The sequence below is a fragment of the Pongo pygmaeus genome, chromosome 11 (genome assembly GCF_028885625.2).
Source record: "Pongo pygmaeus isolate AG05252 chromosome 11, NHGRI_mPonPyg2-v2.0_pri, whole genome shotgun sequence".
In the NCBI taxonomy this organism is placed as follows: Eukaryota; Metazoa; Chordata; class Mammalia; order Primates; family Hominidae; genus Pongo; species Pongo pygmaeus.
The window spans coordinates 13,762,694-13,834,782 of NC_072384.2; the positions used below are offsets into that span (position 1 = coordinate 13,762,694).

The 72,089-nt window shown below is 42.6% G+C and overlaps 3 pseudogenes; 1 reads left to right on the plus strand and 2 right to left on the minus strand.

Annotated features, from left to right (window-relative positions):
- Nucleotides 1–3,304: 3,304 nt before the first annotated feature.
- On the minus strand, nt 3,305–59,820 carry LOC129031323 (double homeobox protein A-like; annotated as a pseudogene).
- On the minus strand, nt 15,632–17,137 carry LOC129031211 (uncharacterized; annotated as a pseudogene).
- Nucleotides 31,532–47,900, plus strand: LOC129031324 (ribosome biogenesis protein BMS1 homolog; annotated as a pseudogene).
- Nucleotides 59,821–72,089: the final 12,269 nt, after the last annotated feature.

Consider the following 72,089-nt stretch of genomic DNA (forward strand, 5'->3'; position numbering starts at 1 on the left):
GCCAAGTCAATCCTAAGCCAAAAGAACAAAGCTGGAGGCATCACACTACCTGACTTCAAACTATACTACAAGGCTACAGTAACCAAAACAGCATGGTACTGGTACCAAAACAGACATATAGATCAATGGAACAGAACAGAGCCCTCAGAAATAACAGCGCATATCTACAACTATCTGATCTTTGACAAACCTGAGAAAAACAAGCAATGGGGAAAGGATTCCCTATTTAATAAATGGTGCTGGGAAAACTGGCTAGCCATATGTAGAAAGCTGAAACTGGATCCCTTCCTTGCACCTTATACAAAAATCAATTCAAGATGGATTAAAGACTTAAATGTTAGACCTAAAACCATAAAAACCCTAGAAGAAAACCTAGGCATTACCATTCAGGACATAGGCATGGGCAAGGACTTCATGTCTAAAACACCAAAAGCAATGGCAACAAAAGCCAAAATTGACAAATGGGATCTAATTGAACTAAAGAGCTTCCGCACAGCAAAAAAAACTACCATCAGAGTGAACAGGCAACCTACAAAATGGGAGAAAATTTTCGCAACCTACTCATCTGACAAAGGCCTACTATTCAGAATCTACAATGAACTCAAACAAATTTACAAGAAAAAACAAACAACCCCATCAAAAAGTGGGCGAAGGACATGAACAGACACTTCTCAAAAGGAGACATTTATGTAGCCAAAAAACACATGAAAAAATGCTCACCATCACTGGCCATCAGGGAAATGCAAATCAAAACCACAATGAGATACCATCTCACACCAGTTAGAATGGCAATCATTAAAAAGTCAGGAAACAACAGGTGCTGGAGAGGATGTGGAGAAATAGGAACACTTTTACACTGTTGGTGGGACTGTAAACTAGTTCAACCATTGTGGAAGTCAGTGTGGTGATTCCTCAGGGATCTAGAACTAGAAATACCATTTGACCCAGCCATCCCATTACTGGGTATATACCCAAAGGACTATAAATCATGCTGCTATAAAGACATATGCACAAGTATGTTTATTGCGGCATTATTCACAATAGCAAAGACTTGGAACCAAGCCAAATGTCCAACAATGATAGACCGGATTAACAAAGTGTGGCACATATACACCATGGAATACTATGCAGCCATAAAAAATGATGAGTTCATGTCCTTTGTAGGGACACGGATGAAGCTGGAAACCATCATTCTCAGCAAACTATTGCAAGGACAAAAAACCAAACACTGCATGTTCTCACTCATAGGTGGAAATTGAACAATGAGAACACATGGACACAGGAAGGGGATCATCACACTCTGGGGACTGTTGTGAGGTGGGGGGAGGGGGAGGGATAGCATTGGGAGATATACCTAATGCTAGATGATGAGTTAGTGGGTGCAGCGCACCAGCATGGCACGTGTATACATATGTAACTAACCTGCACATTGTGCACATGTACCCTAAAACCTAAAGTATAATAATAATAAATAAAAATAAAAATAAAAATCATTGCATGAAAAAAAATAAAAAAAAAACACAGAGCAGTATGGAGATAAGACACTGGAGAGCATAAATGAGTCGAGTTTTCAAAAAAATAGAACAAAATTTTTCGAAGTCAGTTGCCTATTATCTTCCCTCATAGTTCTTAGGGAGATATAACTAAAGGCCTCCAAAGAATTTGTGTCTGTCCATTAGGTACAGAATAAATTTATTTCAAAGATCTCCTCCTCTGAGAGTTGATTATTTGACTTAGGGCAAAAGACTGAATGTAAATAGTAGCGAAACTGTCTCTGATATTATTGTAAGGAATAAAATAATTTTGCTTTGTAAATACAATAGAATATTTCCTAGAGAGAACTGACCCAAACTCAATTTTAGGACTGGTCCTGAAATTCAGAAGTACCTTTCCCATATTGCCTAACTGTGCCTTTTTCACTGGAACAAAAGTGCTGCCTTCAGGGAGCATGCCTCCTCAGAGATCAGTAAAATCAATGAGAAATGCAATATCCATTTGTCAGTAAAGACATGTGAAGTTTGATGGGTTTCTTGGGACTGGACAACTACTTAAAGATTCTAAAGAAAAATTAAGTGGGGCATAGAAACCAAAACTATCAAGAGATCCTTGAAAAAGGAAACATGAAAAATGAGGACAAATTTAGAGAACTGTTGCTGGCATAGATGTTAACTTCCAGAAGAAGATGGAAATAGACTACCACACAAAACAAAAAAGACAGAAGAGAATATTAGCACTCTGTTGCAAAGGAGAATAGGTATGCTCAACTGGTAAGTATAATGCAAATATTCCAATATCTGAAAAAAAATCCCAAATCCAAAATATTTCTAGTTCCATGCATTTTGGATAAGGGATACTCAACATGTATTTTAAAAGATCAAAATGCAGATCAGAGAATATGGATATAGAAGATTATGAGCAAATGAGAATAAGAAAAAATGTTGGAGGACTTTTTAAAATGTATAAAGGAATTAATGAATGCAATTAGTATTATTTTTTAAATCAGTCATTAATAGCCAGTTGCCATGATTGCCAGCCCCTTTGATGAGTACTAATTTCAAAATTATTAAGGAAAGGCAGATATTTAGACTCATACAGATTAAAAGAAAATATTTTCAAAATTTCAAATTTAGGCTTATAAATGTTCTAATCTACTTTTGAATGTGTATTCGTGACCCAAGATTGGTTTTTCCAGGCCCCATCATTCTAATGACTGGTTTTTTTTGTTTTTTTGTTTTGTTTTGTTTTGTTTTGAGACAGAGTCTCTCTCTGTTGCCCAGGCTGGAATGCAGTGGTGTTATCTCGGCTCACTGCAACTTCCATATCCCGGGTTCAAGCAATTCTTCTGCCTCAGCCTCCTGAGTAGCTGGGACTACAGGCACATGCCACCATGTTCGGCTAATTTTCTCTTTTTTTTTTTTTTTTCAGTAGAGATAGGGTTTCACCATGTTAGCCAGGATGGTCTTGATCTCCTGACCTCATGATCTGCCCACCTCGGCCTCCCAAAGTGCTGTGATTACAGGCGTGAGCCACTGCGCCCAGCCCACAGATTTTTTTTAACAAGGTTCTTCTCAGCAATTCCAGTATCCAGATATAGGCCCATCACAGACATCACACAAGCATGTATTCATAATCCTGGTGAATACAGAAGTTTCCTGGACTCCTTGATGAGCTACTGCTTTCATTCCTATATCAGTGTTTTCAGCTGATGTCATTTGTGATTGTGTTTCTGACTTTCTGTAGGCAACCTGCCAAACCTTCATTTTTTTTTTTTTTTTGCTTACATGCACATAAATGTAAGCACTAATTCTTATATTAAACTGTTTATTTCTATAATACTTAATTGGCTGTTTTCCTGGCTGAACCAAACCAAGAGCATAAGGGATGATAACCTCCAAAACTGATTAAATTAGAGGTCAATAAATGGAACTGTTTTAATTCTATTATTCTTCTTTCATATATTAAATAGAAAATTTTTGTGGATAGTTTTTCCTCACTGTCTCTTTGGTTACCATGAGGTACTGCTTGTAGTGAAAAGGTAGAATAAATACGTGATTCTTTCCCTTTATTTACCATTTTCTATTAATCAGTTACTCTTTTATTTGCCGGTTTTCTAAGTAGTAGTATGGTTTCGTAAAATCCTAGAAAGTACTTGAAGAAATTAAAAATGGATTGACTTTTTAAAAATTAATTTTGGGAATTATTCTCCTGCCTCTTCTCAGTCTGATGAAATTTTTCTGTAAGATGTTGTATTTTTAAGTATTTGAATTTTTTTTAAAGTTTTTATTTCTGCTGAGGCTTCACATCTGTTTACTCAGTTTTATTTTTATTTCAGTCCTTGAGCATGTTTATAATATAGTAGTATCCCCTTATTGTGGCTTTACTTTCCTCACTTCCAGTCACCCACAGTCAAAAAATATTAAATATGAAACTCCAGAAGTAAACAGTTTATAAATTTTAAGTCATGCGTTGTTCTGAGGAATGTGATGCAACCTCCCGCCATTCTGCTGTATCCAGTTCAGGATGTGACATATCCCTTTGCTCGGCAGATGCACAATTCCTGCTTCCTGCTTCCTGCTCATTAGACACTTGCAGCCGTCTAAGTTATCAGATGGACCTATCTCAGTATTGCAGTGTTTGTGTTCAAGTAACCCTTATTTTACTTAGTAACGGTCTCAATATGCAATATATTGATGCTGGCAATTCAGATACACAAAAGAGAAACCTGAAAGTGCTTTCAGTAACTGAAAAGCAGAAAGTTTTCCACTTAATGAGGAAAAAGATATGCTGAGATTGCTAACACCTAGGGTAAGAACTAAGCTTTTATTTGTACAATTGTGGAAAAGGAAAAATAAATTCTTGCTAGTTTCACTTTTGTACCTCAAACTTCAAAAGTTACAGCCACAGTGTGTGGTAAGTGCTAATGTAGGGTTCAGTATTATCCATGGTTTAAGACATCCACTGGAGGCCTTCCAAAGTATGCCCCACAAATAAAGGGGGAGTACTGTAGTCTTTTTATGCTAATTCCAATATCTGGATAATGTACTTATTCTATTGACTGCATGCTTTAGTATCATTATAAGCTCAACGATTTAAACATATCAGGTGTGCACCTGCTCATTGCAGTCATCATCATCATAATCATCATCATTATTTTTGTTTGTTTGTTTGTTTGTTTTTGAGACAGATCTTGCTTTATGGCCCAGGCTGGAGTGCAGTAGCATAATCACAGCTCACCGCAGCCTCAGACTCCTGGGCTTAGGTGACCCTGCCACCTCAGCCTCTCAAGTAGCTGGGACTAAAGACACAAGCTACCATGCCTGGCTAGTTTTTTTGTTTTCTATTTTTGGTAGACAGAGGGTTTTACCATGATGCCCAGGCTTGTCTTGAACACCTGGGCTAAAGCAATCCACCTGCCTTGGCTTCCCAAAGTGTTGGGCTTTCAGGTGTGAACCACCGTGCCTGGCTTGTGGTCATCAATATTATTGATGCTTATATTAGTTCATGTTTGGATAGTGAGACCTCCTTCAAATTGCCTCTTGGATCTTATGGACATGACCCTGGGGGGTATAAAAGTGCCCTTGCATTCCAGTATGATGAGATGCTCTAGATTGATTTTGCACATTGCCTGCCTGCAGCCAGAAAGCAGCCATTTCTCCAAGGAGCTTTGGTTCCTTTTAGTGAATGATGACATGGAGAATCCAAAGTTATGGCACCAAGGTGCTTTCTGCTTCTGTTTTGTTTAATGCTTCCAGGACTTTTCAGTGGATAAGTCTAAAAGATAAGTGTATTTTTTAATAAAAATTTATAATTTTTAAACAAACCTTTCAGTTAAGTCTTGATTAGAGGATTTTAATTATGCTCAGATATTACATCTGTATCTTCTTCTATTTCATTAGAAAAGTACCAGTTTTCAATGTCACACCCATAATGAGATGGAGTCTAGTTCTGTCACTCTGGCTGGAGTGCAGTGGTGTGATCTAGGCTCACTGCAACCTCCACTTCCCGAGTTCAAGCAATTCCCTACCTCAGCCTACAGAGTAGCTGGGATTACAGGCAAACTCCACCACACCTGGCTAATTTTTGTATTTTTAGTAGAGACGGGGTTTAACCATGTTGGCCAGGCTGGTCTTGAACCACTGACCTCGTGATCCACCCACCTCAGTCCCCCAAAGTTCTGGGATTACAGGCATGAGCCACTGCACCCGGCTTTTTTTTTTTTTTTTTAGATGGAGTCTTGCTCTGTTGCCCAGGCTGGAGTGCAGTGGCGCAATCTTGGCTCACTGCAACCTCCACTTCCTGAGTTCAAGTGATTCTCCTGCCTCAGCCTACCCAGTAGCTGGGACTATAGGCACGTGCCACAATGCCTAGCTAATTTTTTGTATTTTTAGTACAGACGGGGTTTCACTGTGTTAGCCAGGTAGGTCTTGATCTCCTGACTTCGTGATCTACCCGCCTCAGCCTCCCAAAGTGCTGGGATTATAGGCATGAGCCACTGTGCCCAGCCAATTTTTTTGTATTTTTAGTAAAGATGGGGGTTTCATCACCTTGGCTGGGCTGGTCTTGAACTCCTGATCTCGTGATCCACCCACCTTGGCTTCCCAAAGTGCTGGGATTACAGGCTTGAGCCACCGTGCTCAGCCCCATAACTACTCTCTTTTTTTTTTCTTTTTCTTTTTTTTTTTTTTTTGAGATGGAGTCTCACTCTGTCACCAGGCTGGAGTGCAATGGCACCACCTCGGCTCACTGCAACCTCCACCTCTGGAGTTTAAGCGATTCTCCTGCCTCAGCCCCCTGAGTAGCTGGAACTACAGGCACGCACCACCATGCCCAGCTAATTTTTGTATTTTTAGTAGAGAGGGGATTTCACCATGTTGGCCAGGATGATCTCAATCTCTTCACCTTGTGATCTGCCTGCCTCAGCCTCCCAAAGTACTGGGAACTAATCATTTTTTTAAAATCCTGCAATGTAAGACAAACCAATAGCCTAAGACTAAAAATACAGCCTTCTGAAAAATAATAAGCAATCTGAGATTTTTTTTTTGCATTATTTTGTTCTTAGGCTATATTTCATCATGAATATACAGTCATATTATTGCTTTTTAAAGTCAGTGTAATTCTGATTGACAGATGACATAAATATATTGATTAGAAAATAAAATATTATTTTCCAACCATTCCTAGACAGTGTTCTAATATGATTAACTTTAATTGCCAGAAGTAAAATCTTTTATTTTACATGATTACACTTCATTGTACTAGAATATATCACAATCTCTATTTCCTTGAGACAAACAGTTTCCCTAATATGTTATTACAAAACTGTTTAAACATACAAAAAGGTTATGGGAAGTGCATATTTATAGTCCAACCACTTAGATTGTACAATTATCATTTTGTTATATTTGCTTTATTACATATCTATCACTCTATCCACCATTCTATCCAATTATCAACTCACCATTTCTTACTTATGTCAAAGTATATATTTTTCTTACATACTTAACATATGTATCATTATTGTTCAGTATTTGTATACAGCTCATTTTTTTTTAAGTTACTAAGGTTTTTTTATTAACACCTCAGAGTAGAGGTTATGAAAGGACCCTGAATTGTTCTAGGAATTTTCTTCAGTAAGCATTTGTGAAGACTTGGGGATCAAGGTTGGGTTAAACTTTGTGATGGGTCCATTGGCAGTCTAGTCACAAGCACCTCCTGGATCATTGGGTCCCAGCGGAAAATGATGCTGGACTCTCAAACTGCCAGAAGGTAGCCTGGAAAGAACTCTACAGTCCAGAAAGAGCCTGGAAAGTGGTTTTGTGAGATGAAATTTACTCCTGGTGAAAATGCTGTGAATATTGTTTAGCCTACAACAAAGGATTTTGAATATTGATAAACACAGTAAAACAGTGGCAGGGTGTGAGAGGATTGACTCCAATTTTGAAAGAAGTTCTACTATGGGTAAAATGTTATCAAAAAATATCGCATGCTACACTGAAATCTTTTGTGGAAGGAAGAGTCAGTTAATGTGGCAAATTTCATTGTTTTCCTTTAAGAAATTGTTACAACCACTTCAATATTCAGCAACCATCGCCCTTATCAGGCAGCAGCCAACAACACCAAGGCAAGACCCTTCACCAGCAAAAAGACTAAGACTCCCTGAAGGCTCAGATGATCATTAGTATTTTTAGCATTAAAGTATTTTTATATTTTTTTCTTTGTTTTAAATAATTGAGCTTCAAGTAAGGGCATCAAGTAGTTTTTCTTCTTTTTCTTTCTGTTTTTCTGTTTTTCTTTTTTCTTTTCTTTCTTTTTTTTTAAAGACGTGTTTTGCCATGTTGTCCAGGCTGGTGTTGAACTCCTGAATTCAAGTAATCAACCTGTCTTGGCCTCCCAAAGTGCTGGGATTACAGGCATGAGCCACTGAACCCAGCCAGCATCAAGAGTTTTAAAATTAAGGACATAACACCATTTCACACTTTAAACAGACTACAGTGTAGTGTAAACATACCTTCTTTTTTAAAATAGAGACAGGATCTCCCTATATGCCCAGGTTGATCTCACAATTCCTGAGCTCAAGTGACCTCCCACCTCCATCTCCTAAAGTACTGGGATTATAGGCATGAGCCATCACACCCAGCTAATATAACTTCATATTCACAAGGAAACAAAACAATTTGTGTGACTTGCTTTATAGCAATATTTGTTTATTGTGGTGGTCTCGAATCAGATCCACAATATCTTTGAGGTATAGCTGTACTTTCTAAGCATTTCCTGAGTCAGCCTACTTTTTCTCCATTTTTATTGTCACTATTCTATCCATTTTTTGTTTTGTTTCATTTTGTTTTCTTGTTGTTGTTTGGAAACAGGAACTTGCTGTGTCACCCAGGCTGGAGTGCAGTATCATGATCATAGCTCACAGCAGCCTTGATTTCCTGTGTTGAAACCATCCTCCTGCCTCAGGCTCATGAGTAGCTGAGACTACAGGTGCATGCTACCACACCTGGCTCATTTTTAAAAAGATGTTTGTAGAGATGGGGTCTCATGATGTTGCCTAGGCTGATCTGGAACTCCTGGTCTCAAACAATTATCCCGCCTCAGCCTCCTGAGTAGCTAGGGTCAATCCACTGTTGAAGAGTACATGGATGTTACTTTGCAGACTGTCAACCTGAATTTGTATTTGCTTGACATTGCCTAATTATTAGTTTCAGTTTCAGCTTACCCACTTTTTGTCAGCAACATGCAGAAGAGGCTGTGCCCTTTTTAGTGTATCATGTCAGGAATCATCTCACATTGGTTTGTGCCATTACTGGTGCAGTGACTTTCAGCTTCTTGGTTAAGGTGGAGTTGGTGATATTTCTCCACTGCAAAATTACTGATTTTCCTTTTGTAATTAATAAGTGTGCGTGAGAAGATTCTTTGAGATGAAGTATATATCTCATTCTTCATCAAAGTATAAGTTTTTTTTAAGTAAAAGAAAATTTATTATGAAACTAAAGGAATAAAAGAATGGCTACTCCATAGGTAGAGAAGCGTCACTTTAAGATTTTGATGTCAGTTGATTTTTGTCCAAATCAATAATTACTGCAATGATTGAAAAATGATTATTACTAAGTTTATTTTCATTGTCTCAAGGTCTGCTGAACTCTGGATCCAGGCTGTGTCAACAGGGTAGTGTGGTGCCTCCTTTACCTGTCTTAGCCTCCTACAGTCCTTTTTCTTTATTTTGTTTTTTAGAATAGAGACAGGGTCTTATTATGTTGCCCAGACTGGTTTCAAACTCCTGGGCTCAAGCAATCTTCCAGCCTCAGCCTCCTAAAGTGCTGGGATTACAGGCATGAGCCACCACACCCGGCCAAGTTCTTTACCATCTTCAGAAGACTTAGCTTGCACTTTCAGAAGAAGAATAGACTCCCAGGAAGACTGTGAGAGAGATTTGGGGCCCAAATTGATAATATCAAATACACTGAACTTGACTGTATTCACCATGTTCTGGCTCTTGAGAAATGAGAGTGCTAATGAGGTTGATGTCATTTTGTGTATCTTCTGTACCTTGAAGTCCCTCAGAAATCTTGTTCCTGGTCTTCTCTAGTCTTCTCATTCTAAGGACATGACAGGTTCTCTTTTCCTCTGGAGATGAAATCTAGATCTTTGATTTTGGAATCAAATTTGCACTCTTGACTCTGGAGCACCAATTTCTTCAGCAAGTTGTTCTCTGGAATCAATTCCAGGTATGGGTTTTTCATAAATGCATGGATGACAGTGTGTAATTGAAAGGTGCTATAGGTGGTATGACACTGTCTGGCTTCTCTATTTTGAAACTCCACAACAGATTAATCTTGTCCATGGCTCTGGCTTGAATCTAAAGTCAGGTTCTGGTCTTTTCTGGAATCCACGCCTAGCTCTTCAATTCTGAAACCAAATCTGGATTCTGGACTCTTCTGTATTGATTGCTAAAGCAAGTTTTCGTTTGGTAGCATAACCTGGGTAAGGTTTTGGAGTGAAGGTTTTGATGAGGATTTTCAATTGATCTTCTGTGAATTTGGTGTAATTGCACCTATGATTTGTTGCTACCATCTTGTGTGAAGAGGTGTCTTCGGCCATGCAGGAAGAGAGTCCTGGAGGCTGAGCTACTATCTGGGAGACTGCTTATAGCTCATTTTTTAAAAAGAAAGGTCACATATAATACAATATAAAATTCACAAATCTAAAGCTTACGGTTTTCTGGGTTTTGACAAATGAAAACACCTGTGCAACTTCAAGCCTTACCAGGATACAGATGAGGCTTTCTACCCAAAAGCACCAGTATTCTAACAAACAACTTTACATTTTTTGAATTGTTCAGTGCCTGTGAGGATTCCTTACTCCAAGTTTATGACAAATATATTCAGAAGGCATAGTCTACAATTAGTGTTTGGGTAAGTATTTTCATGAATTGTCTGATTATTTGCTGTGAATTTGAAGTATGCTGATTTTTATGTAATTGTCTTCTGAGAAACATTGTGCCATTTTTCTTGTGGAAACCACCTGTAGAATAAGCAGAGATTATGAATGCACAGAGTTGGTTGTGATGGGCACGTCTACCTGTGGCTGCCATTTAAGTGGAAGGTGGAATTCGACTCTGGAGCATCGGCAGCCTGAGCTGCTGCTGGGCTCACACTGACCCTGGGAGTGCTCTATGCATGCTTCACCTTATGAGGGTGCAGAAGGAGCAAAAATAGAAAAGTGTGCTCTAGTTTTACATGTTACCAAAGGACAGAGGATACCACCAAGGATTTAGAAAACTGTTAAGTGAGGACTTATTCTTCTTAATAGCCTTTCAAACAAGAATTTGAAAACAAGATTCTACTCATCCCACACCAAAATGTAAACAGATATATTATTTTCTATATTCCCAAGATAATTTTGGTTTTACTTAAGCATCACTATTGTCCTCAAATGTCAAGTAGAAAAATAAATGTGAATAATCCCACCACTAGCCTCCAGACTTGATGTTTATGCTATTTCATTTTTTAAATGACGTTTTAAAAGTTATAAGTTAGAAACGTGGAAGTAGAATGGCTTCATGCAAGAAATACTGGAATAAGATCCCTGTTCTGGCCCCAGAGTCTTAGATAAGTCATTCAGCCTTTCTAAGCATCAGATCTCCCATCTGGAAAACATGGGCATTCATCTCTATGGGAGCTGCTAGCTCTAACTGTCAGTGAGTTTCTGAAACTTGCCAGGAAGGAGCAGCCCTAGTCCGAGTGCATGCCGCCCCTGTGCTCACCTTTTGCCTGCTTCTTATCCTTGAGGTAGCCTGCAGGCTCCTCCTCATTCATCTCCTAAGCCAGTGCTATCTGACAGCAGGGAATATGTTTCCAATTCTGGTCTCATCTGAAATAATTTTTTCCTGGAAGAAAGATTACATCTATGACCTGCAAAGCATTATGCTCCTCTCTGTATTCCGGATATTGTGTTTTTTTTTAATATGGGAAAATTTATGATTTTTTTTTTTCCTGAGATGGAGTTTTGCTCTTGTCACCCTGCTAGAGTCCAATGGCATGATCTTGGCTCACTGCAACCTCTGTCTCCTGGGTTCAAGCGATTCTCCTTCCTCAGCCTCCCGAGTGTCTGGGATTACAAGTGCCTGCAACCACGCCTGGAAAATTTTTGTATTTTTAGTAGAGATGAGGTTTCACCATTTTGGCCAGGCTGGTCTTGAACTGCTGACTTCAGGTGATCCACCAGCCTCAGCCTCCCAAAGTGCTGGGATTACAAGCGTGAGCCACCACTCCCAGCAGGATTATGTCTTTTTACATGAGAAAAATTTCTTGAGATCATAAGGAAAAAAAAATCCCTGAGCCAAAAAAGTCAATCAAGAAGAAAAAGAAAGTGAGAAGTAAGAAAAATATGTATTTTAAAGAAAGTGAAGTGGGCATAGCAATCACATTGAAATCTGGGTATAGAACAACCTTCACCTCTAAAATTTATATTTACTCAACCACTATGCTAAGCAAGGTTGTGGTAGGAATACCTACCACCTATTCTAGGCCACATGTCTCTTACAGGCAAAAAGTAAAGCAAAGCCAGAGTTGTGGTTTGATATTTTGGATGTATTAATTCTCATTTCAGCATTTGCATAGTCTCACATTTTGGAAAACAAAATTGTGGTGATTTCACTTGTCTCTCCATACCATGATTATACTCAAAACTGGGAAACAAATGTAGACTAAAGAAGCAAATACTAAAGAGTGAGATCATGCAGGTTAAACAGATACTCTTTCTCAGGGAAAAGTCACTTACCCATCATGCACTGATATATTGTTGTGAGTTTATATGGTTTAGTGTATTTACAACTGGACTAAATTTACATGATTCACTGTGTACTGTAGAATATAATTAAATTGACATTTGCTGGTACCGAATAAATTTGCCTATCAGTGAAAGAAATGATGAAAATAAAGTCTGAGGCCAGATAATTCCATTGGTTACCAATTTATATCTTCAGCTCTACACCAAAGCAAATATTACAACTCCGAACAAGCAAACAGGTGAAGAAGACATTTGCTGTAACCTCAGTTGTCAGAGAATGCATTTGTCTCTGAAAACATTTGTATTGGGTTTTTTGTTTTTTGTTTTTTTTTGTCACGCTGTACTTTATTTAAAGGTGGCCACAGCTTTAAAGTATAAGTTCATTTCGTACAACCAGAAATGGAAAAGGAGTCAGTCAAGGTGGGGTAAAAGTTTCTAACAAAGTCTAAAGCATAGTTTTATATAACTAATAATAAGGACACAATATTTAGGTTACTTAATTCCCAAACTGAGGTCACTAAAACTTAAGAATATCTGCCAAAACTTAAGCGAAATCTCAAAGAGAAACTTTAAAAATAACATTTTATTTTTGATCATTCAAAATGTTTCAATCAATATTCTGAGCCTAAACGTATAGGTGAGTGCTTTCTCCATCTTTGCACATATGAAGTGCGCCTGAACCATAGCCCCATATTTTCTCAAACACCATCACACTCATAGAACAGAAAGGAAAAGGCAGTTTCACCAGGTAGCCCCCATAAGCCTCTCCCTGGGGTCCTCCCCAGCACCTGCTAAACTTGGGTGGCCTGATTCCAGGGGGCTGGATAATGAGCTGGCAAAATAAACCCAGAAGAACAGTAATTGCAGACAAAGAAAAACTCAGGTTCCAGCGCAGATAAAGAGCCCATACCAGTGCTTTTGATATTAGCTGCAGTTAAGGGGGCAGGAAAGGCTCCCACTCTACGGCCGGTGGTGTGGTCAGCTCAGCGCCGCCACCTCGGCAGGCTCCATCCCACCATCACCCTCCCAATCAGGCTGATAGTGTCTCCTTATGCCAAGTGTAAGGAACTGCAATCAAAATCCGACACGACCTGCAAATCATCTGGGGCCTTGGGCTACTGGTTAGGCCAGTAGGGCTGTGTATCAACTGATTAAACCCATTAATAACTGGCAGCACAGCATGGCCTCCTTCTCGACAAATTACGATGCTGATCCCCAGATTCGGCCATCCATGCCCATGGTCTTTTGTCCTTACGCTTTCAAAACGCCTCCCCTACTTCATGCTTTCTAGTCTTGAGGACTTGGCTTAAACATGCTTCTGAATTGCTGCTCCCTCTGGTTGACAATTCTTTTTTTTTTTTTTTTTTGGAGACGGAGTTGCTCTTGTCGCCCAGGCTGGAGTGCAGTGGCGCGGTCTCGGCTCACTGCAACCTCCGCCTCCCGGGTTCTAGCAATCCTCCTGCCTCAGCCTCCTGAGTAGCTGGGATTACAGGCGTCCGCCATCACGCCTAATTTTTGTAATTTTAGCAGAGACGGGGTTTCACCATGTTGGCCAGGCTGGTTTTGAACTTCTGACCTCAAGTGATCCACCCGTCTGGGCCTCACAAAGTGCTGAGGTTACAGGCGTGAGCCACCGCGCCCCACTGACAGTTCTTTACACTGTTCTACAGTTGGGGCGGAGCGGGAGACACCACGGAGCCCACCTCTGCAGGAGGCATGGCTTGGCAGAAGGGAGAGACACCAGCCAGAGGAAGGGTGCACTTTGGGCACCGAACTTCAGGTAAAGTGCTCTGGGTCAGGCGTCTCCTCCAGAGTGGTCTGTTTAAAGTTAAAAAGGTCGCCTTCAAAATAGTTGTAAAATCTGTACACTTACCCAGACATACACATTTTTCGAGACAGGGTCTTGCTCTGTCGCACAGGCTGGAGTGCAGTGGTGCAGTCGCAAGCCATCTTCCTGCCTCAGCCTCCGAAGAGCTGCGACCACGGGCCCGCACTACCACACCCGGCTAATTTGTTTTCTGTTTGTTTTATTTTCGTTTGTTTGTTTCGTAAGGATGGAGTCTGCCTGTGTTGCCCAGGCTAGTCTCGAACCTCTGGGCGCAAGGGATCCTCTCTCCTCTGCCTCGCCAGGTGCTGGGGATTCAGGCTTGAGCCTCCACGCCCGGCCCTATTAATTATTCTTAAAACATGTAAAGGACACAGCATTTGGGGTCAGTGCAGCATTTGCAGTGGCTGCTCCAGCTTCGGGGCAGGCAGGTCACCGCGTGGGCCCAGTGCCTACTGGCCCGGCCGCCCTGCAGGTCAGCTCAGGGGGATGCTCTGGAGAACCCTGAGCCCACCTCCTGCGTCACGCCCAACCTCGGGTCCCCAGGCCCAGCTTCCGAGGCCCTGCTCCCAGCACTGTCCCGCCACAGCCCGGGGCTGCGCTCCCCCAGGCAAAGGCGCCACCGGCGTGTCCAGCGCAGCCTCTTCCTCCAGGCGGCGCATGTGAGTCAATGGAAAGGACAGTGGCGGGCGGAGCAGCTGCCTAGGACATCGCGGAAGCCTCCTGAGGGGACTTCCACGGCTTGTCCCAGGAGATTCTACAACAGCCTGGCACTGAGAGTTCAGTTATAATATTTTCTGCCAGTTTTTCCCAGCCCGGCCCCCAAGCGTCTCATTTTAAAGTTATCGCCTCAGACTCCGTGGGGAGTCCCCTGCAAGGGCACTAGGTCCCCGACACCTGCCAGGGAATGAATCCCCGTCCCAGGAGGAAGGCGTGGCGGGGGCGGAAGAGACAACCACACCACCCGTGACAGTGGCCAAGCTTTAGAGGCCCCGCGTGCCTGCCAGGCGCCTGAGCCCACACCGTCCACGCTTCCCTGCCCCGGCGGGAACCAGCTGTTCTCCCTGCACGGGCGAGGGCGCGGGGTCACCCCCCGCCGGGCCGACCCCAGGCGTGAGCTCCAGAATCCCCTCCCAATCGCCCGGTCCCGGGAGCGCAGGGAGCCTGGCTCTTGCCTGCCAATAAGGAAACCATCACGGACAGAAGGAAAGCGGGGCAAGGCTGGGAAGGGAGCGGCTTTAATCCGGGGTCCGCCCCCTTCAATTCTCCAGGGCAGCGGTCCCGAAAGTGGAGTTGGGACGGGGATTGAGGCTGAGCTCGCTGCTTCTTTGTTTTCGGGTCTCGCGCCTCTGAAGCGAACTGGGCCTGGAGGGGTGCTGGGGGTCGAGAGAGCAGGGTTGGAGGGTGACCGAGGGAAAGCTGGGGCCGGCCCCCGGGCCCCTGTCGGAGGCGGATTCCGAGGCGAAGCAGCTGCCTGCCCCTGCCTCACCCACTGTGTCCACCCAACAGCTCCGCCCTAGACTCGCGGGTTGCGGAAGCGGCGGTTCCGGTCGTGATTATAGCCCGGAGCGCTGTCTCTTTGGAACCTGACTCCCAACTCCGCTCAACAACCGGGAAGCCGCGACCTCGAAGCCCTCCGTGCTTCTCCATCGATATCGGGGCCGCCTCTCTCGCCTGCAGCCCACGCCTTGGCCCCCCGGGGGCAGCGCAGCGAGGCGGAAAGCCCCCTGCATCCCGAGAGTGGGGGGCAGCCCCCAGGCTAAGGACCTGCGACTTCGTGGGACGCCGGTGTCCGCCCCTGCGCCCCTCCAGGGAGCAGAGGCGGCTCTGGAAGTCGTTTTAGGGGGGAGACCGCGACTGGAGGGGCGCAGAACGCTCTTCCCAGCGTCCCGGGCTCCGCCGGCACAATTTTAAAACCAGGGGCGAAATCCGAGTCCTGCCGCCCCGCGGTGGTGGAGCGTGACCGCCTCACTGCGCGCTGTCTCAGGCTCCGCCCGCTTTTGCGCCAGGAGGCTGCCCGGTGAGTTCCAGGGCTCTGTGGTCCCCAGAGGGCTCCCGGGAGTCTCCTGGCCACGGCGGGAACCGAGCTGGACGCCCGGACGGCGCCGAGGTCGTTTCTCTGCCCCCGCCCCGTGGCCGGAGCCGCAGCCCTGCCTTCTTGCCTCCCGGCCGGACCGCACGAGAGCCCCCGGCCCTGGCGGGAAACTCGCAGGCCCCGGGCAGCCGGGGCCGCAACTGCGACGAAGAGGGGCCTGGCGCGCACATGGGGTGCCCCGCGGGAGCCCCGGCCGCCTCGTGCACTTCTCGCCCACGACGGTGGCCGGCGGTGGCCTCTGCTTCCCGGACCCACGAACAAAGCTGCAGATGCGGATTCGGAGTCGGCCCTGGGACCTGCTTCTTCTCTTGGCTTCGGGCCTGCAGCCCAGGGTGTTCCCTCCGGATCGGTGCCCAGGGCTGGCGGGGCGTGTGCGACGCCGGACCCCAAGCCCGGCAGCAGCGGCCGCCAAGCATGGCGAGGAGCAGCGCGAGCCTCTCCCCACCATGGCCAGGGACAGTGGGCGTAGGGTGGGAGCCGGCTGGGACATCCAGGTGGGATCGGCCACCGCTCAGGCGCTGTCCCAGGCGGACGCGGCTAGGGCCAGGATCAGCACCGCGCAGGCTGCCAGCTCAGTGAGCAAAGAGAGGGGCCCCGGTTTATGCCAAAAACGTGTCTTCTCCAACCTCCTACTTAAGCCCCTGTCTCATATGCTGGTTCCTGTCTCTAATAGATCCTGGGTGCCTGGGACCAGAGACTTGGCCCATTCTCCCCAAGCTCAGCCGCAGGCTTCAGGGACCTGGGCAAAGTGTGGATAACCCTGCCCACCTTTTGGAGACGAAGGCCGGTTGCTCCCCTAGCCTCCATTGTGGCACTAGACGGCAAGGGCAGCCAAGCCGATCGCTGCTTTCATCTGCACCACCACACCCCCTCCGGCAGGTGATGAGATGGGCAGTGACGGGTGGGTTCCCTATTCCCTGCACCATATTCCCTGCCTGTCACCACTCCTGGCTGCCCAAGTAGCAAAGCAAAGTCACAATGACAAGATCCAGAGGGGGAAGTCTCCAGCTAGAGATGGTGCCACTGTCACAGGGCACCAGAGCAGCAATGTGACAGCTTCTCATGGGGGCGGACTCTGTCCCCAGTCCCTACCCCACCCTGGCTTGATCCTTGTCGGTGTCTCTTTGCCTTGACTTTATCTCAGCCTGGCTTCCCTTCCAGGCAGCTCTGAGTGGCTCTTGGTCCACACTTGTCTCCATCTCTCCTTTCTCTTCCCAACTCCCTAAACTCAGGACCTAGTCACTCCTGCTCCACACACACACACTAACACACGCACTTTCTCACTCTCACCACACACTCTTACACACACTCCCACCCTGCCTTAGGAAACAAGTTTCCCTCCCAGAACCTTTATTAAGACCTATGGGGAATGACCGAGATCTGGGCCTGTGAGCCAGCTTGTGTGTGTGCAAAGGTGTGAGCCTGTAAGCATCCACATGGCTGTGGAAATTAGAAAGCATGTGTGTACACACGCGAGTGACAGTGAAGTGCTCAGAGTTGAAACAGTGTATGTTTGGGGTCAGTGTGGCCTTGGCTGTGTGGACACACAGGTGAGCTGTGGCGAAGGTGGAGTGATGTGAGTGACTCTGAGTGTGGAAGCTGAGCCCAGGGCAGATGGACAAATGCATCCTTTGAGCTCCTTTAGAGGCTGCCACTCCACACCTTGTTCAACTACTCCCTCTTTGTCATCCTGGGCTCCCTCAAATCAGGATGGGATGCAGGAAGGGGGAGTGAAGCTGGTGACCTCTGGGAAGGGGCCTGTCTGCTTCCTGGGCCTGTCAGCCACTGATCTGTTCCATGTTCCTATAAATACTTACAAATCCCAGCTGCTGAGGAGCAAGACATCCTCCACCAGCCAGTTGGGGCTCCTGGCCTGGAGCTATGAAGCGAGACACATGGGGGAGGGTAGGGGGGATCGCATCAGAGGTTGGCATCAGGGACTCCTGAATTCAGCTCTTAGTTTTGCCAAAGGTTAGCCTGGGTGCCCCAGTATGTCTTCATCAGGAACTGCAGAGCCAGAAATAGCATCCACGCCTCTGCCCCAGGAAGCAGCCCTACCTCTGCCTGAAGAGAGAGACTCCCGCCTCCACAGCCAGCTTTCTGCCTTCTAGTCACATCTCTCAAGTAGAGGTAAAGGGAGGGGTCTTCTTGCTTTTTTTTTGCAGTGGGGGGGAGTATCTCACTGTGTTGCCCAGACTGTTCTCTAACTCCTGGCCTCAAGTGATCCTCCTGCCTGTAGCTCCCAAAGCACAGCAATTACAGGTGTGAGCTGCCACACCCAGCAGCTTCTTACTCTTTAAATGCCACACAAAATTCTCCTGGAGTTCCTGGAGGGGACTGTCTCTTTGAACTCAAAATCTTTCCCAGGACACCTTGATCAATCCTTCAGGCTCTTTCTGGATTGGAGGCAAAAGAAACTGCAGCTCGGTGACTCCCCCTTTGCAAGGGCCCCCTCTGCAGCACTTGAGGGGAGCGAAAGCATTTTCATTTGGCCTCATGCCCAGCTGCAGCCAGCTCTTTCACTTCTGGAGCTGGGGTGGTTGTGATAACCTGGAGGAGGGGGAATTAGTTGGGATGACTCACTTGCCCCAGCCCATCAACCCTGGCCTAGGCTTGTGGCCAGACACCTGGTTAAGCACCCCAAGAGAGCTTCCTTTCTCAGGAAGAGAATGATTATTGATTATTGATCCTCTATACCCACTTCCCAGGATACTGTCAGGCACACCACAGGCCCTTGGGCATTTTTGTGGCATCATCAGCCTTATTCCTGGATCACCATGTCAAGCTTTCCCAATAGCAGTTGGTGGCAAACTCCAACTCCTAGTGTCAGAAGGCATCACAAGGAGGCCTGGGCCTCCCAGCTCAGGCAAGCCCAGCATGGACACAGAAACCCCTGACACTGAGCCAAGATCTTTTCCCCCTGTCTTGACTTGAAATTCGGATATATTGATGTTGAGCCCTCCTGGCCCGCAGTGGGGCCCCCCTTAGCCTTACACAGGTAATGCCTATATCATGGCCTAGGCTTTTCCAAAAAGCCAGACTCTGGGAAGGACCTGGAGTGGAGGGAAAAACCAGGCAGAGGTAACCCCATGAGGGGCTCTGGCTGCTGTATGTGACTCCCTGTTGGAAACTTGCCCCTAACAGGGCATGAAAGCCAGGCAGGCAGGGGCTCCTGCTCTGCCAGAGGCTGGAAATCAGGACTGCAGCTTCCCATCTTACTCTGGGGATGCAGGTCAACTGTTTTCCCTCAGATGAGAGATGCTGAGGTTCCAATTTTATAAGATGAGAAGAAGGGCTGAGGTGATGCCCATTCTGCCACTTTGCTGAGTCCAGAGCTGTGATGAAGAGGGAGAAGTCATAGGACAAAGAAGGGGGCTCAGGCACCCAGGAGTTTTCCTTGGCAGAAGTCAACTTGCCCCACCCCTGAGAAAACTCTGACCTCAGCTGCCAGGGAGGAAAGCAGGGGCTTGGGAGGAGGGGACAGGGAGAGGGAACAGTCTGGTGCTCTGTGCTCTGGGAGAGAAGTCTGATGGCGGCAGTGACTCAGGAAGGGTTAAGAATATTCCTAAAATAGCCAAGCCACAGCCTAAGCCAGTTCATGAATGCCTCTTCCGGAGAGCAGATCTGTAGCAGGAAAATTCAGCCTGATCTTCGCCCCACTGCCGGCTGCCTGGCCCTGGCTACTAATTAAGTCTCCCACTCTGTCCCCTTCACCCACTCCTGTCCTAGTGGTGATGGGGTAGGAGTAGTCAGAGGGGCCAAATCTCCCCAATCAACAGGGAACTCCAGCTGGGACCAGGAGTACTGGGCCCCAGTGCCCACCCCCCCATCCACACTCCTGGTCTGAGTCAGGTAGGAGGACTTGGGGGGACAGACAGGCAAAGTGCAGGCCTTGTGCATGGGATGGAGGGTGCCAGAAGAGAGCAGCCAAATTCTCCCACCCACACACATGAATCGCCAGCCATGATCAGGTAGGACCTCCAAGATCATCCTCAAATCCTACCTTCTCCTAGCTCTGTGTTCCCTTTTACTTAGAGCATCTTGGAGTGAGATGGGCAGGGAGGGGTCGAGGGAGTCCCTTCATGAACAAACCATATCTTTGTTTCAGGGGCAGGACTGGGTACATAATTTGCAGGACCCGGTGCCAACTGAAAATGTGGAGCCTGTTGTTCAAAAATTGTTAAGAATTTGAAGGCAGTGACAACATAGCACTAAACCAAGTTCAGGTCCCCTCTGATAGTGGGGCTTTTGCCACTGCACAGGTGGCACCTCTATGAAACCAGCGTTGTGCAGGGGTTTGGTTTAATGAACATTTACTTAGCGCCCACTGCTCAGCTCTTCTGGCTCTGTAATATGGTATCGCTCTGTGTCTGCACCCAAATGTCATTTTGAATTGTAATCCCCACGTGTTGGGGGAGGGGCCTCTTGAGAGGGCATTACATCATGGGAGTGGTTCCCACATGCTGTTCTTGTGATACTGAGTGTGCTCCCACGAGATCTGATGGTTTTACAAGGGGATTTTCCCCTCTTCATTCTGCACTTCTCGCTCCTGCTGCCATGTGAAGGATGTGTTTGCTTCCCCTTCCACCATGATTGTAAGTTTCCTGAGGCCTCCCCAGCCATGTGGAACTGTGAATTAAACTTCTTTCCTTTATAAATCACCCAGTCTTGGGTATTTCTTCATAGCAGTGTGAAAATGAACTAATAAACTCTGTGACCTCAGAGACTCCCTCTCAGTGACCCTGTTCTCAAATGTATGAAGATGGGTGCTCAAAGATCTCTCTTTAAACATGGAACGGGGCCTGTCTGAAGACATAAGTGATTAACTTCTAATCTATAACTAAGGTCTGAGTCCTGAAGACCTTCCTCTGGAGGCTCAGTAAATGTAGTTAATCTAGATGGGTCCAGGTGCTGCAGGTGATTACCTTTATCTTGTCTCCTGCAAAATCATGGAGGTTTGGGAAGTTCCTTTAGACCCCCTCTCTTATGGAGGTTTGTTTTCTTCTTTTTTCTTTCCTGCCAGGACAAACTGAATTCTGTGACGGTTTGTGTAGCATTTTTGAGTTTATTGCCAAAAATTGAGGCTCAAGTTTGTAGACTACACTTTTTAATAAAATAAAACTTTCTAGACAAATAAATTGCAGGTGAAACTGTTCCTTTGATATCATTTTCCAAATCTACACAGAGTTGATAGCAAATTTTTCTCTTTATCTTCCCTTAAATTGTATATAATCATATAAATGCTCTTGAATTCTTAGTGCAACCAAGTGGATTGTCATTACAGAGAAGGTCCTTAGCATAGAGCACAAGTCTTCCCACTGTCAACTGGGCTGTGTTCACAAAGCACCCAGAGCTCGCCTTCAACTTCCACTCCTCAGTTCCTTTGCCTACCTTCTCCACTGCTAAAATAGGGAAGGTATTTGTCTTTCTAATATTTAATAAATGACATTTATTATCATTCTGCCTACTGAATTTCACTTGTCTGTCTGGTAATATCCTACTCCCGTAAGAATCAATGAGTTCTTGGTGTACATATTGGTCTAAATTTGCCTCCTCTTTGAACCTTTTTCCAGTTTTCCAGGCAAGGCTGATTTATCTATTTATTCTATGTTTCCATAACAATCTTTCCAAACATATACCGTAAAAAGAGAGCTGATTCATCATGTCCTGTCTGTTTCCCTCTGGAGACTTTGGAGCCAATGTGAGGGTACAGGTATGCTCCTGTGTAAGCTCTTTGGTCGCCTTTGTCAGTTTAGGACAGTTCTCAGTACATAATTGTTCTCAGGTGCCATTAAACTAGACCTGAATAATTGAAGGATTGAAAGTGTTCAGAAATCACCAGGATGCTTCAATAATTCATCCTAATTAGGGATATGGGGATAGTTTGCATGAGAAAGAAGTTTTTCTTTTTAAGGAAAAGTTAAAATTCAGCAGGCAGAATGAAAATAAGTGTTAATAATTTTTTATTTTAAAATATTCATGTTTTACTATTTTGATATAATTTTTAAAGAAAAAGGCAGAAACCACTGCTTATTAGAAGGCAGATTTTATGGATTTTATACCCCTAGACTTGTTGCATATCAAACCTATGTAAAAACATCTATAAATCAAATCATTAATTGCACCTAGTATAATAATTCTATATATGGAGGTAATGTTTGATTCTTCAGGAGCTTTAATAACTTGAAGGCCATTCGACTGCTTTAAAATTATTTCTCATTGTATTTGTTTATATTGTATCATTAAGCAAAAGTACAGAGTAAGCAATTAGTGTGATTCATTCCTCTTCTATAATACAGTAAAGCACTGCCTCCGTAGACCAATTCTCTGGGATCCCTGGAAAACATCTGGCATCCAGCAAGTCTTGACCCCTCTTTAGAAAGCCATGGAGAAACTGGAGGCAATTCCGTTAATTATTTGCCCTCTAGAGGCAATTCTGTTAATTACCCTCCCTTCCCTATCCATGACACAATTTCTCCAGTTACATGCAGAATGCTGTTATGTGTCTCCTGGCCAGACCCCTTATTTCATAAATGTGGAAATTGAGGCCATGAAGGATGAGGTGATTGTTCACAATCCACATGGCTAGTTAGTTCCCAGAGCCTGGCCTGGACTTCTCTCTTGTTCTAGGGCCTTGAATTCTCTCCCTCTTCTTTAGTACATATGGCCAGAGGTAACATAATCTGCCTACCATATTTGCATTTGGAGTGCATCTGTTTTGCTTTCATTTAATCTTGTTGAGATGGTTTGCTTGTTGACCTACTCAGTTATCTTTTCACCTTTGTGAGTTGAGAGCTTTGTGTATTAAGTCTGTAAAACTTTCCATCTTGGAAAGTGACATAATCTGTAGCAGACCCATGCTGTTTTTAGATGCATCTTAATTGTGGTAGTGATAGTGACTGAGAAACTTTACATGTTTTTCTGTGCTCTTTCAGAATATGCCTTCTAAATTCAACTAGAGGTGGAGTCAAAAACAACAGAATACTATATTTTTGTTTCTCTGATTTAGGTAAAATACCTCTTTTCTGACAAGACTAGGACTCTTACATAGACTACCATGAACTAAAGGAAGCACAACATTGCCAGAGTAACCTGTGGTACATGTATTAATCACTTACTGAACATTTTACTTGCATTCTTTCAAGAAAATGAGTTTATTTTTAGATACTTAGTCAAATTATCTTGACTTTCTGATGTTTTGAAATAATATTTATAATAGATTTAGGTATTTCATTAATATTGAATGTATTTAAAACTAAATGCATCCCAAAGGAAACTGAACCGTTAAAACATGGTTTATTTCTGCAAAAATTAACCTAGTGAGAAATCCCAGGGAATCTGCATATTTGCGTTTTCTATCTAACAGTTATGAATTTCTTAGTGTATGTTTTGATCAGGCTGTCTTTTGATCACAGTTTTGTGACCACTCTGTTATTCCTCTCTCTGGCAGTCATTTCCCAGAATTGACAAGGAATTCATCCTGAGATGATTTCTGCTAAGTAAATCCTAGCACTTCTTGACACTTTAGAAAAGGCTTTGGAATAATTTTATATTAGCATTTCTCACCTGCATATTTTTACATGTAAATATAAGCTGCAAATGCATTACTTTGAAAGACAGCCAGGATAAAATTTAAAGAAACATGGTTTTAGAAGTCCAATGGTAGTATAAGATTTCACAAAAAAACAGACTGCTCTTCATTCAGTACTTCCTATTTACTCCCCAGACACAGCCAACGTCAACATTTTTTACTTAAAAAATGTATTTTTATATTTCAAAATAACATGTTTATGTGAACTGTCTCTCACCCATCCTGTCCCACTCTGGCTTTACCCCCTTCCGAATATTTAAAATTTTCGGAGTATACTTAGCATATACCATTCCAATCATGAATCTTGGGGTAGGCTTATTTTTTTTTAATTTATGCATTTAATAAACCCCTAGTGGTGCATGTCTGTTTTTCTTGTTAATTCTTGGAAATGTCTTTCTATTCTTTCTATAATAATTTTCTTCCCCTCTAGCTTCCCTTTTTCTTCTGGATCTCTTGTTAGGTATTGAACCTCTTGAGTTGATTTTCTAATTTTTGTCATCTCCCTCTCTCATTTTCTGTATTTTGTGTTTAATTTTCTGGTATCTAATTCACCTTGATTTTCTATCTTTCTGGTGACATTTTCATATGCTCTCACATTTACAGTTGTCGAACACCTTCTCCTGACCTTGCCCTTGTGTTCTGTTTACTCTGCCCACCTCTTCGATTCTCCCCATTGCTACCTGGTGTTTTGGTTTCTTTTTCTTTTCCTTTCCTTTTTTTTTTTTTTTTTTTTTTTTGAGACGGAGTCTCGCTCTGTAGCCAGGCTGGAGTGCAGTGGCACGATCTCAGCTCACTGCAACCTCCGCCTCCCGGGTTCAGTAGCTGGGACTACAGGCACATGCCACCACACCCAGCTAAATTTTGTATTTTTAGTAGAGACTAAACATATATTTCACCACGTTGGCCAGGATGGTCTCGATCTCTTGACCTCATGATCCGCCCATCTCGGCCACCCAAACTGCTAGGAATACAGGCGTTAGCCACTGCGCCCAGCCTTGGTTTCTTAATTTTGTTTTATAAGCTTTCTTCAAAGGCCTGGTCATCATTTGCTGTGTGTTTATATATTTTTATTTTTTCAGTGAGCAAAATACATGTAACATAAAATGTATCACATTAACTATTTTAAGTGTACAATTCAGTTGCTTTAACTATATTCATAATGTTTTGTAATGATTCCCACCTTTCTTCTCTAGAACTTTTTCATGTGAAGCTCTGTACCTGTGAAACAGTAATTCCTAACTCCTGTCATCTTCCAGTCCCTATTAACCACCATTCTACTTTCTGCCTCTATGACTTTGCCTATCTTAGGTACCTCATATAAGTGGAATCATATAGTATTTGTCTTTTTGTGTTTGGCTTATTTCCATTAGCATAATGTATTCAAGGTTTCATTGTTCATCCACATTGTGAAATGTGTCAGAATCTCCTTCCTTTAAAAAGGAATAATATTCCAATAATATTCCATTGCGTGCATGTATCACATTTGTTTAGCCATTCATCCACCAGTGGGCATGATGTTGCTTCCACCTTCTGGCTACTGTGAGTAATGCTGCTGTGAACATTGCTATGCAAGTATCTTTTTGGGTCCCTGCATTTAATTCTTGGGGCTATATACCTCAAAGTGGAATTACTGGGTCATATAGTAATTCTATGTTCAACTTTTTGAGGAATCACTGTGCTGCTCTGTTGAGCAGTCCACCACTTTACACTACTATTAGTAATAGTAGTGTAAAGGGTTTCATTTTCTCCATATTTCAACACTTTTTATTTTCCATCTTTTGTTTGCATTATAATTGCCATTTTAATGGGTATGAAGTTGTACCTCATTGTGATCTTGCTTTCCACTTCCCGTATGACTTGTGATATTTTCTGCACATATTTTAAGGTTTATATACTAACAAAGCCGATTACTAGGGGGGTGTGTGTGTAGAAGAACTGTGTGGCTGCTGAGTGGCTTCCCTGTGGGATGATCAGCCAGAACCCACTATTGTATCAGGAAATCCCCAGATGTCACCATCTATGGGTCTTTTGTTTTTATGGGTACACAGTAGGCATATATATATTTATGGGGTTCATGAGATATTTTGATACAAACATATAATGCATAATAATCACATCAGGGTAAATGGGTTACCCATCATCTCAAACATTTATCATTTCTTTGTATTATGAACAATTCAGTTATACGCAGTTATCTTAAAATGTACAAAAAACTATTGCTGACTATAGTTACCCTGTTTGTGCTATCAAATAAAAGATCTTATTTTTGTACCTATTAACCATCCCCACTTCCCCCCACTGACTACACTTCCAAGCCTCAAGTAACAACCATTCTACTCTATCTTCATGAGTTTAATTGTTTTAATGTTTAGCTCCCCCAAATAAATGTGAACGTACAAAGTTTATCTTTCTGTGGCTGGCTTATTTCACTTAAAATAATATCCTACAGCACCATTCCATGTTGTCACTAATTACAGAATCTCATTCTTTGTTACAGCTGAATAGTACTCCATTGTATATAAGCATATTTTCTTTATCCATTCATCTGTTGATGGACACTTAGGTTGCTTCCACATCTTGGATATTGTGAATAGTAATGCAATAAACATAGGAGTGCAGTTATCTCTTCGATATATTGATTTTCTTTTTTGTGTATATATCTAGCAATGAGATTGCTGGATCATATGGTAGCTCTAATTTTAGTTTTTTGAAGAACCTCCAAATTGTTCTCCATAGTGGTTGCACTAATTTACATTCCCACCAACAGTATGCAAGGGTTCGCTTTTTTCCATATCCTCACCAGCATTTGTTATCACCTGTCTTTTGAAAAAAAAGCCATTTTAACTGGGGTGATATGATATCTCTTCATATTTCTGATTTGCATTTCTCTGATAATCAGTGATGTTGACCATCTTTTCCTAAGTCTGTCTTTTGTATTTCTTCTTTTGAGAAATATCTATTAAGATCTCTTGCCCATTTTCAAATCAGATTAGATTTTTCTCTATACAGTTGTTTGAGCTTTTTATATATTCTGGTTATTAATCCCTTGTCAAATGGATAGTTTGCAAATATGTTTCCCCATTTTTTGGATTTTCTCTTTGTTAATTGTCTCTTTTGCTTTGCAGAAGCTTTTTAACTTAATGCAATCCCAATTGTCCACTTTTGCTTTGGTTGCCTGTGCTTGTGGGGTATTGCTTAAGAAATCTTTCCCGAGTCTAATGTCCTGGAGAATTTCCCCAATGTCTTCTTGTAGTAGTTCAACCTACCAAGATTAAACCATGAAGAAATTCAAAACCTGAACCGACCAATAACAAATAATGAGATCAAAGCCTTAATAAAAACTACCAACAAAGAAAATCCTGGAAGCAATAGCTTCACTGCTGTATTTTACCAAATATTTACAGAATAACTAACACCAATCCTACTCAAACTATCCCAAAAAATAGAGGAGGGAGGAATATTTCAATGCCTGATACTTAAACCCAAGACACATTAAAAAAGAAAACTACAGACCAATATCCCTATGGAAAATTGATGCAAAAATCCTCAAGGAAATTTACAAACAAAACAAACCCACAACATATTGAAAATTATTCATAATGACTAAGTGGAATTTATGCCAGGAATGGAAGGATGGTTCAAAATACGCAAATCAATGTGATCATCATATCAACAGAATGAAGGACAAAATTTATATAATAATGTCAATTGATGCAGTAAAGCATTTGATAAAATTCAACATTTTATTGTAAAAACCCTTCAAAAAACAGGGTATAGAAGAAACATACCTCAACACGATAAAAGCCATATAAGACACTCCCACATGTATAGTATCTTACTGAATGGGAGAAAAACTAAAAGCCTCTCCTCTAAGCTCTGGAACAAGAGATGCTCATTTTCACCACTCTGCCTCCTGAGTTCAAGCAATTCCCCTGCCCGAGCCTCCCTAGTAGCTAGGACTATAGGTGCATGCCACCACACCCGGTTAATTCTTTTTTTTTTTTTTTTTTTTGTATTTTTAGTAGAGATGGGGTTTCACCGTGTTAGCCAGCATGGTCTCAATCTCCTGACCTTGTGATCTGCCCACCTCAGCCTCCCAAAGTGCTGGGATTACAGGTGTGAGCCACTGCGCCCAGGCCTTCCTGTCTTCTTCTAAGCTCTCCAAACTGTTCCAACCTCTGCCCATTACCCACTTCCAAAGCTGCTTCTACATTTTCAGGTATGTTTATAGCAATGCTCTACTTCCCAGTACCAATTTTCTGTATTAGTCTGTTCTTGCACTGCTATAAAGAACTACCTGAGACTGGGTAATTTATAAAGAAAAGTGGTTTAATTGGATCACGATTCTGCAGGCTGCACAAGAAACATGGCTGAGGAAGCCTCAGGAAATTTACAATCATGGCAGGAGGTGAAGAGGGAGGTGACATGCCTTACATGGCTGAAGCAGGAGGAAGAGAGAGCAAAAGGGGAGATGCTACATACTTTTAAACAATCAGATCTGGTGAGAACTCACTACACAAGAATGGCAAGGGAGAAATCCTCCCCCATGATCCAATTACCTCTGCCCAGACCCCTCCTCCTATACTGGGGATTACAATTAGACATGAGATTTGAGTGGGGACACAAATCCAAACCATAAGGTTAGTATTAAAAGTTAATTGCCTTCCTATATACTAGCAATGAAAAAAATTGGAATTTGAAATTTCAAATACAATGCTATTTACATGAGTACCCCCAAAATGAAATATGTAGGCATAAAGTAAACAAAATATGTACAGGATCTATATGAGGAAATCTTCAAAACTTTAATAAAAAAAATCAAAGGAAACCTAAATAAATTGATAGATATTTCATGTGCAAGGATAGCAAGACTCAGTACTGTTAAGATGTTAATACTCCCCTTCTTGATCTATAGATTCAACTCAACTCCAATTAAAATTCTAGCAGGTTATTTTGTAGATATAAACACATTTATTCTAAAGCTTATATGAAGACGCAAAAGACTCATAGTCAAAATGCTGAAGAATAACAACTCAAAGGACTGACACTACCCAACTTTAAGACTTACTCTCCAGCTAAATAATTGAGATAGCATGGCATTAGTGAAAGAACATGCAGATTGATCAATGGTTCAGAAGAGAGAGCCCAGAAATTGACCTATGCAAATATAGTTAGCTGAGCTTTGACAAAGAAGCAAAGGCAATTAAATCAAAGAATATAGTCTCTTCAACAAGTGGTGCTTAAAAATTGGACATCCATGTACAAAAAAAAAGAATCTAAGTTCAGACTTTACACCCTTCTCAAAAATTAAAACTCAAAATGGATCAAAGATCTAAATGTAGAATGCAGAATCACAAAGCTTCTAGATCAAGAATATCCCGGTGACCTTGAGTTTGGTGATGTATTTTTAGATACAGCTAAGTGTAGGTGCAGTGGCTCACACCTGTAATCCCAGTACAGGTGTAGCTCTAGGGAAGCTGAGAGAGGCAGATCGCTAGCACTCAGGAGTTTGAGACCAGCCTGGTCAACATGGTGAAAACTAATCTCTACCAAAAATACAAAAAATTAGCAGGTGTGGTGGTACGCATCTGTGGGGCCAGCTACTTGGGAGGCTAATGGGGGAGAATTGCTTGAGCCTGCGAGGCAGAGGTTGCAGTGAGCTGAGATTGTGCCACTGCACTCCAGACTGGGTGACAGAGTGAGACTCCATCTCTAAATAAATAAATAAATAAGATACAGTCAAAAGCACAATGCATGAAAGAAAAAACTTGGTACACTTTGATTATTCTGTTAGGAGGCCTATGTAATTTTTTTATTTTTGCAGTCAGTCTTCCTGTTTAGGTTTAGTATGTAAGTCCTGGTCTACTCTGTGGGCTGTGATTCCAATGACAATTTAATTTCAGAGCCTTCATGGTGCTATTTTGGTATGTTTGGCTTATCTGGTATCTCTGGGACTCTCCCACTGGTCCCTGCTGTTGCCCACCTGAGGGAACAGGGAGCTGCCCCAGGCTGGGCCACCTGCTGCAGTTAGGTGGGTGGGGAATGGTGGTTGTCTTGGTGTGCGGAGCTGGTTTTCTTGTTGTGGGGAAGATCTCCTTTGATCTGGGGGCATTGAGCCTGCCTGGGTTGCCTTCCATTGCTAGGTTGGGAGTTGGGAAACACTGGGCCTGGGTCACCTTCCTGTTGGATGGGGTCCAGGGAGACACCTGGCCACTATGCATTCCCTAGTCTAGAGTCCCTCAGCAGCCTTTTTCTTTCCACCTTTCAGAATTCTCCATTGATCATCTCGTCTCATTTCTAGAGTTTAGGTTACACTTCTTAGGAAGGAATAATGTGTTGTCTTCTCTAGACTGGAAATCCTCAGTGGTAGTTTTGGGTTGCAACTGTGCTAAAGGCAGAATTGGCATATTTGTGATGTCGAGTCTTTCTTTTCAAATGGGGGCATATCACTATTCAGTAGATAATATTTACAACACCTATTTCTTTGGGTTGAAGAATGTGGGTAAGGCAAGGAAAGTACTTAACGCAGTGCCTGGTGTGGAGAGCACTTACGAGTGTTGGTGGTGATGCTGTTCCTTTTGTCGCTTGGTAGCATATTAAAGCTTTTCTTCTTTTTTTTTAAAATAAAGTTCTGGTGTATTTCTTGTTAAGTTTATTCTTATTTTATCCTTTTTTGCTTTTATTACAAATAGGAGCTTCCTGTCATATCTTCTACCTGGTTCTTTGGCTGTTATGTGAAAATGTTTTAATAACCTTCTAAATGTTGCTCTCCTAAAGTTTTAACTTGCCTATTTCTTTTCATTTTTTAAGACAGGGTCTCACTCTTTCACCCAGGCTGGAGTTCAGTGACGCAATTATGGCTCACTGCAACCTCCATCTCCTGGGCTCCCAAAGTGCTGGGTTTACAGGCGTGAGCCACTGCACCCAGCCTTACTTGTCTTTTTTAAGAGTGGGATCTATAATTAAGCCCAGAGCTCCAAAAACAAATGAAGGAATGAATGAGTGAATGAGCTCTTCCCATGGGTTTGGTGTGATTTGAGGCTCTACTTTTAATCTAAATGCTATGTTTTATATAATCTAAGATTTCCCCTAGGTGTGTTACACGATTGTGTTGTATTGAACTTACATTGAGACTCCTTTTCACATGTGCTGGTACCATTGTGGAGCTTTCCTATTCACTCTGAACTATTCATTTGGGGGACAGAGATAGACCTCTGTGTCTCTCATAGTTTCCATTGGCTGAGTGCGGTGGCTCATGCCTGTAATCCCAGCAATTCGAGATTGCTGGTGAGGGTGAGGCGGGTGGATCACGTGGTCAGGAGTTTCAGATCAGCCTGGCCAATATGGTGAAATCACATCTCTACTAAAAATACAAAAATCAGCCAGGCCCGGTGGCATGCACCTGTAATCCCAGCTACTTGGGAGGCTGAGGCAGGAGAATTGCTTGAACCCGGGAGACAGAGGTTGCAGGGAGCTTAGATCATGCCACTGAACTCCAGCTTGAGTGACAGACTGAGACTCTGTCTCAAAAAAAGAAAGAATGTCCATTACCTATACTGGAAAAATTGAGATTGCGATTTTGATGTGAAGTGTGGAATGAGGATTGGGTCCATTTAGTTTACCTAAACAGATGATGAAATACTGTTTTACAAAGCATTCCTTAGTGCAAAGTTCTGTGTGTGTTTGTAGTCATGGGAACAGTGAGAATGAGGTTTGGAATGTGGAGTGCTCTGTGGGCCTGTGGCGGGTGGGGCCAGTGGCACGTGCGTGCCTGGCTCACAGGTATGATTTTGCTGTGGCTGGCTGTTGTTGGTCATTGTGTTCTGAGAGAGGCCCACACTGAGAAACACAAATCTTACTTGTGATGTGTGAAGATTGCAGACTGGATGGATAGATTCCTTCCTAAAGCGGGGTGGGGGGGTGGGGGGGCATGTGGGGACCAGAGAGAAGCTTTCTTGTTTACTTGTTAAGTTTTGGATGACAATTACTACCGCTTCTTGCCATAGTCATCTGCCAAGTCCGCTGTGATTTTTCATTCAGGGAAATCTTAGCTCCTTGGGCTTACATTCCACTGTTGCCATCATTCTCCTCTTCTTAAATTTAAGTGTCATTTAAAAGAACAAAGTCCCTATTCTCCCTAATATTTCTTTAGAACAGGGTCTGGGAGCATCGGGGTGAGGGACACGTCTGTTATTTTTATTCCAGTTTGTGTTCCCAGCCAGCTTAAGGAATGGTAGCTAATTGTAATGCAGATGTAACCATTTCCTGTAGCAGTACCACATTATTCAGAGACAAAGGTTGTGTTTTGTTTTGTTTTATTGATAATGATAACATAATTTTCCTAACATTTTTGTTCAAATAGAACTTTAAAAAAATCTAATGTTTAAAGAAAAAACCTTCATAAACATACACCAAATTTTTTCTTGTGGAAATTTAAGAATGAAGATGTAGAGAAAGAAGTTAAGGAAGAAACTGACCCCAACGAAGAGGAAAGTGCCAAGAAAAAGCATTTGGATAAGAAGAGAAAATTGAAGGAGATGTTTGATGCAGAATATGATGAAGGAGAAAGAACATACTTTGATGATCTTAAAGGAGAAATGCAGAAACAAGCACAGGTGAGAAACCTCAGTTCCTCTCAGCCGTTTGTCAAGACTATCATAGCGCAGGAAACCCTGACTTTTTTGGGTCTCTGCTTCCTATCCTGCTTCTGTGCCTTTCATTTGGACCCCTGGGTAGAGATGCATGTGAGTGAGTTTATTCATGCAGTGAGCTCATTGTTTCTGCAGTCAGAAAATCACCAGAAAAATTTGCATACCTATTTTGTACCAACAATTAGGAAACAGAAATGACTGAGACATGGTCTCTACTTTTCAGACTTTGACAGTGTAGTGATCTGAGACACCATGTTCACTTCAGTGCAAGCATTGGCTGCCTATTCCAATCGCTGCTTCCTGATTTGAATGGCAGGTGATCAGTGGCCTGTGTGGCTTATGGACACACCAGAGCTCCCAAGAGGAGTGCTCTGAAAACTCATCCTGGTCAGAGTTCAGAAAGACATGTGGAGTGTAAGGTCAGATGCGGAGATAAAGGGAGATGGTGTGGCCGTCCTGCCAGGGGGCGCTGACCAGGCTGTTGGAGGCGGTGATCTCACTATGAAGCAGACACAGAAATGTGTGTACAGTTGATGGCAAGCATCTGAGTTGTGCCTTGTTAGTGGGGCCAGGAGTGCCTCTGTAAGCTGGAACAGATTAGGTATATGATTTGTGAAATGGAGTTGAAAGGCTCTGCTCAGCCTAGGTCTTCATCTAGCCAAAGAACTATCTCCTGATTAGGCATTAGCTTAATGGTTGCAAGTCTGGGTTGACCTTTGACAGGCATGACTCAACTAACTGTGAAGTCTTTGCTTCACACCATTTACAATTTAAAGTTAGCTAGAGCCTTGTGGGCCATTGGAAAAGACTGAATTTTACACTGAAATGGGAGTCATTGGAGGGTTTTGAGCAGAGGAAACATACTCAGTTAATCAGATCACTCTGCCAAGAGATCAGTCGGGTGGCACAAACCAGAGGGCTGCCAGAGGAGATGACTGCCAGACTTAATTTGGATAGACTTTATTTGGAAGCTGAGTCAGTAGAATTTCCTGGTGGACTGAATGTGGGGTGTGTGAGAGGAAATGAGGATGGTGACTGGAAGTCCCTGGAAGGATGGGGTGTTGTAAGTTAGATAGGAAATCCTCTGTGGATGCAGCTTTGGGAAGATGATGTTTGGGTCTGCTGGGTGTCATGCAGACAAGCGGAGTGTCAGGTGTCGAGACAGAGGTCTGGCCAGGGACTTAGATGTACAGCCCTCAGCATGTAGATGCCACATCAAGCTGTGAGGTGGCTGAGGAGTGAGTGCAGAGTGAGTGGGAGGAGCAGGACTGGTGTGGGTGAGAGGGGGTGACTGCAGCCATGAGGCCTGAGCAGTGCCCAGGAGGGAGAAGCAGTGTGAGCATGCAGGCATGTGGGAGGCCAGCTGTACATGGAGGTGACACATTGTTCAGATCCCGATGCCATGTTAACTATGGTGAAGACAGAGTTGACCACTGCAGGAAGGGCGTGGAGGCCTTCAGCGATCTTGGCAAGCACCGATTTTCATAGATGTAGGAGAACGGGAGCAGGGGAACTGGAGGCTGTGACTGCAGAAAACTTTTGTGGGGTTTTGCTGCAGAGAGAAGCACAGAAATGGAGCAGTTGTTGGTGGAAGAAGTGGAATCAAAAGGTTTTGAGATAAGAGAGATAACAGAGGGAAGAGCTGTTGGAATAAAGTCCAGGAAGAGTGGATGGTGTCTACTGAACAAGTGATGTGTGGCCCTGAGCAGACATGGACAAATCATCTGTGCCTGAGCTGCCCGTAGAACTTTCTGTGATCGTGGAGATGCACGTCTGTGCTTCCCAATACTGTAACCCTGGCAGCAGGTTGATATGGACCACTTCCAATGTGGCCAGTGTGATTGAGGAACTGCATTTTAAATATTATGTAATTGTAATTAATTTTAATTTAAATAGCCACACATAGCTCCCTTATGGGCCAGGTCAGAGCTCTGATAAGGCTGGATAAGGGAGTAAACCCAGGTAGAGGGTTGACTGTGAAGGTTCTTTCGGTTTGGGAGTGAATCAGGAAACAGTCATCTGCTGAGTGAAGGTGAGGGCGGTGTCGGGTGTTTAAAGAATTGTTTGGAGAGGAAGGAAAAAAAGGTGTGGACTGGGGACGTTTCCAGTGTTCGGGCATGCAGGGCTCCACAGAGTAATCTACATTGCTGTCCCTTGGAGCAGCAGAGAAGAAAACGGTTGGGACATATTCTGAGCAGACTGTAGAGGTAAAATGTGTAGGTTTTTTGTTGTTGTTGTTGTTTGTTTGAGATGGAATCTTGCTCTATTGCCCAGGCTGGAGTGCAGTGGCACGATCTGGACTCACTGCAACCTCCATCTCCCGGGTTCAAGCAATTCTCTCACCTCTGCCTCCCGAGTAGCTGGGACTACAGGCACGCGCCACCACGCCCAGCTAATTTTTGTACTTTTAGTAGAGATGAGGTTTCACCATGTTGGCCATGCTGGTTTTGAACTCCTGATCTCAAGTGATCCACCTGCCTCGGCCTCCCAAAGTCCTGGGATTACAGGCATGAGCCACCGTGCCCGGCTAAATGTGTAGTATTTTTAATAGGATAAAGCCTACATAATTCTGTCCACAGCTCGTTTACTTAGAAATTGCTCGTTTGTTCATATTAATCTTACGTTGATTATAGATAACGGCATATGGGTTTTTTCCTGTCATGTACAGCTGAATCATGCAGAATTTGAACATCAAGATGATCAAGCCAGAGTTCAGCATGAGGTTTTTCCATCTGGGATGTATGTCCACATTGAGACTGAAAATGTTCTCTGTGAATCTGTATATATATTTGACCCTCATTACCCCATTATCCTGGGTGGCTTGGGCAACAGTGAAGGCAATGTTGGATACATGCAGGTGGGTCCCTTTGCTGCGTATTTGGTGCCTGAGGCTCTGTGGATTTCCCTTCCATCAATCATCTTACCCTCTTGTCCCGTCAGATGCATCTGAAGAAACATCGCTGGTATAAGAAAATCCTCAAGCCCCAAGATCCAATCATATTTTCTGTAGGGTGGAGGCGGTTTCAGACCATCCTGCTCTATTATATCGAAGACCACAGTGGAAGACAAAGGCTTCTAAAGTAAACCCCACAGCACATGCATTGCAGAGCAGCCTTTTGGGTTAAAATATGATTACAATAACTTGCTTATTGCCGATATTAAGCCTTACAGGCTGCATCATTATAGCTTTGTGCTTTTCCTTCATAAAATTCCATTCCTAAGATTTTTCTCTTTTCTGGGAGCAGGGAGGTGGTTTGGAGTAAATCTATATCCAAATGTAAATGTCCCTAACCATTATGTAAAACTAGAATCTAAAATTTGTGGTTTGCTATATTTCTTTTTTTCCTTTTCTTTTAAGTCCCTATCACTTCACAGGGAACTGGTTTCTTGGCAATAGTCAGTGGCACAATGGTAACTATCTTGGATGATATCTTTTACAGATTGGCTTGAGAAATATATCCTGAAAGTGGGTTACGTACATGAGACTTTAAGTTGAAAATTACTCATTTTTAGTAACATAAAGTAAATTTCCCTTTGCTTTTAATCTTCCTACATCCTTTTCAGTAGGGTGTGGGAGTAGAGGAGGGGAAGTGGAAGAATTATAATGGTACTGAAGACATTTCCTATTTTTGTGTATCTTTTGGATTTATTTAAGCAAGTACTTAAGCAGTGCTCACCATGTGCTAACCACTATATGAGGTTGTGAGGAGCCATGGGAGACCAGGCAGACATGAGACCCCCTGCAGCCGTGCTGGGGTAGCAGTCTGTTCACTACATTTTCATTTGACCAGTCAGACAGGGCAGGGTTTATTGGTCCCATTTAACAGAGAAGAAACCAGAATAATGAGCAGAAGGAATCTGCCCTAGAGGTTCAAATTTTAATTTCCTAAACATTGCAACTGTATTTTTCCTTTCCATTTCATTCCAAACAGATCATTATAGTGAAATTATGTTCCTCTGAAATCACTCTCAGGAAAGTACTCAAGTCTCCCTGTTTTTTTTTTCTTTTAGACAAAGTCTCACTCTGTCATCCAGGCTGGAGTGCAGTTGCGCAATCTTGGCTCACTGCAACCTCCATCTCCTGGGTTCAAGCAGTTCTCCTGCCTCAGCCTCCTGAGTAGCTGGGATTACAGGTATGCACAACCGTGCCAAGCTAATTTTTATATTTTTAGTAGAGACGGGGTTTCGCCATGTTGGCCAGGCTTGTCTCGAACTCCTGACCTCAGATGATCTGCCTGCCTTGGCCTCCCAAAGAACCAGGATTACAGGCATGAACCACCACACTTGGCCTCAAGTCACTCTTGTTAGTTTGGCTTACCAACTTTAAAGTTTTGGATTGCTTTTGTCAAACCACTGGGTTGCAAGTTCAGATGGTCTTTCTTGTTTTTCTTAGCTAACTGTAAGTTAAATTCACTTTGGTAATTTATTATGTCACATAAAATTGAAGTTTTTCTCTTGCTGATATTATTCCTATTTTCAAATTTTGGGGTTCCTGTTAGCCTGATTTTTGGATAGCTGCCACAGGAATTGTCCTTGATCTGAATAAATCCATAAAAATTGTGAAGAAATTGAAGCTAACTGGTTTTCCATATAAAATTTTCAAGAACACTTCATTTATTAAGGTTTGTATATCTATATATTCTCATATTTATAAATGCCCATATTGTTTGAGAAAAGGAATGAAATACTTCTAGAATATGGGCCTCATGTTTTTACACAAGTATTTGAAATCTTTTATAAACTTCCTGTTTTGTTTGTTTGCTCCTTTATATTGTGTTACTTAAATATGCCCAAAAAAGCAGGAGTAAAACAGAGGTATTTAGGAACTGAGGCTGTTACTCATGACTACCATGTAAGACTGCTACAGAACTCATATTGAAAATATGTCATTTTGGGGCTGGGCACGGTGGCTCATGTCTGTAATCCCAGTACTTTGGGAGGCCGAGGCAGGTGGATCACGAGGTCCGGAGATCAAGACCATCCTGGCCAACATGGTGAAACCCATCTCTACTAAAATACAAAAAAATTAGCTGGGCATGGTGGCGTGCGCCTGTAGTCCCAGCTACTTGGGAAGCTGAGGCAGGAGAATCTTTTGAACCTGGGAGATGGAGGTTGCAGTGAGCCGATATCGCACCACTGCACTCCAGCCTGGCGACAGAGCAAGACTGTCTCAAGAAAAAAAAAATGTCATTTTATCCACTGGGTTCTGTTTCCTACTTTTTTGATTTGTGTTAAGAAAGGGAAAAAAAAATCACAAGTTTGTCTAACCATTCAGTAGAAAAATAAAGCATTTGCAGACAACTTGGCAAGGGTAGACAAATGGATGTACTGTTTTTCAGTATTTGGGGAAGGTGGTTTGAGCAGTATTTATTGACAATTTCATTAGTGGGGATGTTTCTATTAAAAACACATAGTAAGATCATTAAGTGTTCTTGCAATATAAAGTAATAATACCACCAGCATTTATCTTACTGTTTTCATGTTCTAAGTGCATGCATCTCAGTAAAAGGTTCTGGGCTGCAGTCTAGGCTGAGAGATGCCAGCAAAGGCTGCCTAGGCCAGTGCAGTCCAGTAAATCCCTCTTCAATCTTCTCTTCCACACAGACAGCAGTGATGAGCATGCCCATGAACCCACATGATTATTTTGGGAAAAATGAAAGAGTTGTATTCTTTTTGTGGTAGTAATTCCACTTTCAGGGGCAAATACATTTTGATTATTTTATCACCTTTCAGTGAGTTGTTTTTGTTCTTTAACCAAGGATGTATGTTTGAGGTACGAAGTAAAGCATAAAGTATATGATTTTGTGTGTGTGTTTTTATCTTGCTATACCCATAGGAAATGTTTAACTCTGCCTTGGAAGTGGCCAAATTTGAAGGTGCTGTGATTCAAACTGTCAGTGAGATAAGGCAGGAGATCAAGAAAGCACTCCGGGCTCCAGAAGGAGCCTTCCAGGCCAGCTTTGAGCATAAGCTGCTGATGAGCAGTGAGTGTCTTGAGTAGTGTTCAGGGCAGGGTGTTACCATTCATGCTTGAATTCTAGCCAGTGTGATGAGAGGCTGGAGTCAGGTATCTAGAGAGTTGAGCAGCTCCAGCCTTAGATCTCCCAGTTTTATGCGGTGTGCCCATCCGCCTTGTGTCTGCAGCCCCCTGGCCACACCCAGTAACAGTCCTGGGATCTATGAGAGTAGCTTCCTTAGTGAGCTTTCCCTTCAAATACTTTGCAACCAGGTAGAGAAGTCTGGAGTGAAGGTTTTGTTCTTTGTTTCTTTGCAATATGGATATGAATCTTCTTTTGAAAATGTTAAAGTAAATTACTTCTCTTTTCAGATACTGTCTTCATGTGAACTTGGTATCCTGTTTCCATCCCAGCCTTCTATAACCCAGTAACATCTTTGTTGAAACCAGTGGGTGAGAAAGACACCTGGTCAGGAATGTGGACCACAGGACAACTCAGGCTCACCCACAGCATCAGACTAAAGGCAAACAAGGACTCCGTACAAAGTACCAGTGGCGTGTGTGTTGGTGGAGATGCAGCCTGTGCTCTGCAGACAAGGAATCACACAGACACTTTTCTATAATTTCTTATGTGCTTTGATTGTTCAAATATAAAGTCTAACATTAAATCTGATTGAACAAGTGTATATTCATGGAATATTTTGGAATGGAATACCAAAAAATGGTAATAGTGGTTCTTTCTGGATTGAAGACAAACTTTTCTTCTTTAAAATAAATTTTATTTTATATATTTGAGGTTGACCACATGACCTTAATAGACAGTAAACTGGTTACTATAGTGAAGCAAATTAACATATCTACCATCTCACAGTTACATTTTTTGTGTGTGACAGGAACAGCTAAAATCTACTTATTTAACAAAAATCCCAAAGACAATACATTTTTGTTAACTATAGCCCTCATGATGTACATTAGATCTCTAACTTGATCATCCTATATGTCTGCTACTTTGTATTTTTTTAATGTACATCTCCCCATTTGCTATTGGTCATTTCCTATTTGGCTCATTTTTCAACTGGGTTGTTTTTCTGTTATTAAAAGAGTTCTTTACTGATTTTTGGACATTAACACTTTATTAGATATGTGATCTGCAAATATTTCTTCCAGTCTGTAGGTTCTCTTTTCATTTTATTGGTTGTTTCCTTTGCTGTGCAGAAGCTTTTTAGTTTGATGCAGTCCTCCTTGTTTATGTCTCCATTTGTAGCCTGGCTTGTGGTGTGGCATCCAAAAAATAATTGCTAAGGCCAATGTCAAGAGGCTTTCCCCCTATGTTGTCTTCTAGGAGTTTTACGGTTTCAGGTCTTATTTGAGTCTTGAGTCTTGTATCTGTTTTGAGTTGATTTTTGTGTATGGTGTATGATCAGGATCCATTTTTATTCTTTTGCATGTGAAAATCCAGTTTTCCCAGCACTATTATTGATGAGACTATTTTTCTTTCCATTATGTTGTCTTGTTTGCTCTTGTCAAAAATTAGTTGACAGTATATGTTTGGATTTATTTCAAAGGTCTCTGTTCTGTTCCATTGGTCTATATTTTTTGTTTTTATGCCAGTATCATACTGTTTTGATTACTATAGCTTTGTAATACAATTTTAAATCAAGAGGTGTGCTGCCTCCAACTTTTTCTTTCACAGTAATCTGCTGGCTGTTTGGGGTTTTTTGTGGTTCCATATGAGTTTCAGGATTGCTTTTTCCGTTTTTTTTTTTTTTTTTTGAGATGAAGTCTCACTCTGTTGCCCAAGTTGGAGTGCAGTGGCACAATCTCGGCTCACTGAAACCTCCACTTCCCGGATTCAAACAATTTTCCTGCCTCAGCCTCCTGAGTAGCTGGGACTACAGGCACATGCCACTATATCCGGCTAATTTTTGTACTTTTAGTAGAGAGAGGGTTTCACTATGTTGGCCAGGCTGGTCTCCAACTCCTGACCTCATGATCCACCTGCCTCGGCCTCCCAAAGTGCCAGGATTACAGGCGTGAACCACAATGCCTAGCCAGCATTGTTTTTTTCTGTTCTGTGAAGAATGCCATCAGAACTTTGATGAGGATTGTGTTAAATCTGTATATTTGCTTTGGGTAGTGTGAACATTTTAACAATATTAATTCTTCTGATCCATAAACATAGGATATCTTTTCATTTGTTCATATCTAAATTTCTTTCATCAATGTTTCATGGTTTTCAAGTGTACACATCTTCCATCTTCTTGGTTAAATTCATTCCTAAGTATATGTTTTTCTTTGATGCTATTGTAAATGAGATTGTTTTCTTGATTTCTTTGTCAGCTAGGTTATTTGTATATAGAAATGCAACTGATTTTTATATGTTGAGTTTATACTTTGCAGCTTAACTGAATTGATTTAGTAGTTCTCAGAGTTTTTTGTGGAATTTTTGGAGTTTTTTACATAAAGGGTCTTGTCATCTGCAAATAGAGATAATTTTACTTTAATTTAGTTGCTTTTTTTTCTCGTCAGATTGCTCTTGCAAGTACTATGTTGAATAAAAGTGATGAGACTGGGCATCCCTATCTTGTACTCAATCTTAGTAGAAAAGCTTTTAGTTGTTCCCTACTGATTATGATGTAGGCCATGGGTTTCTCATAAATGGTCTTTATTATGTTGAGGAACTTTCCTTCCATACATAAACTATTAAGAGGTTTTATCAAGAAAGGTTGCTGTACTTTGTTAAATGCTTTTTCTGCATCAATTCAGCTGACCATGTGGTTTTATCTTTCATTTTGTTAATGTGATATATCACATTGATTGATTTACATATGTTAAACCAGCCTTGCATGCCAGAGATAATTCCCACTTAATCATGAAGTGTAATCTTTTCGATGTGTTGTTGAATTCTACTTCCTAAATTTTTTTTCCTGATCAGCCATTTATTTATATATATATATTTTTTTTTATTACACTTTAAGTTCTAGGGTACATGTGCACAGTGTGCAGGTTTGTTACATATGTATACATGTGCCATGTTGGTGTGCTGCACCCATTAACTCATCATTTACATTAGGTATATCTCATAATGCTATCCCTCCCCACCTCCCCCCACCCCACAACAGACCCAATGTGTGATGTTCCCCTTCCTGTGTCCAAGTGTTCTCTTTGTTCAATTCCCACCTATGAGTGAGAACATGTGGTGTTTGGTTTTTTTGTCCTTGCAATAGTTTGCTGAGAATGATAGTTTCCAGCTTCATCCATGTCCCTACAAAGGACATGAACTCATCAATTTTATGGCTGCATAGTATTCCATGGTGTATATGTGCCACATTTTCTTAATCCAGTCTATCACTGTTGGACATTTGGGTTGGTTCCAAGTCTTTGCTATTGTGAATAGTGCCGCAATAAACATACGTGTGCATGTGTCTTTGTAGCAGCATGATTTATAATCCTTTGGGTATATACCCACTAATGGGATGGCTGGGTCAAATGGTATTTCTAGTTCTAGATCCCTGAGGAATCGCCACACTGACATCCACAATGGTTGAACTAGTTTACAGTCCCACCAACAGTGTAAAAGTGTTCCTATTTCTCCACATCCTCTCCAACACCTGTTGTTTTCTGACTTTTTAATGATCGCTATTCTAACTGGTGTGAGATGGTATCTCATTGTGGTTTTGATTTGCATTTCTCTGATGGCCAGTGATGATGAGCATTTTTTCATGTGTCTTTTGGCTGCATAAATGTCTTCTTTTGAGAAGTGTCTGTTCATATCCTTCACCCATTTGATGGGGTTGTTTGTTTTTTTCTGGTAAATTTGAGTTCATTGTAGATTCTGGATATTAGCCCTTTGTCAGATGAGTAGACTGCAAAAATTTCCTTCCATTCTGTAGGTTACCTGTTCACTCTGATGGTGGTTTCTTTTGCTGTGCAGAAGCTCTTTAGTTTAATTAGATCCCATCTGCCAATTTTGGCTTTTGTTGCCATTGCTTTTGGTGTTTTTAGACCTGAAGTCCTTGCCCATGCCTATGTCCCAAATGGTATTGCTTACGTTTTCTTCTAGGGTTTTTATGGTTTGGGGTCTAACATTTAAGTCTTTAATCCATCTTCAATTAATTTTTGTATAAGGTGTAAGGAAGGGATCCAGTTTCAGCTTTCTACATATGGCTAGCTGGGCAATGTCAACTTTGTAAATTAACTTTGAGACCTGTCTCAGATTTTTGGGGTTCACAAACTATACTCCAAGGATATAGTAACCAAAACATCATATGTCTGGTACAAAAACCATGACACAAAAGCCAATGGAACAGATCAGAGAAGGTTTTAGGCTGCACTCCTACAACCATCTGATCTTTGACAAAGTCTATAATTAGAAGCAATGGGAACAGACTCCCTATTCAATGAATGGTACTAGGATAACTGGTTAGCCATATTCAGAAGATTTAAAATGGACAACTTCCTTCCAACATATTTAAAAAATCAACTTAAGATGAATTAAAGACCTATATGTAAAACCTAAAACTATAAAAACCCAGAACATAATATTCTGGACATAGGCAATAACAAGGATTTTATGATCAAGTTTCCAACAGCTATTGCAACAAAAACATAAATAGACAAGTGGGACCTAAGTATACTAAGGAGATTATGTTCAACAAAAGAAACTATCAGCAGAGTAAACAGACAAGCTACAAAATGGGAGAAAATATTTGCAAACTATGGATCTGACAAAGGTCTCATATCCAGAACCTATAAGGAACTTAAAAAAATTTTTAAGCAAAAACTAAACAACCTCATTGAAAAATGGGCAAAGGACAAGAACAGACACTTCTCGAAAAACACATACATGCTGTCAACAAGAATATGAAAAAATGCTCCATTTTAAAAATCACTAATCATTAGAGAAATGCAAATGAAAACCACAATGAGATACCATTTCATACCAATCACAATGGCTACTAATAAAAAGTCAGAAAATAACAGATGTTGCTGAGGTTGCAGAGAAAAGGGAAATCTTATACACTTCTGTTGGGAATGTAAATTAATTCAGCCATTGTATAAAGCAGTTTGAAGATTTCTCAAAAAACTTAAACAGAACTATCACTTGGTGCAGCAATCTCATTACTGGGTACATACACAAAGAAATATAAATTGTTCTACCAAATGACACACGTACTTGTATGATTATCACAGCACTATTCACAGTAGCAAAAACATGGAACCAACCTAGAGGCTCATCAGTGGTGGACTAGAAAAAAAAATGTGTACCGCCTGACGTGGTTGCTCATGCCTGTATTCCCAGCACTTTGGGAGGCCGAGATGGGTGGATCATTTGATATTAGGAGTTTGAGAAAAGTCTGGCCAACATGGTGAAACACCATCTCTACTAAAAATACAAAAATTAGCCAGGCGTGGTGGTGCATGCCTGTAGACCCAGCTACTTGGGAAGCTGAGGTGGCAGAATAGCTTGAACCTGGGAGGCGAAGGTTGCAGTGGGCCCAGATTATGCCACAGCACTCCAGCCTGGGTGTCAGAGTGAGACTCTATCTCAAAAAGAAAAAAAATTGGTACATATACACCATGAAATACTGCATAGCAACAAAAAAACAATAAAATTATGGCTTTTGCAACAAAATAGATGTAGCTGGAGGCTACATCCCACAAATTAAGCAAATTAACACAAAAACAGAAAAAGAAAGCATATATTATCACCTATAAATGAGAGAGAAACATTGGCTCCACATGGTCTAAAACAGGGACCAATAGATACCAGGGCCTGTGTGAGGGTAGAGGGTGGAAAATCGGTGAGGACTGAAAAATTACTTATGCCTATCAGGTACTATGCTCACTACCTCAGTGACTAAATTATTTTTTCCATGAAACCCCAGCAACATGCAATTTACCTACATAACAAAGCTGCACATGTACCCCTTGAACCTACAATATAAATTTAAAAAGAAAAAAATGAATATCAATAAGATACTTAGTAAAAACACAAGTGTTTGGAAATCAAACAACAAACTTCTAAATAATTCACAAAGAAACATCAAAATAAAATTTAGAATACATTTTGAATTGAAAGATAAACATCTGAAGTGCTGAAAGAAAAGAGATGGCTTCAGTCTCGAAACATATATAAAAACATTGAAATTTCAATCAGATAGTAATTGGTATGTGATTTGATCATCTACTTTAAAATTTACACAAAACTGAGAACCCAGCTAGGTGCGGTGGCTCACACCTGTAATCCCAGGACTTTGGGAATCAGAGGTGGGTGCAACACGAGGTCAGGAGTTCAAGACCAGCCTGGCCAAGATGGTGAAACCCTGTCTCTACTAAAAATAAAAAACTTAGCCAGGCATGGTGATGAATGCCTGTAATCCTGGCTACTCAGGAGGCTGAGGCAGGAGATTCAATTGAACCCAGGAGGCAGAGGTTGCAGTGAGCCAAGATCGTGCCACTGCACTCTAGCCTGGGTGAGAGGGCAAGGCTTCATCTCAAAAAGAAAAAAAAAAATTGAGAACCCAGATAAAAATAGCTAACTTTATTCTCCAAAAGAAAAAAGAACGACAATGAGTAGAGGTCTGCTTCTATTGGCTATCAGATAATCTTATAACCCTGCAGTACTGTGATGGTATGAAGCACATCCACAGCAGTAGTGTGACAGTCAGGTATCAAATAGACAAGAACTTCAGAGAAGACAAATATAACATTTGAAATCAGTAGAAAAAAGCATTGCTTTGAGAAAGTTATTATTTGGAATTTGAAGAAATAAACAATAAATTTCAAATAACTTAAAGAATGAAATAAAAAATAAAATACAACGAAGTTTTTAAAATATTCATGCCTTTTCCTCATGACGTGAAATACAAATATCATCAAGTAAAAGACAGAAAAATTTTACTAACTAAACAAACTCATTTTTAGCAAACAATTGATAAATACCATTAAAAGACAAATAACAAATTAGAAGAAAATATTTACATGGTATATATAACAAAAAATGGATATTCAGAATGTATAGAGATTATCAAATAATAAAGAACTTGCAAATCCCAGTGGGAAAATGAGCAAAGAATATAAAGAGGAATTGCACAGAAGAAAAAGTATGCATTATGTATTAACAAATGAAAAGTTGCTTCATCTGTGTAATGGCCAAAATGTATGTTAAAATATAAGACAGCATTTTTCCCATCTCATTGGTAAAATAAAAAATACATATGCACTTCATAAATTCATATGTCACTTCAGCATTTTTACAGTTAATATCACTGTTATTCTTAAAAAGTTGAAAAATTAAATTAGTTAAAAGCAGTATGAGAGAAATTATTGCAAGTATGTGTATAATATTGTTAGGAGAAACCCAAGTAAGACCCCAGAGGCGTAAGTTTAAAATGAAGACTAATCAGTTTATATACATAATAATTAAAAAATATTCTGTACATTAAAAAACTCACAAAACAATTAAAAGGCAAAAAAATCAAGAAAAAATAATTTCAAAATAAATGCCACAACACAGCTTCCTGTGGTCAAGATTCCTCTCCATTCTACTGTGATGTCTGCATAGATTTTTGGGCATCTAGACTAATATTGGGTTTGTACACTCCCAGAAAATTCAAGACCAGTAAATGCACCCAACCTTACAACCCTGAAGCATATTATCACATAGGGGTCTTGTGTAGTTTGCTAAAACGTAATGTACTACCTGTCACAGAATGAGCACTTAACTGATGTTGGGTGTGATGTAGCATAGTAGCAAAAAACTTTAGAATTAGGCCACAATGTTTTTAAGGGCTTTGCACGACCCATTATTTTTTAGCACTTAATTTAAAAACATCTGCATGCTTATTTTAATTTTGTCATTACTTGCCATTGTATCCATCTCAGGACACTGATCAAATAATCACAAAAATCACAGAGACGATACTCTGCTAATTAAGCAAGTTTTTTTTTTCTTTGTGAAACCATTCTTCATTTTTTTTTGTTACTTAGAAATAATTTCTACTGCTAATTTATTTTTAGTGATATTTTGCACAGATTCTCCAAGTAAAAAACCAAGAATGACCAATTTTATTGGGAAAATACTAAATGTAACAAACTTTATTCTTTGATAAGTGAAGACTATTTTTCTAATTTTGCTTAAAAATTTTAGGTTTAGCCTTAGGTAATAAAGTTAATAGAGAGAATGTTTACTACCATACATAAATTCAAAAGACTTGTTAGTTTATATTGTCAATTTAATGTTGAACAAAGTTGCTTGAAATTTTCAGATAAAATAACTTTAGGTAAGCTTAAGAAAAGTTTGATTGCATTTTGTTTATAATCTTGTACTTCTATTTTCATTCTGATTTAGTAGGCTGCATATTTAAAAAAAAAAAAAATTTCAGGCAGATTGTGGCCATTCCTTTTCCTCTTAAGTCTTATTTGATTGTTCTTCCAGAACAAATATTAACATTTGCAGTGCTGCATCTGGATCAAGCAGTTTGGTTAGAGAAATTTAAATCTTTAAATCACAAAACAGCTTGTTTTCAATTGTCATAGCTGACATTGAATCTATCCCTAATGGTGTAAGCAATGTGGATATTGGAATGTCTCTGAGTTTTATATTAATAAATTTACTAGCTAAATAAGTGATGTAATCATCTGTTGATGTCTGAGATGAAGAATGAGTAAAAACCACATAAAAATCTTCCATAAAACTAAACTTATCTTGGAATTCTTTGCAAAAATAAATTCTGTGAGACGGAACTTTGGAAAGTTTTCCTGTAATTTCTTGAAATCGAATTTAACAGTGCATGGTAGTCTGACCATTCTGCATTCTCCTTTCTGTATAAAAAAATCACTATTTCAAGGCCAGAGATCCCCCTTTACATGGCTTGTTAAGAATGATTCAAAATCTAGCATGATTCAAGATACTGATGGATTTTGGGTATTTGAAGATAATTCCTCTGGTGGCTAAAATGGTTTGAAGATCATTTGTGCAGCAGTCATTCAAGATTAAAGGCTTCCTAGTTAACTGTCCAGTGAGATCACAGTTCCTGTGATAGTGGCAGAAGATGTCCAGCAAGGAGTTAGCAGCAGCCTAGTTGGCTTTTGTTGCATTCTCAATGAAAGCAGAAACTAATGAATAGCACAGCACTCAAAGTAATCAAGTTCCTGCTTTCTTGTCAAAAATTGAAGACATACTGCTCCAGCTACTTTGGGGCTTAACACTTTCTCTAATTAAGAAGAGATGTTGAGAGCTTCTAGGAACCCATCATCCAAGACTGTGGCACTAAAAAAACACACCTGAGATTTTACTCTGCGAAGTTATTTTCTATTAAATTCACTGCCTTTTTCACATCAGAGTGAATAATGACAATACATTGTAGCTTTGTCATTTTGCACTCTTCATTCTGATTTTCCAGCAACTTGCATTCCTTTCAACTGCTCATAAGTTAAATTTCTCAATGAAGTAATCACAACACAACTATCTCCTTGGACAGTTTGGAGTTTCCTGAAAAAAACAGATATACCACCATATGATCCAAAAATCCCACTGCTTGGTATATACCCAAAAGAAAGGAAATGAGTATATCAAAGAGATTTCTGTACTCCTAGGTTTGCTGCAGCACTGTTTACAATTACTAATATTTGAAAGCAACCTAAGTGTCCATCAACAGATGAATGAAGAAAATGTGGTACATATACACAGTGGAGTACTATTCAGCCATAAAAATGAAAGCCTGTCATTTGCAACAACATGGATGGAACTGAAGATTATTATGTCAAGAAAAATAAGCCAGGCACAGAAATACAAACATCACATGTTCTCACTTATTTCCGGGATCTAAAAATAAAAACAATTAAATTCATGGACATAGAGAGTAGAAGGATGATTACCAGAGGTTGGGAAGGATAGTGAGAGAGTGAGGGGGAGGCAGGAATTGTTAATGGATACAAAAAACAAAAAAGAAATAATATATAATAAAAACCTACTATTTGATAGCAAACCTGGGTGACTATAGTCAATAATAACTTAATCATATATTTGAAAATAACAGAGTGTAATTGGAATGTTTCTAACTCAAAGAATCACTGAGGGGATACCCCATTCTCTATGATGTGCTTTTTTCACATTGCATGCCCGTATCAAAACATCTCATGTACTCCATAAATACTATGTACCCACAAAAATTAAAAATAAAATACAAAAAAGAACCATCTTCTTTCTGTGTAATAAATATTATAGTTTCAAATCCAAGGCTAGAGAGCTGCTCTGAAACAACATACACTCTTTTGACTTGAAGAGTTTTCTCTTTGCTCTATACATAGGTATTTGTAGAAGTTAACATTCTGGAACATTGACTTCCAACACAGCAAGAGGGACAGCCACACATGTAAAATACAATGACAGAGCAGGAATCACGAGTGCATTCTACTGAAAATGTGAGCAAGCCAAATTCAAATTATTTTTCAAACTCATTGATTTTAGCTACCAAAAGGTCTATAGGACATTATCAGACAGAGTTTTTGTAGAATCTAAGATTTAGAATGTGAACTTGAATATGACTGTGATCATTATGCAATAACTGCTGTAAAAACTCAGGTTGGTGTTGGCCACATAGGACTATAACACTCTTGTGTTGCCTTGACAAGCTCCTCTAAATGTGGCCATAAACTTAGTGCCTTTCAGTGTTCTCCTTTTTCCCATAGACTCACAGACAGCGAGAGACACCTGGCTCCCCCACATCACTTCCTTAGCAGCCAAGAACAGCATGTCACCCAGAATGAATTCTGGCTGTGGCACAAAATGGTCTACATAGACAGATGTCTGGCATTTGGTAATACTGGGTGAGAGCTTTCCAAGCTCTTATGAAGTATACGATGCATAAGGTCCATTTCTAAATACTAGAAACATCTTGCTGTGAAAGCACATAAAGTCCATAGTTAAGATGATGATGCCATGCAGAAAAACACATGGCAATGTAACCACCAGTCTTTACTTTTTCAATGGCCTTGCACATGGCTGTTACTGTACTGCTGAAGTCCAGTGTCAGCAGTTTATGTTTCCCCATTGTGTCATCAGCCCAATGCAAAGTACCATCAAAATTACACCTGGAGGTGCTAACAGGAAAATAATCTGAGTAAATCCACATTTGCCATCTCAACTTCCAAAGATTGGTCATCAAACAGTGTGTTTCTGTCTTTCTATCTCGGCTGTCACCTTTACTACACTGTAGGGGTCTGAGGTTTGTAGAGTGAATATTGCAGAGTTCTGGTTGTCCTTGTGAGGTCTGATATGATAAACTGTTTCAAAGAAAGTATGCCTGATTACAGAAATGAGTATTGTCCCCTGACAATCCACATAGAATTCTGGGGCATTCTTCTCTTTACATTTAATAATAGCTTCTGCTAAACTTGTAATGTTCTGTGGCATTGTATCACTTCTTCACCTTCTTGCTCACTTCCCACCTACTTGCTCAGAGCTCCAATGGGCTCAGAGCAATGTTTGGAGTGCCAATCACCCTGAGCTCAAGCTTGCTCTGAGCATCATCTTCTCTGAGCTCCATCTTACACTGAGAAGCACCTGCTGCAAGCTCCATCTTGCTCGGAGCTCCTTCTTGCTCCAAGCTCTATCTACTCCAAGCTCCATCTTGCTCAGACCTCCATCTGCTGCAAGCTCCATCTTGCTTGGAGCTCCTTCTTGCTCCAAGCTCTATCTACTCCAAGCTCCATCTTGCTCAGAGCTCCATCTGCTCCAAGCTCCATCTTGCTCGAAGTGCCGATCGCTCCAAGCACTATCTTGCTGTGAGCAACATCTGCATACACATTCATCTTACTCAGAGCTCCATCTAGTCAGAGATCCATCTACTTTGAGCTCCATCTTGCCGGGAGTTCCAATCACTCCAAGCCCCATCTTGCTGGGAGCTCCAATCACTTCTAGCTCCATTTTGCTCTGAGCACCATGTGTTCGGAGATCATCTTACTCTGAGCTACATGTGCTCTGAGCTCCACCTTGCTTGGAGCTGTAATCATTGTGGGCTCCATTTTGCTCTGAGCTCCAACTAAAACCAAGCAACATCTCCTCCAAACTCCATCTTGCTTAGAGCTCCTTTTTTGCTCAGAGCTCTATCTGCTCTGACCTCCTCTTGCTCAGAGCTCCAATCGCTCAGAGCAATGTTCAGAGTGCCAATCACTCTGAGCTCCCTCTTGCTCTGAGCACCATCTACTCTGAGCTCCATCTTACACCAGCAACATCTGCTCCAAGTTCCATTTTGTTCGGAGCTCCTTCTTGCTCAGAGGTCTATCTGATCCGAGCTCCATCTGGTTCAGAGATCCAAGCTCCATCTTGCTCTGAGCACCATCTGCTTGAAGTTCCATCTGCTCCAAGCTGCATCTTGCTTACAGCTCCCATCACTCTGAGCTCCATTTTGCTCAGAGCTCCATTTACTCAGAGCTCCATTTGCTCCAAGCTCCATCTTTCTCAGAGCTCCAATCACTCCAAACTCCATCTTGCTCTGAGCACCCTCTGCTCAGAGCTCCATATGCTCGGAGCTGCATCTTCTAGCTCCATCTTGCTGATACCTCCAATCACTTCCAGCTCCATTTTGCTCTGAGCATCACGTGCTCAAAGCTCCATCTTACTGTAAGCAGCATGTTCTCTGAGCTCCATCTGAAACTGAGCAACACTTGCTCCAAGCTCCATCTTGCTTAGAGCTCCTTCTTGCTCAGAACTTCATTTGCTCCAAGCTCCATCTGCTCCGAGCTCCATCTTGCTGAGAGCTCCAATTACTTCCAGCTTCATTTTGCTCTGAACACCATCTGCTCAAGCTACATCTTACTGTGAGCAACATGTTTTCTGAGCTGCATCTTGCTCAGAGCTGCATCTGCTCCAAGCCCCATTGTGCTCAAAGCTCTAATCACTCCGAGGCTGATCTTGCTCTGATCACCATCTGCTCAGAGCTCCAATCCTCCAGAGCAAAATTTTTAAGTTCCAATCATTTCAAGCTCCATGTTGTTATGAGCATCTGCTCTGAGCTCTATCTTACACCGAGCAACATCTGCTCCAAGTTCCATCTTGCTTGGAGCTCCTTTTTGTTCAGAGCTCTATCTGCTCCAAGCTTAATCTTCCCTGAGCTCCATCTTGCTTGGAGCTCTAATCACTCTGAGCTCCATCATGCTCTGAGCTCCATCATGCTCTGAGCACCATCTGCTCTGAGCACCATCTGAAACTGAGCAACATCTGCACCAAGCTCCATCTTGCTTAGATCTCCTTATTGCTCAGAGTTTCATCTGCTCTGAGCACCATCTTGTTCAGAGCTCCATCTTGCTCAGAGTTCCAACTGCTCAGAGCAATGTTCAGAGTTCCAACGACCCCAAGCTTTATCTTGCTCTGAGCTCCATCTTACACAGAGGAACATCGGCTCCAAGCTCCATCTTGCTTGGAGCTCCTTCTTGTCTGAGCTATATTTGTTCTGAGCTGGACACTCTGTGCTCCCTGTTGCTCTGTGTTCCATCGGCTCAGAGCTCCATCTGCTCCAAGCTCCATCTTGCTCAGAGCTCCAGTCACTCCCAGCTCCATCTTGCTCTGAGTACCATCTGCTCTGAGCTCCATTTTGCTTGGAGCTCCATCTTGCTCTGAGACCATAGGCTTGGAGCTCCATCATACTCTGAGCAACATCTGCTCTGAGCTTCATATTAATTGGAGCTCCATCTCACCTGGAGCTCCATCTGCTCTGAGCTCCATCAAGCTTGGAGCTCATCTTGCTCAGAGGTCCATCTTGCTTTGAGCACCATCTGCTCCATGTATGTTTATAGCAGCACTATTCACAATGGTAAAGACTTGGAACCAACCCACACGCCCATCAATGATAGACTGGAAAAAGAAAATGTACTACATATATGTCATGGAATACTACACAGCCATAAAAAGGTATGAGATCAAGTCCTCTGCAGGGACAGGGATGAAGCTGGAAGCCATCATCCTCAGCAAGCTAACACAGGAACAGAAAACCAAACACTGCATGTTCTCACTCATAAGTGGGAGCTGAACAATGAGAACACATTTTAATACTATTATGCCCTCTGAAAATGGTCTCTGTTTCTCTTAACAAAGGATATTTATACTTTGTAATTTTGTTCTCTCTAAAGGACTGTGGCTTCTTCTGTCTGTGCCAGTCTAGGGTACAGGTTGACTACCTCACTGTGAAATGACCCACCCCATGTCCACACATGGTTGGTCCCTCCTGTGAACTGTTTGTTCACAGACTGTTACCACCTGTGGGTCATTTGACGGGAGGTGACCTCACACAGCAATGCACCAGGCAAATCACCAACTGAAAGAATCACTGAAACAACATGTGTCTGCTTATTTCAAAGAATGAATAGGAGTCAGTTGAAGGTGATTAAGTCAGCAACATCTTAAGGTGATAAGATGTCAGTAACATCTTAGATGACCAAGAATAATTCTGTGGGCCCCAAGAACACATGACAATATGGACTATGCCAGCAAAAATCTCACCCATCAGACAACAGCAAATGACACTGTGGCTCAAATATTAAACGTCTTCTCTTGATGTGTGAAAGCACATGACCAGCAGCAGGCAAAAACATCAGGGAGACAAAGGCTTTGTTGCATATCTGTGGACTTCAGTCTCCAGTGAGACACTCAGAGCCTACATCTCCTGTTACCACTGCTGTTTTTATTGCACAGAACATTTCCATATACGTTTCATTGTACAAGAAAGGTTTCGACAAACATATATCTAATAAAAGGCTGTCTTCAAAATGTCTAAGCAACTAACACTACTTACTAGCAAAAACACAAAAGAGAAATTAATAACCAAACAAAACCTGAATAGACATTTCTACAAAAAAGACGTAACACTGAAAACAAGCTTTAAAAACCTGAATAACATAACAAACCATGAGAAAGATATAAATCAAAACAACACACATATCATCTCACTATAATTCAAATGGATGTTATCAAAGTGATAAAATATATTAAAAGAGACACAAATGCTGGTGGAAATTTCCAGAGAAGAACTCGTTTGGTAAGAATGTTAATTAGTATACAGCCGGGCAGGGTGGCTCACGCCTGTAATCCCAGCACTTTAGGAGGCCGAGGCCAGCAGATCATGAAGTCAGGAGATCGAGACCATCCTGGCTAACACGGTGAAACCCCATCTCTACTAAAAATACAAAAAATTAGCTGGGCGTGGTGGCAGGTGCCTGTAATCCCAGCTACTCAGGAGGCTGAGGCAGGAGAATGGTGTGAACCCAGGAAGCGGAGCTTGCAGTGAGCCGAGATCGTGCCACTGCACTCCAGCATGGGCAACAGAGCGAGACTCCATCCAAAAAAAAAAAGAAAGTTAGTATACATACTATAGAAACCAGTGGAGGTTCCTCCAAAAATTAAACCTACAACTACCACTTCATCTAACAATTCTACTACTAGTATACTTTCAGTGCAAAAGAAATCAGTTTATGCAAGAGGTATCAGCCATCCTATGTGGACTGCAGCACTATTCACAATCGCCAAGATAAGGAATAAACTTACCTGCCCATCCACAGATGAAGGGATAAAGTAACTGTGGTGGACGTATACAAACAGAATAGTCTTCAGCCAGAAAATCAAAATGAAATTTCATCATTTGGAGCCATACTGTTGAAGCTGGACGACAGCATGGTAAACGACCTAAACCAGGCAGACAAAAAAAAACATTGCCACATCTCACTCATGTGGAACCCAAAATAAAAGGCTTTATTGCAATAGATCTAGAGAGCACAACAGTGGTTTCCAGAGATTGGAGGGAAGCAGGGGAATGGGCAGGGATCAGAAATAGATACAAAATTACACTTAGATGAATGAATTGTTCCTCTCTGTTCCACAGCCCAGTGACCGGAGGTTAACAAAACATCACACCTTTTTCACAAAATCTAGAAAAGAAGATTCCAAATGTTTTCACCACAAAGAAATTAACAACTGTTTGTGATAACAGAGACTCTAAATATCCTGATTTTAACATTCCTCTGCATCTGCACTAACCACAATGCCCCACTCTAACTCCCCCCATTGTATACTTTTACTATATGGCCAACCTTTTAAAAAATATGAAATACGCAATGCTAAAATTCATGCATACCACAAAACACCCTGAATTTCTAAAGCAATCCTGAGAAGTCCAAACTACATTGGTTGTGTCACACTTCTCGATTTTAAATTTCATTGAAAAGCTAGGGACCCCATTTCACACAGAGCAGTGGAACAGATTAGAGGACCCAGATGTAAACCCACACCCCTAACACCATCTGATCTTCAAAAAAATCCACAAAAATAAGCTTTGGAGAAAGGGCTCCCTCCTCTCTCAAAAGATGGTGCCAGGATAAACTGCTAGCCAGTTGCAGAAGAAAAACAGTGGGCCCCTGTGTCTCACCCTGTACAGAAATTAACTCAAAATGAATGAAAGATGTAAACGCAAGACCTCAAACTATGAAAAGCCTGCAAGAGAACTTGGAAATACCCTTCTTGACAGAGGATTTGGCAAAGCATGGCTATGCCTAAGTCCCCAAAAGCAAGTGCAACTAAAACAATTATTGACAAGTGGGGCCTAATATACAAAAGAGCTGCTGCACAGCAGAAGAAATTACCAACACAGTAAACAGACACCCTACACAGTGGGAGAAAATGTTCCCACATACGCATCTGATGACGTCTAATATCCAGGATCTACCTCAAATACATTAAGCAAATACATCAGAAAAACAAAAACTCAATGAAGAAAGGGTAAGGGGCATGAAAACATGCATCTCAAAAGAAGGTTTACAGCAACCAACAGACAAGACAACATTTCTTTACCTCAGGAATCATCAGAGAAATGCAAAGCAAAAGGCCCATGAGATAGTACTTCACACATTCTGATGAATGACAATTATGACACAGTCCACAAGAATGAACACTAGCAAGGCAGAGGAGGAGGGATGCTGGTCTGCTGTTGGTGGAAATGCAAACTAGTTCAGACACCATGGAAAGCAATGTGGGGATTTCTCAAATAACTTTCTTGACATCACTAAACCTCACAAAAAAAAGTCCATGAAAACCACACTAAGATTCCGTCTCATTCCACTCAGAATGAGTACTACTAAAAACAAAACACAAATTTTTGAAGGTGACATCCAATGTAGACTTACAGAAAGGTAACCTCTTAAACACTATTGGTGGGGATGTAAATTAGTATACACACTATGAAAAACAGCTAGAAGTTTCTGAAAAAATTCACAGTACAACTACCATGTCGGCTAACAGCCCCACCACTGTTTCCACATTTAAAGCAGTTGAAGTCCCTAGGTTGAAGAGAGCTATCTGCCTTCCCATGGGTACTAAAGCACTCTTAACTGTGGCCAAGGTAGAGAACCAACCTACCTGTTCAAACACAGCTGCAGGGATGAGGAAACTGCTGTATAGATACACCACAAAATATGTTTCAGCCATAAACCTTTGGGAAATCCTGCCATCTGCAGCAACATGAAGAAACCTAAAGAACATGAGGTCCAAAGAATAAGCCTGGTAGAGAAAGTCCCATGCCACGTGATCTCAGGCATGTAGACTGAAAAAAGCTTTATCTTCTAGAAGTAGAAAGTTCAATAGGGCTTACCAGAGGCTGCTGGGGAAGTGGAGGCTGTCTCAGAAGGAATCAGTGATGGGTACAAAGTTACTCTCAGATGAGAGTGATCAATTCTGGTCTCCTATTCCACAGCAGGGTGACTAGCCTTAACACAAATGTATCATATGTTTCAAAGTAGCTAGAAGGAAAGATTCTGAATGTTGTTACTACTCACAAATAATAACTATATGAGATGAAGCGATGCTAAATAACCTGATTTTATCATTACTCAACATATACATGTATCAAAATCTTCCTTGTACCTTCTAATTGTATACATTTAGTATATGACAAATAGTGTTTTAAGAAATATAAAGAAACAATGCCAAAATTTATGTGGAAATGTGAAACACCCTGAATTTCCAAAGCTATTCTGAGAAATACAAACCATATGGGACGCATCACATTCCCTGAGTTCTAATTAAATGAAAATCCATAGTTAACAAACCCATATGTTACTGGCATACACAGAGAAACACAGACCAGTGAGCAAAATGAATGTGCTCAATAATAAACAAAAATTTATATGGAATGAACACATTTTTCAAAACACCACCAAAATGACACAACGGGGAAGATTTCCAAAACTAGATATCCATATGCAAAAGAATAATACAGGACTCTTATGGTACTAGATACACAATAATCAACTCAAAATGATTAAAGATTATACACAAAACTTGCAAACATAAAGCTCCTAAAGACAACCTCGGGTGTGCGTATATTTAGGGCAACTTGGATGTATGCTCAGGGTTCGCAAAAAGTAAACAAAAATACAAGGGAAAAAAATTATTGACAATGAACTGCTTTGGTAGTGATTTTGTTTTTTCTTGATGAGTAACCAACAGCACAGCCACCAAGAAATTATACACATGTGGGACCACGTCAAGCTGAAGCGTTTGTGCCCAACAAAGGAAACAATGAACAAAATACAAAGGCACACTAAAAATTACAGGTTTGGAATAAGGGATTATTTTTGAAAAGGTACAAGCCAGTCATACTACCAGCTGGCAAAAAAATAACAAAACAACAGAACAATTGCCAGACAAAAACTGGGCAAATAACCGGATTAGATATTTTTCCAAAGAAGACAGGAAACTGACCCAATGTCTACAAAAACGTGGTTAACATTACTACTCATGAGAAAAATGCAGATCAAAACCACACTCAGATCTTATCTCACTCCAATAGACTGAACATTACAGAAAGATCAAAATATTTAAAAAGACAATTCCTGGTATGAATTTCCAGAATGGGGAACTGTTTGTGGAAACATAAATTAGTATTAACACTATAAAAAACAGTTAGAGGTCTTGCAAAGAATAGGAAAAAAAAAGAAATACCATACCATCTAGCAGTCCCATTACTGGGTATAAATTCAACCTACCTGTTCATCCACAGATAAAGAGATCAAGAAACTCTCATATACATACACTAGGAAATATTCTTCAGCCATCAAAATAATGAAACAGTGTCATTTAGAGCAACGCAGATGAACCTGGAAAACATTATGTTAAATGTAATGAGATAGGCCTAGAAAGACAAACACTGCATGATATCACTCATGTGAATCTTAAGATGTTTATCTTAATGATGTAGAAAGCACAATATTGGTTACCAGAGTTTGGGAGATAGAGGAGGAATGGGATAGGATTGATTATGGAAACAAAGTTATCTTAACATTAAAGGAATAAATCTGAGGTTCTCCTCCTCAGCCTGGTGATTGGAGTTAACAGTAACATATTTTTCTAGAGCAAGAAGGGAGAATTTTGAATGTTCTCCCCACAAAAAAAAAAAAAAAAAAAAATACCTGGACGAGCAAGTAGAGATCCTAAGTACCCTGATTTGATCATTACCCAATCTATATGTATGAAAATGTACCCCTAATTATGGACCTTTATGTTGTGAAAAAAAGTTAACAGAAATAAATACGTATTGCTAAAAATCACAGGGAACCACAAAAGCAATGAATATCTAAAGGAATCCCGAGAAATACAAAGTGAAGACCCACAATCCTCAATACCAAATTACACTGCCAAGTTGTAGTTATACAGCTGACATATGATACTTGCATAAACTATGGACAAAAACAGGGAGAACAAAAACATGATCAACACAAATATAGACACAATCAACTGACTTTGATAAAGAACACTGCAATATGGAAAGCAGAGAAGGAATACCTTTGAGAAAAATGATATCCAGATGCAGAAGCGAGAAATAGGACCTTATTTTACACGATGTATGAAAATGAACACCCCCTCCCCCAAATTGAAGGCAAAACAAAAGACCACAAACCACAAAATGTTTTTAACTAAAACACAGGATGAGCATATACTTTGGGTCACTTGAATCTCTGCTCACCTTTGCAAAGAGGAAAATAAACAAACATCCTGGAAGAAGAACCTCATTGACAATTGAATGCTTTGTCACTAATATATATTTTATTATATGGGTGACGAAAATTACATGCATGAAACGCAAAAATAAATATATGGGACTACATCAACATGAAAAGTTTCTGCATATCAAAGAAAACTACTTTCCAAATACAAAAGCATCCTATAGATTAGGCAGAAATTTCAGGCAATCATGTAATTCAGGAGGAGTTGTCATCTAACATGTACACAAAAAACACTACAAAGTAGCAAAAGCATCCAATCTAATATTTTGCAAAGAACCTGAACAGACAATTCTGCACAGCCATAAAATCGAACAACAAATAAGAGATAAGGTCCTCAAAATAAACTATTCATTAGAAAACTGTAATTCAAAACCACAGACAGATAATCCCACACTTATTGAATATTCCTAGATTTTTTTTTTTAAGTAGGAGGGGCTGGGAACGGTGTCTCATGCCTGTAATCTCCGCACTTTGCAAGGCTGAGGCAGGTGGGTCACCTGAGGTCAGGAGTTTGAGATCAGCCTGACCAATATCGTGAAACCGCATCTCTACTAAAAATACAAAAATTAGCTGGGCACGGTGGCGGGCGCCTGTAGTCACAGCTACTCTGGAGGCTGAGACAGGAGACTTGCTTAAAACCAGGCAGAGGTTGCAGTAGGCCGAGATGGCGCCACTGCACTCCAGCCTGTAAGACAGAGCAAGACTCCGTCTCAAACCAAAACAAAAACAAAACAAACCCCAAACCAAAAATAATAGGAATGCGGGTGTGGTTTTGGAGAAAGGGAAACTCATACACTGTAGGTGGAAATGAAAATTAGGATACACACCATGGAAAACAGCTAAATAACTGGAGACTCCTCAAAGAACTGAAAATACAGATGTCCCCTGCTCTAGCGAGGTCTCTTTTGAAAGGTGCTGAGGCATCAAAAATAATCCTAGACTCCAGCTCAGATGCCCCTGGGGCTCGGAGGGACCCAGGTCCCGCGTTTCATCGCCAGCTGTGGGCCAGGGCGCTCCTATACGCTGGACGCGGGTCGGACACCGGCATAGCCTTCCCGGGGTGCAGACGCTGCAGTAGCCAGGACCCCACAACAGCCCCCACGCGGAGGACTCGGGCCCAGATGCCCACGAAGAAGTGAGAGCACGAAAACAAGGAGAGGCAGGGAAGGAGCAGGGAGGGTTCCCGGTGGGGTCCACGCCCCCGCCACTTACCGCGGAGACCTGCCTCCTACTCCACCATCACATGGAACCCACCACTGCTTCTTCGAAGCTCGCTGTGACCGCGCAGCCGCTGCTGCCTGGGCCTCGCAGGAAGTGCAGTCTCAGCTTCCGTAGGGACACGCACGCTGGCAGCGCCCTCCTGCCAGGTTGAAGCTCCACCCCCTCTTAAAGGGACCGCGGCTCGGACTTGCCAGAAGCAGCTTCGGGTTGCAGCACAGGCTGAGCCTCTGCCCAGCCCCAGGGGACGATGAAAGGCCCCTGGTCTCTCATCCTCCCCAGCTTTCGGGCCCTAGAAGTCGCAGGAGCGCTCCCTGTGACCCCCTCCCCGAGATCGGCTCCCTTCGCCTAGGGAGCGCCCGGGACCTGCCCCTGCCCTCCTCTGGACCTCAGCTACACCATCCACAAAGGAAGCAGCCTCGCTAGAGCTCTGGGGTCCCTCATGCTCGGCGTCTCAGGATCCAGAGTGGGCTCCCCTGCTCCTCTGCAGAGGGGGCCCAGAGAACCACAGAAAGCCGGGGGCTGGAGGGACAATCCGGAGGGCAGCAGGGCCTCCCCGGCCTCACTGTCCGCATCTGTCCTGTGGGAGCCCGGGGGCCTCGCTATGGCCCAGACACCCACAGCCTCACCAGGGCTGCCTGGGTCACTGGGCTCCCCAGGAGGCAGGCAGGGGCCCTGGGGTCCAGTGCTGCCCCCACCTCAGCTCCATCCTGCGTCAGGGCCCGCGAGGGGCCCTGTGGACTGGACCCAGGCCCGCCCATTCCCAGGGAGAGGCTATTAATTATTTCCTCAATTTCAGAGCCTGTTATTAGTCTATTCAGAGATTCAGCTTCTTCCTGGTTTAGTCTTGGGAGGGTGTATTTGTCAAAGAATTCATCCATTTCTTCTAGATTTTCTAGTTTATTTGCATAGAGGTGTTTATAATTTTCTCTGATGGTAGTTTGTATTTCTGTGGGATCGGTGGTGATATCCCCTTTATCATTTTTTATTGCCGTCTATTTGATTCTTCTGTCTTTTCTCTATCAATTTTGTTGATCTTTTCAAAAAAACCAGCTCCTGGATTCATTGATTTTTTTGAAGGGTTTTTTTGTGTCTCTATTTCCTTCAGTTCTGCTCTGATCTTAGTTATTTCTTGCCTTCTGCTAGCTTTTGAATGTGTTTGCTGTTGCTTCTCTAGTTTTTCATTGTGATGTTAGGGCGTCAATTTTAGATCTTTCCTGCTTTCTTTTGTGGGCATTTAGTGCTATAAATTTCCCTCTACACACTGCTTTAAATGTGTCTCAGAGATTCTGGTATGTTGTGTCTTTGTTCTCATTGGTTACGAAGAACATCTTTATTTCTGCCTTCATTTCGTTATGTACCCAGTAGTCATTCAGGAGCAGGTTGTTCAGTTTCCATGTAGTTGAGCAGTTTTGAGTGAGTTTCTTAATCCTGAGTTCTAGTTTGATTGCACTGTGGTCTGAGAGACAGTTTGTTATAATTTCTGTTCTTTTACATTTGCTGAGGAGTGCTTTACTTCCAACTATGTGGTCAATTTTGGAATAAGTGTGATGTGGTGCTGAGAAGAATGTATATTCTGTTGATTTGGGGTGGAGAGTTCTGTAGACGTCTATTAGGTCCGCTTGGTGCAGAGCTGAGTTCAATTCCTGGATATCCTTGTTAACTTTCTGTCTTGTTGATCTGTCTAATGTTGACAGTACAGTGTTAAAGTCTCCTGTTATTATTGTGTGGGAGTCTATATTTTGGTTGCAGATGAGTTTCTAGTCAAAGTAAAAAACACACGATGGGCATTCACATTTCCAGGAACAGAAGCATCCTGTCTGGTTTTTCAGTGGTGAAGGGAACAGTCTGAAGGGGCCGTGGCATAGGTGTGTCTATAATCAAAGCTCTCAGCCAAGGCCCTGGGGGAGGTTCAGGTGTGCCCCAGGGGGTGCGCCCCGTCCAGCACTCCACTGACAGGGCCTTGTCTTTATTAAATTCTGGGCCTTTTCCTGGGCAATAGTTACACAAGGTGGGTTCAATGAACCCTATGTCCTGTGGCTGCCACCCATTTCAGGGTCGCAAAGGTAATGATCACCACCCCCTCCACCTTCTGCTGAGGGTTCAGGTGACCCCTGGTGGTGTAACCCAGGCCCTCACCCCTAAGGGGTCCTGAGTCTTGCTCACCACGGGGTCCTTGGTCTAGGGCTCCCGCCCTTGTCCATGTACCATCAAATGCTCTTTACTGAGAGGAACTTGCGTAGAGCCCCTCCTGCCCCAGGCAGCACAACCCTGCTTCTGCTGACACCACGGTCCTGGTGGTACACATTTTTCTGCCCGCAGGTCCCATGGAGGAGCAGCCTGAGGACAAAGCAGCACCCGGAGCTTGTTTTTTCAGAGAACCTGGCCGTGTCCTGTCTAGAAGCCCCACAGCTGTGGAAACCGGCAGACCAGCAGACCTATGGCATGCGCCCTCTTCCTCCGTCTGTGGCGTGGTATCAGTTCCTCTGATAGTGTCATGTGAGGTCTCGTCCTGATGGGTAGAACTTTCTATAAACCATCCCATGGCCCTGGGGAAAGGCAATCTCATCCCTGCAGTTTCAGCTGTTTCTGTTAAATGCAACCCTGTTCTTCCAAGGGCGTCAGGGCCCGGTGCAGTTGTCCCAGCCTGGCAGGCAGTCCCCTTGATGGTTGTGTGGAGGGTGCAGCCTGGGCCTAGCTCATGACCCTGGCAAAGGGCAGGTGAGCCCTGGGGCTGACCACCTGCACTTTCTGTTTGGTGGTGGGAGATGTGGAGCAATATTTCTTGCCTTTCCTTTAGAGATCATCTCCCAGCCTGCACAGACCACTAGACCCCTAAAAAACGTGACTTGTAGGCAGGTCGTGCCTGGCTCTTTGTGGTGCTTTTCTCTCCCCTCCTAGCACCTGTGACTCCCAGGCCTCCAGCCCTGCCGGCTTCCCCCATCTGAGCTCCTGATGCAGGGGGAGGACTGTATTGTGGCAGGCAGCATGCCAATTTAAACAGTTCTGGGACAAAACTATAGGTATACATTATTTTATGTCCCAAGTAAATGAATCCAATTTCTGGATGCTTTTTTGACACAGAGGGAAGAAATGCATTGGTGAGATCCATGGGCCAGAGCTCAGGTCTGTGCTCAGGCTCTGGGAGCAGCTGTGCAGCTCTGGAGCTGTTGCAGGGCCCGGGGAAGGGGTGGGTGCTGTGTCTTTGCTCACTGTGTTAAAGGCTTTATTTGTTTCTTTGTTCAGTTTGTTTTCTTTGAACCCTGTTTAGCAATACTGAAAATCAAGCATTTCTAAGAGGCGGAGACCTTGATTTGGAGGAGGGCCGGGGCATTGGGTGGACATGGAAAATAGGCTGATAGTGAGAATTTCATTTTCTGGAGCTCACGTGCAGCCTCTTGATGGCCCCGTCACAAGTTCACCTGATGACCTGAGTGGCCACTGTCCTTCTCCTGAGTGGGTTGCGTGCTTGCCAAGCACATGAGCAGTGCATGCTCACATTCTTCAAAGTGAAGGAACTAAGAAGGGTTTGTCAGCAGATTGTAAGCCTGAAGCTGCCAGTGTTTGGTCCACAGTAAACCACATGTGGAGAGCTTTAAAAATTGCCTTCAAATCTGGCAAGAAAATTACGGTAATAAATTATTACTGTAATACACAAACTTCTGTAGTTACAATTATATATAAAAAAAACAATTTTGCAGAAGTTTCTCATCTACCAGCATTTATTATTATTTTTTTTTTATGATAAGTTTCCAAGGAACCTTAGTGATGGGGACTGTCTCTTTTAAAATTAAATTGTGTAAATAACTCCCAGAGCCATGCTAGTAAGAAACAAAACAAAACAAAAAGAACTAGAAATTTGAAACAAACATAGGATTTCTGCTGGAAAAAATGATGCAAAGCAGGCCTGCCTGCTGCACTTCCCCAGAGCTAATCCTTGAGCTGAAAGAGTTTCCTGGTGAAGCCTCGCACTCTCTGTAACAGGGTGTGGGGGGACCGAGACATGTAGGCTCCAGATTTGACCATCTTTACTGAGTTATGGGATTTCAATCATGTCTTTTAAATTCTTTGAGCTGCAGTTTTCACATATATAAAGTGAAAATATTTTTAAAATTTTAATTTGTATTATAACTTTGTGCAAAGATAAAATAGTACACTTGAAAGCATTTTAGCTGAAGTCAAACGTTCACGTGTGTGCATGCGATGGCTTCTTAATTATTTTAGGGCTTATCCTGGTTTCACTGGTACTGTTACTAGCACTGCTACTTCTCCATATCTCTGAAGACTATGAAATACTTAGAACTGAAGCAAAAAGAAGCACCTGTCAAAGGGTTCTATGGCCAATGACAGATTTGACACAACTAGATATAATAATATGTTAGATGGTGCCTAGAGCACTGCTGAGCAGAGACTTCATGCTGTTCAAAGTCGAGAGCGTCCCTAGAATTGTGAACTTGCTGATGCCGCCCTCAGAACTGAAGTTGAGAAAAGTGCATTTTCAATTAAAGAAAGTCTGAGAGAATGTGTTGCCATCACACCCAAACAACAATAAATGCCAAAGAAAGCTGTTCAGGTTGAAGAAAAATGATAACAATTGGAAATTCTAATTCTCAGAAAAGATGAAAGTGTGCCAAAAAATAGTAAACATGTGGAGGGGAAATTGCTGTTTTAATGACATCCTCCAGGAATTACAACATGTGCAGAAGAAAAATCTATGACAACATGGCACAAAAGATGAGAGGAGGGAGGAGGGTAAGGTAAGGTTTTTATATTTTATATACAGTGTTATGATATTTAATATACTTTAAGTATTTTTATTTTAATTTCTAAAGAACTCACTAAAAATAAATAAATGAGACAAAGAGTCATAGTTAAAAAAAAAACACAAGATACAAAATCCATACTAAAAAAAAAAAAAGAAAACCCCATAAAACAAACAAACAAACAAACAAATGAAAACTACAATAATCCAGAAGAAGACCAGGAAGACAGAACAGAGACTGTCAAAGTAGGTAAAAAGGAAACCTCAATATCAGCTTTTAAAAATAAATACACTTATGAGATAAAGATACAAATAGATTCGAACTGAAAAGATGGACAAATATACGCCATGCAAATCTTTGTTATCAAAAACTGCAGCCAGTGTATTAACGGCAGATAAGACAGACTACAGGAAAGACAAGCATCAACAGGGATAAAGAAGGATGTTTTATGCTAATGAGTCAATTTGCTTAGAAAACCTAATAATCATAAGCATGTATGCACCTAAGAAAAATAACAAAATACACAAAGCAAAAGTTATTGAATTAAAAGGATAAATGCATAAATCCACAATTTGACAATTCTAATTCTTATATCTCAGAAATTAATAGAAAAAAATAACTACAACAATAAGACTACAAGGTATTAATAGGAGAGATTATAACCAGAGCACTGGGAGAAAAACAGCAATATCCAATATGCCTATAATATTGGTTGACAACTCAAAAGTTCCCAAAAGAATTTTTGACACTAAAGGCAAATAGTCTGGAAAACCTCAAAGCCAGCATAGGAAGGGAGTGGAAAATGAAACGTTGATTGAAAATAAATCTGGAAGTCTGGACGTGGTGGCTCATGCCTGTAATCCCAGCACTTTGGGAGACCAAGGTGAGTGGATCACCTGAGGTCGGGAGTTCCAGAAACTCTGTCTGTACTAAAAATACAAAATTAGCCAGGTGTGGCGGCACATGCTTGTAATCCCAGCTACTCAGAGGCTATGGCAGAAGAATCACTTGAACCTGAGAGGCGGAGGTTGTGGTGAGCCGAGATCACCCCGTTGCACTCCAGCCTAGGCAACAAGAGCAAAACTCCATTCCCCCCCCAAAAAAAAAAAAAAATGAAAGAAATCTGAAAAAAGGAAAAGAGAATTGAGGATAAAGCTTTGGGATACAAAATCCAAAATCAAATGATAGAAATAAGTTCAAATATATCACTTTTTCCTACCAAACCTAGAAGGATTAACCTCATATATTAAAATACAAAATTATCAATAACAAAGCAGCACTTTCAAACTAAAGAAATAAAAATAATGGGAATAAAAATTTTAAGTAAATATTCACAGAAAGCAAGCTGCTACCACAAAATTAATTTTAGTTCAAATAAAATTTAAGGAAGAAATAATAAACAACAAGATAGACACTGCACATGGAGGGACAATGGAACCAAGTAGGTGAAGCAACGTCAAGTCCAATGCTGGCCTCGCCTCCAGGACATACAAAGAAACTAACAGGAAGAGCAGGTCTAGAGAGGGACGCTGGAACTCATACTTATGAATTTAAACGGGAAATAGACAAAGATGTTATGTGTTTATAAAAGATTTTAAAATCACGACAAATGCTGAATATACATTTTCTAGTACATGTAATACTTACTAAATGGGACCCATATTAGGTTGCAAAAGAAATTACAAAAAAACTGGAGCTAGGGACCAAAGGACTAACAGAAGTCAGAACAAAAAACACGCCCCATATGTTTTAGGAAAAAACGGCACAGTGATTTAATGGTAAATCACTATAAACATGAAGGGATTCTCCTAGAATAGAGATGAGATGCCAGAGTTCAAGACGACAACGTGTGTCAGCCTAACTTTCTGAATGACTGCACAGGAAAGGCTGCCATCCAAGGAAGCACAGAAAAGGACACCCCTCAGGTCCTGGATGGAGGAGGATGACCCCCAATACTGGATGGAGAAGGATGCCCCCCAGTCCTAGATGGAGAAGGATGCCCCCCTCAGTCCTGGATGGAGAAAGATGGTCCCCCAGGTCCTGCACAGAGAAGGATGCCCCCCAATTCCTGAGTGGAGAAGGATGCCCCCTAGTTCTACATGGAGAAGGACAACCCCCAGTCCTGCATGGAGAAGGATAACCCCCCAGTCCTGGGTGGAGAAGGACAACCCCCAGTCCTGGATGGAGAAAGATGCCCAAGTCCTAAATGGAGAAGGATGACCCCCAAGTCCAGATGAAGAATTTCCCCCACTCCTGAATGGAATAGGATCCCCCTCAAGTCCTGGGTAGATAAGACACCTCTGAAGTCCTGGGTGGAGAAGGACATCCTTCAGGTCCCGGATGGAGAAGGATGTTCCCCAAGTCCTGCTTGGAGAAGATGGCTCTGGGGACCGCATGGGGAAGGATGCCCCTTTTCCAGCCTCCCCATCCATACTTATCCTGACCTGTTAGTGTAGAACAAAGAGATTTGGAGGAAGAAACACAGGACTAAATTTACTCAGAATGTTTTCCTTTTAATTAACATTTTATAAATTCTGATTTTTATTTGATAAAAATAAGTGAAATGTATGACATAAACACAATGTAACAACCAGTTAGACCTATTTTTCCAAATCTGTGTCCTGGCTACCGGCTCTATTAGTCATTCTGCTTTTATGTATTTGTAAAACTTCTCAAAATTAAAGATAAAAGAGTTTATTGCTAGTAACATGTATAAATAGACATTGAATAAAATGTGACTCTTTAAAAATTAGTTTATTATATGGGCTTCTGGTATACTAAGATTACTAGTGGATCTTTATTACAAGCTCACTGGTAAAAATAGACAATGTGAAAATATTCTAATTTGTTAGAAGTTAGTGTTGAGTGAGTATTAATCAAAACTTTAAAACCAAAATACAGGGACAGAAGAATAAATTATTCGACTTAATTATCCACTGACTTTAAATTCTAATTGCTAAATTTACTTTTTGTCCATTTCACCTCCTTCACATCTCCAAGTAACTCTTCATTTTCTCTCCTGTCAATATTTTATTCTCCTTTATTTATTTTTTTCTATTTCCTGATTTTTTGAACAACTAATGGAGTCATGTTTTGCTTGTGTTAGAATGACTTCATTACACCAACCCATTAGGCAACTAGACCCTCACCAAGGTGAGCACTAGGAGACTTCAGACCACGGAGCCTCTCCTGATTTTTGACTCAGGCTACCTGGCAACTGTGTTTAAATTATGAATTGTTTAATTTTTTAGATCCCCTATAGATAAAGAAGGATTTTAATAACCATCAATTTAAAATGCACTTGGACATTTTATGACATTTCTTGCAATTTCTGTGCTGCAGCCTCATGAGTAACTGTCTGTAAGGAACATCATGTTCCTCATTCTGCCCTTGCTCCTTGGGCTCCAACGGGAAAAACCAGAAATTCTGTGGATATAAAACATGGAAACATTCATTCTTTAAAGAAAAAGGCTGCAAAGCAGAGACAAGAACAGGGAAAGGATGTTATTGAATACATGCAAATGGATAAAATATGAATGATTATGTTCTCATGTTCAGCCCAATTTTTAAAAGTGGATGTATGAGCAGTGCGAGCATTTAGTCAGGCCATGGTGAGCCTGTGGGCAGCGGTGGCAAACCCGCACTCCGCCCGCCGACACCAGCGGCCCCGAAACCATAGAGCCAGAGGCCACCTAGTGGCCAAAGTTAGGCAGTCGGCCCACAGCTGTAGGAAAGCTGTAACCCGCCCTTCAGCGGATTCCTGGAGGCTGCACAGTGCCCAGCTCCCGCCACCCGGTGCTCTGGGCGCGGGCAAATGACCCTCAGGCCGTCTGGGACCGGACCAGCCCCGCAGCCTCAGCGGTGGGCTCAGGGGCGGCTGCCACGTGCACACGGTGAACTATAGCAGCTGTGGCAGCCCCCGACCCTGTGCAAGCCAGCGGCAGTGCAGACCCCATGACCAAAAGCTGCCATGTCCCCTAACTCAGGCGGTCGGGCCCCCAGCAGCCAGAGGGAGGAAACCTGCAGCTCAGCCCCAACCCAGCGCCTCCACTGTGCTCAGCGCCCGTAATCCCACTCTCTGGGCGCGGGCAAGGAAGACTGGACCTTAGGGTGGGAGGGCGGTGCACTCGGGGACCTTCAAGCCTTCTGGAACAAGCCCTGCCATCCTCCGCCGCGGGCTCAGCGGCAGCTGCCACCTGCACACTCCTGGAAGCAGCAGCGGTGGCAGCTCTGGTCTCTGCCAGCTCCAGCAGGAGCGCGGACCGCAGAGCCAGAGGTCACTGCAGCGCGTGTTAGGAGGTTGGCCTCTCAGCCGCAGGAGGGCAGGAATCTCCGCCCAACCAGATCCTCATGGCTGCACAGTGTCCTACGCCCACGACCCCGCAATCTGGGCGCTGGTCTAGGAATAACGGACCCTAGGGTGGAAGGGCGGTGCACTCAGCCACCCTTGGGCAGCCTCAGACCAGCCCTCCCAGCATCTGCCTTGGGCTCAGCTGCAGCTGGCGCCTGCGCATGGCGCACGGCAGTAGCAGTGGCAGCCCTGACCCTGCCCTCAGACACCAGCAGCAAAGACCCCAGGGCCGGACGCCCCCAAGGCACCTAAGTCAGGTGGTCGGCCCCATAGCTGCAAGAGGGCGGGAATCGGCTGCTCAGCCCCATAGCAGCTGTGGCAGCCCCCATCTCTGTCCATGCCACCAGTAGGACGAACCCCAGGGCCAGATACTGCGGTGGCGCCTAATTCAGACTGTAGCTGCAGCAAGGCGGGAATCGGCCGCTCAGCCCCATCCTGGAGGCTGCTCAGTGTCTAGCGCTCGCACACCACGTCCTGGGAGCAGTCTAAGGAACAGCAGACACCTAGGGTGGTAGGGCGGTGCACTCAGCGACCCTCAGGGTGTCTGGGACCAGCCCTGCCAGCCTCTGCCATGCTCCCAGCTGCAGCTACCACCGCCAGGTGGCGCCCGTTAGCAATGGTGGAAACCACACCCCCATCCCCCGACCTTGCCTGCCCCCAACAGCAGAGCAGATTCCACGGCTGGATGCCTTGCCAGGGCGGAAACCAGCCGCACAGCCTATTCTGGGCAGCTGCACAGGGCCCAGCGCCCGAAACCCCGAGCTCTGGGGTCGGTCCAAGGAAGAGTGCACCCTAGGCTGGGAGGGTGCTGCACACCGCGATCCTCAGGCTTTCTGGGACCAAAGCTGCCGGCCTCTACTGAGAGCTCAGCTGAAGCTGCCACCTGTACAAGGGCGTGACAGCAGCAGAGCAACCTGGCACTTTGCCTGCACCAGAGCCCTGACACCGGAGACAACACAGCCTCAGCGGCTAATTCAGGCAGTCAGCCCCGCATCTGCAGCAGGGCAGAAACCTTTGCCCTCGGCCCAGTCTCCTTGGCTGCACAGTTCCCAGTGCCCGCGACCCGGAACTCTGGGCTCAGGCAAAGGAACAGCGGACCCTAGGGTGGGATAGTGGTCCACTCAATGACCCTGAGGCTGCCTGGGAAACGCCTTGCCAGCCTCCGTCATGGGCTCAGCTGCAGCAGCCTCCTGCACATGGCGCGCAGAGCAGCCTTGATGACAACCCCAGACCATGCTTTTACACCAGCCAGGCGGACTCCAGGGCCAGACGCCGCCTAGCGGCTAATTCAGGTGGTCCGGCCCCAGCTGCAGGAGGGCGGGAACCGGCAGCTCAGCCATTTCCTGGCGGCTGCCCTGTGCCCAGCGCCTGCACACCCTGATCTGGGCGCCTACAAGAAAGAGCTGACTCTAGGGTGAAAGGGCCGTCCACTCAGCGACCGCCAGGCTGTCTGGGACCAGCCCTGCCTGCCTCTGCTGTAGGTTCAGCTGCAGTGGTAACCTGCACAAGGCGCGCAGAAGCAACTGTGACAAACTCCGACCCTGCCAGCGCCACCAGCAGCGCGGACCCTTGGGCCAGAAGCCTCACGAAGCCTAAATCAGGGTGTTGGTCCCCAGCTGCAGGAGGGCAGGAACTGGCGCTCAGCCTCACCTCAGAGGCTGCATGGTGCCCAGAGCCAGGACCCAGCTCTTCCAGCGCGGGTTATGGAGGGGCCAGGGGCCCCCCAGGCTGGAGAGCAGTGTCATGAACACAGCTTACTGAAGCCTCAACCTCTCAGATTCAAGCTACCCTCTCACCTCAGCCTCCTGAGTAGTTGGTAGCTGGGACTACAGGCGGGTGCCATCGTGCCTGGCTATTATATTTTATATACATTTTGGAGAGACAGGATCTCACCATGTTGCCCAGGCAGGTCTTGAAAGCCTGGAGTTCAAGGGATCCTCTCACCTTGACCTCCCTCAGTGGTGGGATTATATGTGTGAGCCACTGTGCCCTACCTGCCGCTTTTCTTATAAGGATACTTGTCACTGGATTTAGGGCGCATCCTAATCATCTCAAGGTGCTGGATTTAATTACATCTGCAGATTGTTTTCCAAATAAAGGCACATTCACATGTTCCAGGTAGACATATCTTTTGATAGACCACCATGCAATCCACTCTAGGAGTATTAAAGTGCCAGTGTGGACTGAGGCACTGAAGAATCACATTATTCTGTCATATAACTTGCCTTATTTGTAGTGACCTGTGGGCTTGGAAACAGAACCATTTGCAGCTGTCAAGGAAGTTCACAGTGCCTGACCTTTCCCGCAGCCTCCTCCCCACTGGTCTTCCATGAGTGGATCACCCCTTGTGAGTGTCCAGATATTCCTGTTAAATGCTAAAGACCACAGGAGCTTTTGGGAGGGGGAAGATGTTTGGGGAGCAACTTTGTTGTCCTGAGTTGCCTATCACCCTTCACTGTTTCAGCAATATGGATCTTCCAAGGATCCGGGAATGGGAACCAGGCATAAGACAGATACATGTAGATGAGAAGAGGCCAGAGTCTTTCTCTGTGTAGTTACCAGCCCAAGATGAGCATTGCTCCAGAAACACATGCACTCATGATGCTAAACCCAATCTATTGAGGACTTAATACGAACTACGATTTTTTAAAAGCATTTAATTCTTACTACAGTCCTTTGACATCTTATTATCTCCATTTTACAGATAAAGAAACAGGCACAGAGGGTTTAAGTAACTTGCACAAGGTCACACAATCACAACTATTAAAGCCAGAATTAAAGTCCAGTCGGTCTGCATTCAAAGCCTGTGCTCCTGCCCCAAAATGAAAAGTAACGACTTAAAGGCAAGAAAAACAGACCCTCCTCTACCCACCATCCTCATACACAGCCTTCCAGCCCAGGATCTGAGCCATTTATTCATTTGCTCTCACATTCATTCATTCATTCATTCAGTTCTCCATCACACATTTAGTGAAGCTCTGTCATGGAATGTTCACACAGAAGGTACAAAAATGAGGCAGGTGTATTTTCTCCCATCTAACGGGGGATGACCACATGAAGAGAACTGATGGGCTGTGTGTCCCATGGCCTTACAGGGCAGTGGCGGAGGGTGGCCCGGGTCATCCACTTTCTGGAGAGGCAGAACCAGAAGCACCAGTTGGACAACTGCTAGAGCTGTTTATGCAGCCTCATATGTTAAATCCTATATTTTGAAAGCTTTTTAAATTTTTTCTTTAAGATTTTAGATGCTTATCACTGAGCACCAGAGGGATGTAGGCTGATGCCCATATCAACAA